The 52,057-nt window shown below is 49.1% G+C and overlaps 1 protein-coding gene and 1 long non-coding RNA gene across 10 annotated transcripts; one reads left to right on the top strand and one right to left on the bottom strand.

Moving 5' to 3' along the window:
* Positions 1–14,689: 14,689 nt before the first annotated feature.
* On the bottom strand, positions 14,690–37,920 carry RSPO1 (R-spondin 1). Of its 9 annotated transcripts, XM_077963216.1 has the most exons (8): positions 37,522–37,659; positions 35,247–35,313; positions 33,034–33,109; positions 32,533–32,914; positions 19,790–19,981; positions 17,514–17,699; positions 17,034–17,222; positions 14,690–16,252 (listed from the first exon to the last, which is right to left on the bottom strand). In XM_077963216.1, exons 4-8 carry the CDS (start codon positions 32,624–32,626, stop codon positions 16,089–16,091), a joined length of 825 nt encoding a protein of 274 aa, XP_077819342.1. In that variant the 5' UTR covers positions 32,627–32,914; positions 33,034–33,109; positions 35,247–35,313; positions 37,522–37,659; the 3' UTR covers positions 14,690–16,088. The 9 variants fall into 9 exon arrangements, with proteins under 9 accessions (XP_077819342.1, XP_077819377.1, XP_077819323.1 ...); XM_077963251.1 differs by lacking the exon at positions 33,034–33,109 and having other exon boundaries at positions 17,514–17,663; positions 37,522–37,885; XM_077963197.1 differs by lacking the exon at positions 33,034–33,109 and having other exon boundaries at positions 37,522–37,859.
* Positions 37,107–44,907, top strand: LOC144334288 (uncharacterized). Its single transcript, XR_013403990.1, has 4 exons — positions 37,107–37,244; positions 38,272–38,361; positions 41,864–41,950; positions 44,773–44,907. It is a non-coding gene; the product is annotated as an uncharacterized LOC144334288 (long non-coding RNA).
* Positions 44,908–52,057: the final 7,150 nt, after the last annotated feature.

Raw genomic sequence — 52,057 nt, 5'->3', positions numbered from 1 at the left:
CCTCTTCCCCTGCCAATGACACAAGCTTAAGTTTGTCTTCTGAATTTGTCTTCTAAGTCCTTCCAAAAGTTGCCGACCACACAGCAGCCAAATATCCATTAGAAGGTGTCATCCTCTTCCTTACAATTCCAGCGGCTTATCATCACTCTTAGAATGACAGGTAGGGGAAAGGGGAAGGGAGAAACAGAGAGAGACAGAGATTGATTCAAACTTTTTGCCATCCCTGCAGGATTCTGTGATCTGGCCTCTGCCTATTTATCTGATCTCATGTGTACCTCCCTCCCTCTGGTTATTCTGACATTTACACTGGATATTCTCTCTGCCTGAATCACTCTTTCCCAGAATCTTTGCATAGGTGGTCATTCAATCCTCAGCTCAAATATCACCTATTGGTAGGCCTGCAAGAATTAGCAAATAGAAATACAGGACACCAAATTAAATTAGAATTTCAGCGGAAAAAAAGGAATACATTTCTTTAGTACACCTCCAATAGTGCCTGGAAAATACTTACACTAAAAAAGTATTCATCGTTTGCCTGAAATCCAAATGTAACTGTACGTTCTGTATTTTATCTGGTGACCCTTCGTACTGTGAGAACTCTTTCCTGTCTGATTTGTCTAAATCAGCCACCTTTCACCCTTTCACAGTTACTCTGTTACAGTATTCTGTTTTATTTATTTCATGGCATTTATCACTAGTTGAATTTTTTTTTTTTTTTACCAGTTTATTGGCTGCTTCCCTCAAACTAGAATGTAAGCTTCTTGAAAGCAGGGACCTTGTAAATTTGTTCACTGCTGTGTCTTTAAGACTTGAATAGCACCTGAAACAAAGGACTCAAAAAATATTCATTAAATGAAAGGATGAGTAGATGGGAATGTCTCTTGCCTTGAGGGTGAAGGAAGGCATTAAGACCCAGTGATTTCTGTTTCTACCAGCCAAAATAAAGTTTCTAGATGCCAGTGTTTCAACCAAGAAGCCCTCTTTTTAAAATTTTTTTTATTTTTTTGTTTTTGTTTTTGTTTTTTGAGACAGAGTCTCGCTCTTGTCGCCCAGGCTGGAGTGCAGTGGCAGGATCTCGGCTCACTGCAACCTCCGCCTCCTGGGTTCAAGCAATTCTCCTGCCTCAGCCTCCCAAGTAGCTGGGATTACAGGCACACGGGCCAGGACAGAAATACCTTCTGTCCCTCGAGCTTTGCTGGTCTCAAACTCCTGACCTCAGGTGATCCACTCGCCTCGGCCTCCCAAAGTGCTGGGATTACATGTGTGAACCACCGCGCCTGGCCCCTGTCTCTTTTTTGGTACCTCAAATTGTCAGGAAGTGGCCATCTTTGTACCCTCTGGATAGGCCAGAAAAGAGATGGTTAGGCAAGAGGAAGGGTGGATACATGCAGTGTAGCTCATTTCATAAAAACGAACAACTTGTTATAAAGTGAGGTATTCTAATTGAGCAGGGGATGATTGAGTCTTTATTTCTCTGAGTTTGAAACAAACCCCGAAACATTCTTTTTAGAGCAAAAGCAGGCCATGTCATAGGCAAGAGCTGGAAATACCTTCTGTCCCTCGAGCTTCGCTTTCCTTGCCCCAAGGGCAAGTATCATGAGATTAAATGCAATTCTGCTGGGAAGGCCCTGACCCTGACTTGTGTTAGGGAAGCCCTGAGAGCTATTTGGAAAAAAACTTCATGCTCAGTGAAGATGCCCTCTTCCACCCCACACTGTCCCTCTGATCCCCAAAACAAGGGTACAATAGCCTCCTCCCAGAGAGAAGATTCAGTTAATGTGTTTCTGATGCCTCAAGTTGGTGCAAACCAGAATAAACACGGATGGCAAAAATCAGCCTATGAGCTCATTCAGGCTTTGATCAGAGACATAATTTCATTATGAAATTTTGAATCAGGCTGTTGTGAAGTCTTGCCAAGGAGTTTCATTTTCCCAGATGATATGGTGGGTTGTTTCTCTCCTGTTCTCATACTCTGCTTGCATTTATCGTACAAACTTTCCATCTATTTTTATAATCTGACCCATCAATCCTTTTACAACAATATTTGCTGATCTTGACAACCAACGTCAATTCTACCAGCAGATAAAAAGCCTGATCAAGGTAGGTCAAGCTTAAGTTACTGGTTTGATTTGCCTGCCCTGCTTGCCTCATTGTAATGCAGTGACTATTTTTCACTCTCTTTTCTGATGTCATGCTGACCAGCAAAGGCAAGCTACACCTCCAGGTCTACAGTTCCTCAGCTTTAAAACAGATGCAATAACTTAACTACCCTGAAAGGCTGCAATAAGATCATATGAGTTATGGTATATGGAAGCATCATGGACATGGTACACATCATGCAGATGGGATGCTTTTTTTTTTTTTTTTTTTGAGATGGAGTCTTGCTCTGTCACCAGGCTGGAGTGCAGTGGCGTGATCTCAGCTCACTGCAAACTCTGCCTCCCGGGTTCAAGCAATTCTCATGCCTCAGCCTCCCAAGTAGCTGGAATTACAGGCATGTGCCACCACACCTGGCTAATTTTTGTATTTTTAGTAGAGACGGGGTTTCACCATGTTGGCCAGGCTGGTCTCGATTTCCTGACCTCGAGATCTGCCCGCCTTGGCCTCCCAAAGTGCTGGGATTACAGGCGTGAGCCACTGCACTGGCCAGGGATGCTTTCTATTTTTCTCAAAATCCAGGATTAGCTACTCATCCCCTCAAATCTTGCTCCTGGTAACCACAGGTTTGTGTGAATGAGAAGACCTTAATGGAGACTGGCTGGAAATGCCATGTCCTGGACTGGGGTCTTCACAGGAAGCAGACAATCCTGACCTTACTTTTTTTTTTTTTTCCAGACAGAGTCTTGCTCTGTCACCCAGGTTGGAGTGCAATGGCGCGATCTCAGCTCACTGCAACCTCTGCCTCCTTGGTTCAAGCAATTCTCCTGCCTCATCCTCCTGAGTAGCTGGGATTGCAGGCACCCGCCAGGACACCCAGCTAATTTTTGTATTTTTAGTAGAGGCGGGGTTTCGCCATGTTGGCCAGGCTGGTCTTGAACTCCTGACCTCAGGTGATCCCCTTGCCTCAGTCTCCCAAAGTGCTGGGATTATAGGCATGAGCCACTGCGCCCGGCCCTGACCTCACTTTATCTTCATTCTGTAAAAAGTTTGTCACTGGGGTCTAATGGGCAAATAGCAGCAGCTTCTAAAGCAGCGTTTTTCAAAGTGTGGTCTGAGAACCACAAGCATCAGAATCACTTGGGGGATTTGTTTAAAAATGCTGGGCGTGGTGGCTCATGCCTGGAATCCCAGCACTTTGGGAAGCAGAGGCAGGTGGATCGCTTGAGCTCAGGAGTTTGAGACCAGCCTGGGTGACATGGCAAAACCTTGTTTCTACAAAACATGCAAAAATTAGCCAGGCGTGGTGGCTCAAACCTGTAGTCCCAGGTACTTGGGAGGCTGAGGGTGGAGAATCGTTTGAGCCTGGGAAGTGGAGGCTGCAGTGAGATTGCGCCACTGCACTCTAGCCTGGGCGACAGAGTGAGATCCTGTCTCAAAAATAAAATAAAATAAAAATGCAGATTCCTGGGTTTTATCCCAGAGCTTCCAAAATCAGACCATCTTGGGGGTGGGGCCAAGAGAATCTGCATTTTGGCAAGCTCCTCAAGTGATTCTTGTATATACAAAAGTGAAGTGTTTTCCAAGAGTCACTTGGAGGCTTTCTGGCCAGGTGACCAGAAGACAGCCCTGGAAGATTCAGCTTCTTTCCTACCTATCTTAAATCATCTTGTTCTTAGCAGAGCCAGGGTGAGGAAGGCTGCTGCAGTGTCTAATGTACTCTGAAAATATATGTCTTGGCTCTGCCCCAAATGCCTTGATATTTATGCTGCAGCTGGAGGGTTACCCTTTGGCAATGCTCCATTGTAAGGCCATTAGCTCTTAATTAGTGTCAGCTTGTTGGGTTATACTTCCCAATTGAACTGCTAGCAGAAGCTGCTCTTTTCAGGCCTCTTGTGTGTCTCCTCTGGCAAGTCCATGATGCATTGACCCCTGCCTGCTGAGGCCAAGAGTTGGGCCCCTGGAATGACCGCTGCCCAATATGAAACAGTCCTAGTCCCCAAGTGCTAGGTTCTGGGACTCTGGAAGAACAGAGAAAGGCTCAGAATATATATCTACAGGGTTTTGTTGTTTTGTTTCATTGATAGAAAACAAAAAAGTGAGTCCTTGGTTATACAACCTCAACAGTTCTACAAGCAAATTCAAGTATAAGAAAAGTAAAGTTCGGCCGGGTGTGGTGGCTCATGCCTGTAATCTCAGCACTTTGGGAGGCCAAGGAAGGCAGATCATCTGAGGTCAGGAGGTCGAGATAGGTCTAGCCAACATGGTGAAACCCTGTCTCTACTAAAAATACAAAAATTAACTGGGCGTGTTGGCGCATGCCTGTAATCCCAGCTACTAGGGAGGCTGAGGCACAAGAATTGCTTGAGCCCGAGAGGCAGAGGTTGCAGTGAGCCAAGATTTACACCAGTGCGCACCAGCCTGGGCGACACAGTGAGACCCTGCCACAAATAAATAAATAATAATAATAAAAACGAAAAGTAAAGTGTATTAACTTGGAGCTTCATAGGCCAAGTTACCCTCAGTTTTCAGTCTAGGATACCTGGGAAATTCTTGGACAAGGATATAGCAAACTGGTGGGCTTGCTAGCTGTAAAAATGGCTAGGTGACTCACCTCTGGGAACCCCGAGAAACTTATCTTTATGGTCACCACTTCTAAGTGGGAGAAACAGTCTGTATTAGTCTTGGCATGCATCTCACTGCTGGGTAGGAGTTCTTCAAAAAGATCCCCAGATTAAGCTTTGGAAAAATAACTAGAAGCATTTCACTCCTTCCTATCACCAAATCCCTTGTGGTCTTCGGCATATTCTGCTCAAGAAAATCTGAGAAGCCCTTTTATGAGATACTATTAATGGCCTCTAATTTTCAGCCTGGCTTAGATAACTCAAGACTGCTGGCTCTGTCCTGAGAAGTGGATCCAGAACACACACTGATGTGGGAATTTAAAATATAATTCCAAATTGTAGATAATTGTTTAAGCTCTGAGGAGGTTGGAGGGCCTATATTAAGTCATCTCCCCAGGATCAGTGTGTTTCCTATTACACTTGATACCTATCTGTCCAGGGATCCTTTTGATTTTGAAGCCATTAGACCAAATCTTTGTATAATTCTTTACCTCCTTGTCTCCTGCCCACCTCCCTCCTTTTTCTTTAAGAAAACACTTTTTAAAAATTTTATCCAGGTCCCTTGGTTTGTTTCCAGTGGAATAATGTCACGTTAAAGAATCTGAAAAGTTAACTTCCCTTCTAAAACCAACAGATCAGTGGAGCTCTGTCTGTCAGATGGTCAGTCTTGCCCTAAGGGCATCCTCCGCCCAGCAAGACACTGAGATTTTCATTGACCTCCTCCATCCCTCTTGCTCTTCTGTCTGGTTTAGTCTAGACTAGGAACAAAATCTTATTTCTAAAATAGAGATTCAGGCAAAGGTATGGAAGAAAGTCAGGGTGAATATCTTCTCAAGCAGCAGAGGAAGAACTGGTCAAAACCTTTAGCTGTGTTTCCTTTTTTAGAACTCCGATTAGAAAAAGATAAGTCTACCACTTCCTCATCTTTGGGAAAAGCAATCCTTCCTACTCACTGTGCAACCCAGGTTGGAGGAATCTTCTAGATGGTTTTGTTTGTTTGTTTGTTTGTTTTGAGATGGAGTCTCACTCTGTCATCCAGGCTGGAGCACAGTGGTACAATCTTGGCTCACCATGCCCAGACGAGTTTTATATTTTCAGTAGTGACAGGGTTTCACCATGTTGGCCAGGCTGGTCTCAAACTCCTGACCTCAAACGATCCATCCACCTCGGCTTCCCAAAGTGCTGGGATTACAGGCATGAATCACTGCGCCCAGCCCCTTCTAGATGCTTTAAAAGTCTATGTGAGAGACTTTAAAGTTGTCAGTTTTGCTTCTAGCTAGAGCTGGGCAAATCCCCAAGATGCCCAGTCACTGTGCCCAGGACCTGGGGACTCAGGTTTTGCTGTATACTCCCCACTCTCCTACGTCAAGAAAAGGCATGAACCAAACCAAGTAGCTTATCTCTGAGTGCAGGGGTAGGCAGATTACAGCCCACAGGCCAAATCCCACCAGTTGCTGTTTTTATGTGGCCCACAAGCTAAGAATGGTCTTTATGTTTTTAAATGGCTGAACAAATTCAAAATAAGAATAATATTTTGTAACATGTGAAAATTATATGAAATTCAAACTTCTGGGTTCATAAAGTTTTATTGGTTCACAGCCACACCATTTGTTTACATATGGTCTATGGCTGCTTTTGCACTGCAAAGGCAGAGATGAGTAGACATGACAGACCACAAAAGGCCTGTGAAGCCTAAAATATTTACTACCTGGCCTTTTACAGAAAACACTTGCCTACAACCGCCTGTGCTAGGGCACTGGTGTGTGCTCTGATCATTGAAGAGACAGGGAATTGACCATTCACTATCTATTTGCCATTGCTCTCTGAGAGTGAACATTGCCCATCCCACTGTAGAGGTATATTTCATTTTTTCTACCCTGGGCATTCAAACGAGGGGTCCACTCCACACCTGATGTAGCTCATACTTTCATGGACCAGCAGGGGGCTCTCTGCAGAGGTTTAAAATTCATGGGGAGAGAGGCGGTGTTAGAGGACAAAAGCAAGTCTCAGGGGAGCAGCACTGATCTGTCAGTCTCCTAGGTGAGCCCCAGGATTTTTTTTTCTGGCTGAAGGGAACTTCAGGCAGAAATCCAAAGTGCTCCTTTGTCCACGGTCTTTGTGAAAGCAACTTTGGTGACCTTGAAGCAAAGCACAACAGAAAGTAGAGGAGATGGTCCACTTGCCCGGCATGGTTCTGGTGCACCATGGTCTTTAGGGGCTACACCAAGTGCGAGCAGCTTCAGGCGTGTTGGAGGCAGCCCCTGCAGCATGGCACAGGGGCACATACTGGCAGGTAGTCTGAATAGCTTTGTGAGCAATGCATGCTGATGAGGGGCTCGAGAGGCTAGGCAGGGGCGGATGGATGTCCTTGCAGGCCCTATAGTGTTATTTATAAGCATATATGATCCAACCCTCAGAATCCCCTCCTGCCAATAAATGAGACACTCACCAGGCTGCATATCATGGTATCAAGGTATGGAAAAGCACATGGAAAATGCAAGTTTTCACATAGCCAAGTGGTAGCTGAGCCAGACTACCTGAGGTCCAGTTCTGACCTCACTATTTATTAGCTGTGTGTCCTTGGTCACATCCTTTCACCTCTTTGTGTCTCAGTTTCCTCATCTGTAAAATGGGCCTAATAATGGTATCTACCTCACAGGCCTGTGTTGAGGATTAAATGAAGCAATGCGAGTAAAAGGCTTAGAATAGTGTAAGCACTGTGTCAATGTGTAGTACTGTAAGCGCTACATGTATGCACATAGTGTAAGCGCTATGAGAGTATTTCCAACTATACCCACAGCCTCAAGAGACTTGGGAAAGAACAGGAATGCAATAATACATCGCACAGTCTCTGCTTTCAGGAGCTGATCTTAGGCCGTGGGATGCAGACATGGATGTCATAAAGGTGAAATAGTCCGTAAAAACATATAGGAGGAGCAGCTACTGCGGAGGGGCCTCCTTCACAGAGGAAGGGTAATTCCATCTAGGTAAGAAATATGAGTAGAAGGTCTGCAGATGAAAGCAGGGAGAAACACATTTTGGGGGGAGGGAACAGCATAGACAAAGGTATGGGAACTTGAAAGTGCATTTTTATTGGGCACCAGTGAGTAATTCTAAGTAGAAGAGTAGATGGGGCAGGGGATGGGAGTGGCAGGAGATGGGCCTAGAAATCTGGGTTGCCATCAACAGTTGTGGCCAAATGACAGAAAGATCAAAATTGCTTTGCTTTTGGCCTGGTGCCCCACTGAGCTTTGATGCTGGCCTCATTTTTCCTTCTAGAAGGAAAAAGGAGTAAGCACCATCAAAAACTATCATCTCCAGGGATAATATAAGAACATTCCCATCCAAGAGGGATTGGTCCATTCATTCACTTGACAAACATCTAGCCTGTGATACCAAAAGACAAATGCAATTGGTCATATATACAGGAGAAATATGGACTGGGCAAGCCATGGCTGTGAAGAACCTGTGGCCACACAGCCAAAGGAAAGCAAAAAAAGGAAGACAAAGGAGAGTAGTGGATGGGGTGCTACAGGCCATCTGGGAGAGCAGAGAAGCCAGTCAGCCAGCATGGAGAGGGATCAGGAGGATCAGGAGGGTGAAACAGGTTTGAAAAAAGTGGGAGAAAAAAAAAGAGGGAAACAGAAGGGTAAACCATGGGAATGCGATGAAAATGTGTTTGTGAGAAATTGAGATGCAATGTCTGTGGACGTTTTGTTGGTTTGGTGGTGGGAAAAGAATTGTAACTATGCGTGGTAGGCAAATACCTCGTACAATAAAATACCTTGTGAGAATGAATGTGCGGGCATGAGAGAAATCAAGCACAGTCTATCGGCAATGGTCCTGCCCTTGGGAGAAAGGCCAAGTATATACTCAAGGCAATTGTTGCCAGAGTCCGTGAGCCCCTGGGGCATATCCGAAGTCTGAGCCAGATGGGTTATGTGTATCTCAACCTGGAACAGGCAGCTTTTTATCAGACTTTTCTGTCCAAAGTAGGGAGGTACTGCTGCCCTCCTCCACGCTGAGCCCAGGCCTGGAAGTAGCTGGGTAGGCTGGGATTCTACTCTGGGGCCCACAAAGAGGTGGCTCCAGCTTCAGGCCCATCCCAGGGCAGTGCTCACTTTGAGCTTGCCACGCCATTGGATCCTGAGGCCCAAGTGTGCCAAGGGCAGTCCAATACCCTTTAGGGTGTGGTTTCCTCGTGCCCCAGGCAGCGAAGAGTGTAGCAGCGAGACTCTGGCTCAAATCAGGAACTATCATCCACATGTAAAGCCCTCAGAGATAAATCTGATGGGAACAATGATTAGATTAAAATGTTGGGTTCTGTCATGGTGAGCCTGCTAGTCACTTGGCCTCAGCATTGAGTCCTCCCTCTTCAAGTCCTCCAAGATGAGACAGTGGAGTTCAACTGCCTGAATGGCCATCCTCACATCCCCCCGGGGCAGGCTTGGGTCAGCAGGGCCACAGCTCACTGCCCCACCCACCCAACCGCCACAGCCTCTTTCCATCTCAGTGTCCTGCTCCAGCTCCAAATCCTTAGGAGAATACTTTCCATGGTCCCTGGGATTGTGACACCCTCATCGTCACCTTTGCCAAGCGAGCCTTCCAGGACTGGCCCGGGAAAGCACCTCTCTTTGTTCCTTGCGCTGCCAGCTCATTTGACAGGCTTGGATCTGACCTGGCTATTACAGCATCACCTATCCCCCTCCTCTGTACCCCAGTCCCTGTCCCTCCCCCACCCCCTGCTTCTGTTCTCCTGCCCTGAAGGCTGCCAGTTTATTCCTTTTGGAGATGAACTCATTGTTGACTTTAACTCACTTCGATGTTTCCCAGGGAAGCATTCTGGCGGGAGGCCCACCGCAGCTCCTTGAAGAAGACAGCCAGGCCGGGGCCAAGACTGGGTGCCAGGGGCCTTGGAACTGCCAAAATGCCTCCCATTTTATGGACAGGCCTGGCTCACCCTGAAGACATTCCAAGTATTTAATCAGCAGTCCATGGTACATATTGGGTTGCAGAGGAAGCCCTCAGAAGCCGGCCTTTTAGGAGACAAAACTCAGCCAGAAGAAGGAGCTGGCCTTCTCCATGGACCAGGCCGATGCTCGACAGATGGAAAAAGTGCATCCCAATAACAAGGATCAATAACCAAAGGCTGACAGCTGCAGAGACCTGGCCTGAGGGGCCCCTAAGGACTCAGCTCTGCCTCTTTCCCACACCAGACTGAGTCCAGCCAGGAATCTATCTCACCCACCTCCCTGCACCAAGCTCCGGGAGAGCAAACGAGCGAGGGAGGAACCATTTTTCACATACTTTCTCTTTCAAAATGTAGCCCTGTTTCGCAATTTCCTACTTAAGTTCTGGAAGGCTCTGGGGCAGAACCCAAGCCACCTTCTCTAGCCACTGGCCTTGTCTCTTGTCACCAAGAACCTGGTAGGCTAGCGGTGACAGAGAAAGGAAGGGGCCCAGATTTACTAACTCTCCCTCTGTCCCCATCCATGCTAGCTCACCCAAGGGTCTATTTAGTGCAGGTCTCTCTCTCTCTTTTTTGTAGGGACAAGGTCTCAGGATGTTGCCCAGACTGGTCTTGAACTCCTGGCCTCAAGCTGTCCTCCTGCCTCAGCCTCCCAAAGTGCTGGGATTAGAGGTATGAGCCACCACGCCCGGCCTCACATTCTTGATGCTAAAGGAGCTTCAACCAAGCCTCCAGCCAAAACCTGTTTATTGTTCCCCGTGTGGTGGCTTTCTCTTGGGAGAGCCAGGAGGTGTGCCACACCAAAGCAGGTGCACCCAACCCTGGTATGCTCACATCTCAGCAACCCCTGAGGCACCGAATCTTCAGATCTTCTCTACTCCCCTATAACTAGGCTTTTGTTCTGGCTCACTTTTACTGGCAGTACTAGACAGTATTCCAGCCCTTTTGCAATGAATCCATTTAGTCCTTAAAAATGAAACCTGTTCTCTCTGATTGTTTTCCTCCTACCTTATCACCGTTCACTTGAGTTTCCACCTGTTGCCCATTTAAATCTTGTCTGGACCACAGCTGGAGAAGTGAGATACAAAAAGCCAGCACCTGGGTTGCTGGCCCTGCATCAGGGACTTGTAATAGAGCCCAAGAAGCTGACCCTTTTCCTAAATTCCCTCTCAGTCCTCCTACACCAAACCAAACAAACCAGAAAGAAAAAAAAAAAAATCCCCACTTAAATAAACAAATCCAGAAAACACAACCCCATCACCCAAAATATTGAAATGGAAAACAAATCTACACTCTGGAGATTTGATCTGAAACATACCAGAGCTGGAACTGCATACGGTGGCCAGAAATGTGTTAGTCTGGGCAAATCTGTGGCCCTGTAGAGGAAAAAGCTAACATTTTCCAAATAACAATGTGGGCACGTAACAACCACATACAATCATGTGCTGTTGTTGCCTAAACCTGGAAATAGGGTTAGGCAGCTCTACATCTTGACATAGATTCCCTCTCTCCAGCACTCACTCATCCTAAAAAGCACAGGGTGTGATGTCTGGACCAACTCTGGGCTGTTCTCAGCCCTTATGGTCTCTGCCTCAGGTGGGCTGCTTCTCAGGTTGTGAGCAGGTTTTGAAACACACATCCCTCTCCAGCTCAAAACAGGACAGGGTGAGACAGATACGAGTAGGTCCAGGTGGGGCTAATTGTTTTTTTGGAAAGTACTGGGATCGCATCTGAAAGCACCCAGTGTATCAGTATCAGATGATCTTGCCAGTAATTCTGCAGATGTAGAAGCTCAAGTGTGGGGTGTACATCAGTGGATTCAGGACTTCCTGAAACGCATACTATGTACCTTGTCTTAGCTGCCTAGGACTTCAAGAGCAGCTTTAGGTGGCTCAAAGATGTGATGTAGAGAAGCGGGATGGCTCAGAGCATCACAGAGTTGATGGCAGGAGATAACTGGAGGATTCAGCTCATTCTTTGATGTTGCTAAGATTCTGAATTTCTGCTTTGATGTTGGTGTAGAGGAAAGCTTATGATAATGCTTCTCAAATTGTTAAATATCTGCACAAATTTCCTAAGGGATCTTCCTACAAGGCAGATGCAGGTTCTTTAGGCCAAGGTCGCTGGTCCATGACCACACTTTGGGTAGCAAGAGCCTAAGGGTCAGGGACACATCAGAGCCAAAGACAGCCAAGACATACTGGGACTGAGGATTGATGCCCCAAAGTGAGAAACAGAAGGACAAAGAGAATCAATGGTGCACAAAAATAGAGTCAGAGGCTGAAGTGGGAACAGAGAAGATCAGGGTGACAAAAAGAGGGACTGAGAAGACAGAGTTAGAGACGCAGAGAGGGGCAAAGACAGAACACAGAGATGGAAGATGGATGACACAGAGAAACTTGCAAAGACACAGCCAGGGTCAAGGAGAGGAGACAAGGTAAAGAGTGAGGGAAGAGGGGCTGTTGGCTGTGGGCAGTCTGTGACTGGCAGTGAAGATCACAGGTGTAGAAGGGACAAGACCTGCAGATGCACAGACATGAAATCCCCCACTTTCCTCACCTCCCAGCCTTCCCACACCTGCATCACTCTCTCCTTGCTCCTGCAGAGCAATCCCTCCCAATGGAACCTTCCACTACTGATTTCCCCTTCTCTTGCCTGTGTACTCAACTGCTTTCTCTTAAGTGCAGCCCTCCCAGAAGGTTTTAAACACCATCAAGTCTTTCCCATTGAACGAAAAAAGGTCTCTCTTGACTCATATTTCTTTCTAGCTCCTGTCGTATTTCTCTTCCTCTTTTTCACAGCTAAGGAATTGTCTGCTTCCATCACCCTCCCCAAACACTGCTGCTAAGCTTCTGTTGGCACACATGTTGCTGAGTCCGACGGTCACTTTCCAGTCCTCTTTTGCTTGATCTCTCCCTCCTTCTTGCTAGCTTCTGGGGCCTGATATTCCCCTGGATTTCCTCTTGCCTGCTTCTCCTTTAACTCACCGTTGGTGATCTGATCTTTATATTTAGAGGGTCTTTATATTAGAGATGGGTCCAGACTCCTCTCTTCACCCAGTGCTGTCTTTTCAGTTGACCTCTTCCAAATCCACAGCCTCGACTGCCTTCCATACACCAGTTTACATTCCAGCTTGAACTCTGCCTGTACAACTAAACCTGTGTTTATGTCTAAGCAATGTCTGCTCACCATCTTTACCAGGATGTCTCAGAGGTACTACAAACTCAACGTGGTCGAAACCACATTTATATTCTTCCTTCTTCTCCCAAACTGGTCTTCCTCGCAGGTTTCCCATCTCAGAACACAGCACTGTCATCTCGCAGGTTTCCCATCTCAGAACACAGCACTGTCATCTGTCTGGGTGTTTGAGTCAGAAATAGAGATTTCGTCCTTGATAACTCCCTCCCCATCTCTCCCTTCTTCTACATCCAATGCATCACCAAACTCTGTCAACTTTATGCCCCAAATACCTTTTGATTTTGCTCACTTCTCTCCATTTCCACTGCCTCCACCCTAGTTCAAATCTCCAACATCTCTCACCTAGATGACAGCAACAGCCTCCTAACCAACCTCTCCCTAATCTGTCTTTCAAGCTACAGACACAGTGATCTTTGCAAAATGCGAATCTACTTGTTTTGGCCTACTGCTTAAAACCCTTCAGCAGCCTCCTTTGGCTCTGAGAATAAAGGACCAACTCCAGGCAATCTTTCTAGAATCATCTGAACTCATTTGCCCTCGAGACCTTCCAGCTATACTGGCTTTCTTTCAGTCCCTTGGCCAAACTACTTTCTGCTACAGGACAATTGCATATGCTGTGTCTGTAGAACTGTGCTGTCCAACATGGTAGCCACTGGCCACATGTGGTTATCGAGCACTTGAAATATGGCTAGTGCAACTGAAGAACTGAATTGCCAATGTTATTTAATTTTAATTGCCTAAAATTAAAATTTAAAAAGATACATCATTCAGTTACAGAAAAACTGCTAAGTGTTCTCAAAACAACTTGGGTATGTGTATCTTCTTTTTCAACTTTAGTTTTTATGCAGCGTGATTACAGATCAGGTATTTCCAGTGAAAATTTAGCATCCAAATTAAGATATGCTGTGAGTGTAAAAATACACACGGAACATTGAACACTTGGTTTTAAAAATGTAAAAGATCTCACTAATAATTTTTTTTTACCTTGATTGCATGTTAAAAAGATAATACTTTGGGGCCAGGTGCAGTGGCTCATGCCTATAATCCCAGCGCTTTGAGAAGCTGAGGCAAGAGGATCGCTTTAGCCCAGGAGTTCAAGACCAGACTGGGCAGCATAGTGAGACATCATCTCTATGAGAAAAAAAAAAAAAGATAATACTTTGCATATATATAGTTAAATAACAGATGTAATTAAAATTAATTTCACCTCTTTTTCCTTTTTATACTGTGGCTACTAGAGAAATATTTTCTTTTTTTATTACTTAATTTTTTTTTTGCACACCAACCTGGTCTCAAACTCCTGGGCTCAAGTGATCCTCCTATCTTTGCCTCCCAAAGTGTTGGGATTACAGGCGTGAGCCACCCTGCCTGGCCTTTTTTTTTTTTTTTTTTTTTTTTTTTTTTGAGGCAGTCTCGCTCTGTTGCCCAGGCTGGAGTGCAGTGGCGCGATCTCGGCTCACTACAACCTCCACCTCCCGTGTTCAAGCGACTCTCCTGCCTCAGCCTCCGAGTAGCTGGGATTACAGATGCACACCACCACATCGGGCTAATTTTTGTATTTTTAGTAGAGATGGGATTTCACCATGTTGGTCAGGCTGGTCTTGAACTCCTGACCTCGTGATCCGCCCGCCTCAGCCTCCCAAAATGCTGGGGTTACAGGTATGAGCCACCGCGCCCGGCCCAAAAATGTTAAATTAAATATGTGGCTCACATATTTCTATTGGACAGCAGCAATCTGTCTTAAATCCTTCTACCCATCCTTCAGAGTTAGGCTCAAATATCACATCCTCTGAGACACCTCCCTGAGAGAAAGTATTTTATTTTTATTCTGTTTTATTAACTTTCATAGCTATGCACAGATGCCAGTGGTCGCCTGCCCTTGACACCAACCTTTTGTAGTTACATATGTGTTTGTACGATTCCTCGATGCATGCCTATCTTCTTCCCCACCAACCTCTAAGCTCCACAAGAGCAAGGCCTGTGTTTGGCTCCTCCCTGGAAACCTAGGACCTGGTCCAGAGCCTGGCACACATTTCAGAATGCCACAAGGAGTTATTCCATCCACTGCCCTGCCTTTGGGCAGGACTGTCCCCAACCATCACTGGAAGCCTATGCACTCCCTTCCCCCGGCAGTGCCACTAGCCCTTCCGTATATAGATTCTGCCTCTCCCAGATGGAAAGTCCTCCTTTATAGATGACCAGAATCCCTCCTGCTGCAACATGGCCGGGGCCCTTTCTCCCATCCTTTAAGGAGAATTAGAGCAGCACTTCTCACATTTATATAACACGCCAATCATCAGGAATCTTGCTGAAATTCAGACTCTGGCTCACCAGGTCTGGAATGAGACCTGAGATTCTCTTCCTAACAAGCTGCCCTGTGACGACACTGCTGCCGGTCCATGCTCTGAGTAACAAGGATATAGACTGCCTGTTTACCACCCTCAGAGCAGCCCCTACATTTTCTTCCTTCTCTGCACGACCCTCTGCTGAGCAGGCTATTTGGGGTCTCTTGAAATTCCCTTTCTCTTCTTGCTCCCACGCATACCTTGCCAAACCCTCACACCCTGCAAAGGAATGTGGTGCCTGTGTCTACTGCTGTCGTTGATTTTTTTGGTTTTAATTTGAAATAAACCTTTAAGGCAGTTTTCAGAGTCAGGTTAGCCCTGATACGTATCATGGAAGAGTAACAACACTCTCCAACGATAAAGTCACACAGCTGGGAGTGCTGAACGGGATGGGAAGAAGGCTTCTCCCCAGGTCACCAGCAGTCCTCAAGCTTGGCTCCCATCTGCCACACTAGCTAGTCCAATCCCAGCAGCTTCTCCAGAAGGCTTCCCTCTGCAGTTTGGTCTCAGATGCTGGAAAGTGTGGTCTCTGACACGGCCATGGCGAGCTCCAGAAACCAAGAGTGTACTGCAGGACCCGAGGGATGTAAGTGTCTTCTGGTGGCCTCAGGTGTGTATGTGTGTGTGTGTGTTTGGGGTATCTGTGTGTGTGTACATGCACACACATGTGTGCAAGTATGTGTGGTTGTATATGTGGATAGGGGTTTGAGTGTGTGTGTCTTGTGTCTATGGATGCATGGATGGATTGGAGCGTGTGTGTATGCTTTGCCCCCGATGTTCCAGTTCAGGAAAGCTTTAATCACACAAAGCAGCACTGAACTCTTTCTGCATGGGCCTGGGGGCTGGACAGTGTCCCTAGGCGGGCCCTGCAGATGTGAGCGGCCCCACCGTCCCTTGCTGCTGCTGCTGCTGCCCCTTGCGTCTTCGAGAGCCAGTGCCCGCCTCCTTGCTCTCCTTCCTGGCCAGATTCCTGTTGGCATTCTCCCGCCGGCCCTGGCCTCCCTTCCTCCTCTTCTGCCCTGAAACAACCAGACAGCAGAAAGAATCAACAAAGGATGTGCAGGGAGCCCCTGGGCATGGCCACAGGCCCTAGGAGGGGAGTGTGAGGAAGCCGGAAGGGGAGGCAGGGAGGAGGCTGGAGATGCTGCCTGTAGGTAGTTGGGTCATGGTGACCTCCTCTGACAGCAGCCACTTCAGAGGACCCTGAGGCATGAGCACTGAGAGGCAGCCCAAGAGCCCTTTCACTCCCCAACCCTCAAGGCACACAAGACATCATCCTCTTCCTCATGGGTTCCCCAGATCTTGGATCCCAGTGGACCAAGAGCACTTCCCAGGTATTCAGTGCAACCCTCAGAACAGGCAGGACTGCCCCCATTCCCTCCCCGCCACCAGCCACCTCTGGGGCCAGGCAAGAGCAGCAGCCACCTCCTTGCCAACTGCAGGCTGTGTGACTTTGGTGGAATCACTACAGCTCTCTGGGTCTTAGTGCCTCTTTCGCCCACCCATCCGGCCTCCGAGGGGCCTTCTAGTATGAACATCCACTAGCTCAGAAGAAATGGGGAAACTGGAAGGATATTGACCACAGAAGCTTCCAGCTTCCACCATGCAGAGTTCCGGGGCCCTGTTCTCTGCCAGGACATGGCATCTGGATTGGACAGCATGAGGTCTTGAGTTGTGGGTGCCCCATCTGGCCTTGCCCTGAAGCTTTCTCCTGAACCATGGGCAGGAAGCAGAGATGGTGGGACCTGCCATGGCTGGTGCCTGAGCGCTGACCCCAAGGGAGCAGAGGCTGCAGCTCACCCTCAGGACATGGCACCCTCCTCACTGTGCACCTCCGGGTCTCCTTGGTGTCAGAGCAGGCAGCATGGTCCCCTCCAGGGGCATTGAGAACCCTGCGTGTCCGCTCCTCGGAGCCCCTCCGGAAACCACAGAGCTTCTTCTTCTTGGAGCAGGGCCCCCATGGGGACCATTCGCTCATTTCACATTGCGCTGGCAGGAAGAGAAGGGAAGGGAGAGTAGGACAAGGAGGAGGGGATCAAATCTCCTCCTCTGGTCCGGAATAGCCCAGGGGATCATCTCCCACCTGCCTTCTGCCTGGACCTCAGGCTGCAGGTATCTTTAGTCCAGAGGGCAGAAGAGTCCTTGGAGACCCAGAAAAGAGTGGTAGGGTAAGCTCTCCCTGCACAGTACCCCAGCCCACCCACTCTCTGGCCAGACCCTTACCCAGCCCCTCCTCCTGGGGTCCTGGACCCTCTGCCCACAGTGCCTGCCATGGCTTACCAGGACTACTGCACTCCATGGTGCCATTGGCAGCTGAGGAGCCCTCGGGACAGGCTGGATAGCAGCGGCCCTTGTGCAGGTACAATCCCTCCTTACACTTAGTGCAGAAGTTATGGCTGAAGCAGGCCTCACAGTGCTCGATCTTGCATTCTGAGGAGAGGACAAATTGGGGGCTTCTGGCCCAACCTAGAAGGAACATTTTCCCTCATTCCCAGCCCCAACACCCTCCCTTCTGTCTACATCCACCTACATGGAAGGCAGGACCCTGGCCTAGAGCTGCAGTTACTGCAGAGGAATCTCGGGAGGAAAGGGAAAGGAAGGGCAGTGGCAGGCCAGGGAAGAAGAAGCTGAAGCGGCTGCTCCTGAGGGCTGGCTGGGACTCTAGCCACCGTCAGCCAACTTGAACATGAAGCCAGTCTCAGCCCCTGGAACCCAAGGTGAGGCTCAAGAGAGCAGTTTCAGAGGAGGAGGGTGGGGCCCTCTGGGCTTGGTGGGGGTGGGACAGGAGTGTTTCAGCATCTCACAGCATCTGCAGGGCCACCCTAAACAGAGCTGAACTGAGGGGCAGAATGGCCCCCCAGAGAGTGGCTGTGTGATCTCCTCTTCCCTCATTGCTGGGCATCTACAATACTCCAAACTGTGGTTCTCTTCCTGCCTGGGGCAGCACGGAGGAGGGGGAAGCCATCCTATGGCAAATTCCTCTCCCTCTGCAAGGCTGAGTTCCAGGAACCACCTTGGTAGAACTCCTGGGTCCCTCCCTGATTCTCTGCTGCCAGTTCTCTCCTCTGGGGGAATGGGAGCAGGGTGGGTCCTCCAGGGCTTGGCTGAAAGCAGGCAGGGTCTTTCACAATCTCTCCTTCCCAGAGTGCAGGCGGGGCTGACTTCCTCCCAGGCTCTGGCACCTGAAGCCCACGCTGCCAGTTTCCTAGGAGCTGGCGTAGCAGGAGCTCCCCACCCCAAGGACCCTGAGGACCAAGAGGGTAGCTCCCAGGGTCCCACCTGCATCCTCAAAAACTCCCACCATCCTCCAGGCTTATCTCAGCCTCACCTCTCTCCTTCCCTTCTTCCTTCCCTCCCTGGTGCTCTGATTCCTGGGTTTGGTTGCCAGTCAAATAAGAACAAAAATAAGAACAATAGCAGCTACCATTTGTTGAGTGCCAGACACTAAGAGCTTTACCTGCGTGTCTCACAACAACCCTAGGGGGTAAGAACCCTTAAAGATGAGGCATTGAGAGGTGGAGACGTGCTCAAGGTCACACAATGAAGAAGTAGCAGAGTTGAGCTCAGAACTCAGTCTAGTCTTGGACCAGTCATTTACCTTCCGGGCCTCAATGTTGTCAGCCCTGAAAAGGGTACCATCAGTTGTGTCCTGTCTCCCTTCCAGTGTTGTTGTGAGGCTCAACTGATATGAGACCTGCAAATGCATTCTAAATGGCAAGGCACTGAACAGGTGGTGGGGGCACTGGCATTGTCTCCCTGAGTGTGTTCACACGTGTCCCCCAGCACACCGCAGCTGCAGCTACAGAGAAGGGATGGAGATATGGCAGCGTGTGCCTTAGAGCACGTGGAGCTGTAGCTGGTGTGGAAATGAGGAGCCAGAAGACCAGGGAGCGAAGAGAGTGGAAGAGCAGGCTGCCTGAGCTTGGATTCCCCTGCAGCCCATGTGGAGCTAACAATGGTTTTTAAGCAGAAGTGTGATGGGATGGGTTGTATGTCTCAGAAATGTGATGGGATAGGAATAGGTTCTGTGTCTCAGAAGTGTGATGAGATAGGTTGTGTATCCCAGAAGTGTGATGGGGTAGGGTGTGTGTCTCAGAAGCGTCTTTCTGGCTGCAGTGCAGAAGGTGGGTTTCAGGGAACCAGATGAAGGCTGGAGGACAGATGAACAGGCTATTGCAATGATCCAGGAGCAAGGTGCTGGGAGCCTGGGGAGGACAGTGGCAGTGAGGACAGACAAGAGATGACAGACAGGCTCTGATGATTGGATGGATGGGGTGGGAGAGGTTGGCACTCAGGGCTGTGGCTTGGGTGACAGGTTGGGACATGGAGGGTAACCTGTGGGAATACAGGTAGGGGCAGGTGCGAAGGGAGGAGACAGGGTTCCAGTATTTACACACCAAGGTGGAAGTGTGCGGCTGGATACTTGAATCGGCGCCTCATCTCCTCTCCTCAGAGCCCCCTCTGCTCCTCTCACCAGCCACCGGTGGTTCAAAGCACTCTCCCTCAGTCCAGAGCTTCTAGTGCCCCCTGCCCCCGACAGCCCTGCCCACACTCACTGATGCACTTGTTCATGTCGGGGTTTCGGGCGTCGAAGTATCCAGGTGGGCAGGACGGCAAGCAGACGCCCACCTGGCGGATGTCGTTCCTCTCCAGCAGGATGAACAGCTTGGGCGAGCACTTGAGGCAGCCGTTGACTTCAGAGCAGAGCTCACAGCCTTTGGCACAGGCCTGGCTCCCTTCGACACTGACTGCAAAGGTGGAGCAGGGATGAGAAGGCGGCTGTGGAGAGAACCTCACCTATCCAGATTCTGACAAGGATGGGAAGTGACTAGATCGGCGTTTCCTTCCACAGAAGGAATATGCTTCTCAGAAAGCACAGGCCAGGCAGGCAGCTGTCTGCAAGGCTGCTTTATACACCTTCCCAGTAGCTTTTCTCCAGAGAGCTAGCAACAGATGCTGACCCATGTGCCTCCCTAGCTCCAGGCACGACATGAGCTCACTCTCTAGGCCGGCTCCGCCATCCCCAGAGAAGCAACCCAAGCTGCACCCTTCCTGGAATTTCTCCACTCTCCCCAGAGCACAAAAGAGTCAGTCTTGGGTATAGAAGGAGGGTTTTTTAAATTTCCGAGAAAGTTTTAAGGGCAAGAGGGATAAAGAGTGAAACAGAAAAGGAACACCTACCCAGAAACACAAAGACAACTGGAATAACCTATGTCTAGAACAGGGGTCTCAACCACGGATGATTTTGCTCCCTAGGGAACACTTGGCAATGCCTGGAAACCTTTTTGATGATCACACCTGGGGAAAGGGGTTGTTACTGGCATCAATTGGGTAGAGACCAGGGATGCTGCTAATCATCCTATAATGCATCAGGCACAGAAAAGAATCATTTGGTCCAAAATGTTAATGGCACTGAGGCTGAGAAACCCTGGCTCAGAATCATCCTTTGAAGCTGGGCGTGGTGGCTCACGCCTGTAATCCCAGCACTTTGGGAGGCTGAGGCGGGCGGATCACCTGAGGTCAGGAGTTCGAGACCAGCCTGGCCAACATGGTGAAACCCCATCTCTACTAAAAATACAAAAATTAGCCAGGCATGGTGGCGCACGTCTGTAATCCCAGTTACTCTAGAGGCTGAGGCAGGAGAATCGTTTGAACCTGGGAGGCGGAGGTTGCAGTGAGCTGAGATTGTGCCACTGCACTCCAGCCTAGATGACAGAGCAAGACTCTGTCTCAAAAAACAAACAAACAAACAAAAAAGAGAACCATCCTTGGAGGCTTCGTGGTTTTCCATCCCAGCATTGAGTCTCAGGATCTTTGATCTCACTCACGGAGCCCCTTCCATAGACCTTGCACAGTGTGAGCCCTGGGGACTGAGGCAGACAAGCCACTCTGTAGAGGAATTGAACTTTCAGTGGAGCAGACAGACCCACAAATAGGTGAATGCTGACAGTCACAGGGCCAAGCAATAGTGGAGCCAAAAAGAAGGAGAGAAACAAGCCACAAAGGAGGTGTCATTGAGGCCACGTCTTAGATAATTTGTACAGATGTGTCCTTTAGGAAGCAGAATTAAGGGCACTCAGGGAGCAGGACCACAAAGGTGTAAAACTAGGGAAAGGCGGAATTGCAGATAACTTAGGGTGGAGATGGGAATAGGAGGCGAGTGGTGAAAGGTAAGGTTTTCTATCTTTATATCATGCTAAGGAACTTGAACTTGATTCTGCCAGATGGCATTTCCCAAAAAGTACTCCTTACAACTTGATTCCCCCAACCGTGAATAGGAAAATGTGGAGAAAGGCTACTGTGTCAGGTAAGACCAGGAACCAGTGGGTCAAACAAATCTAAACAGATTTCTTTACTGCAGGCCTAATGGAAGCTTTATTACTCTCCCGTGTGCAGTGACTCTCTGAGCGGGGCACAGAGTGAACTGCATTTCCCAAGCATGTTGGCCACAGAACACTTGTTTTGGGACCTTCTCAGACTGTTTAAACATCAGGGAGCCATTAGAACATGTTAAGCAGGGATGAGACCTAGTCCAATTTACACGTTGGGAAATTGTCTCTGGGAGCCAGGGTGGAGACCAGAGATGGAAGAACTGTTTGGGAGGAAGCTGACTAGATCATCCAGGTGAGAAAAGTGAGAACGTCTTAAAATTCTGTTCCACAGGGATAGAGGGAAAAAAGACAGATTTGAGAGATGCTTGGGAAATGCAACCCGTAGGACATCGCGGCTAACAGGCAGAGAGGAAAGAGGCGTGGGGAGGAGCCTGGGGTGATTCCCAGATGTTTGACCTGGGGTGTGGGTGAGCCGTGGGGCCAGACATGAAAAGAAGCCCATGGCAAGAGAAGCAAGGTGAGAGGGAAGGAGAGGAAGGGAAGTAGTTACATGGGGTGGAGATGGGAGTGGGAGTGGAGTGGTGAACGGTCTTTATAACTTGAACTTGATCAAGAAGGGCAACAAGAGCCAGGCAGCGGCCGGGTGCAGTAGCTCACTCCTAGAATCCCAGCACTTTGGGAGGCTGAGGTGGGTAGATCACCTGAGATCAGGAGTTCAAGACCAGCCTGGCCAACATGGCAAAACCCCATCTCTACTAAAAATACACAAAATTAGCTGGATGTGATGGTGGGCGCCTGTAATCCCAGCTACTCAGGAGGCTGAGGCAGGAGAATCACTTGAACCTGGGAGGTACAGGCTGCAGTGAGCTGAGATCATGCCACTGCACTCCAGCCTGGGTGACAGAGCAAGACTCTTTCTCAAAAAAACAAAACAAAACAAAACAAAACAAGAGCCAGGCAGTGAGGAGCGGCAGATACAGGCATAAGGCAGAGAGCTGGGAAAATCAGAATAGAGATGGTGGGAGATGGTACAGGGTAGTGGACCCAGAGCCCCGGCTTCAGAGTCATCAGGACCCAAAGCCAGATTCCCAGTCTGGGAAGGTGGGCAAAATACTGAATGTCATGTGTTTCCCTGAGAAGGAGAGATGACGATGTCCACTCTGGGCAGCTGCTGGCGTGAGTCTATGATGCAGGAATCATTCCTGGTTTCAGAACAGGAGAACATGGAGGAGTTAGGAAGGAGAGCAACCGAAGGAAGGAAGATGATAACAAACACCAAATCATCACAACAACACAGCAATAACCACAGTGGCGGCAGTGTGTTACTCAATGTTGATCACTTACTCTGTGGCAGCAATGTTCTCAGTGCTTGACAAGTATTAACTCATTTAATCCTTACAACAACCCATGAGGTAGGTACTATTGTTATTATTTTTAAATTTTATTATCTTTTTTTTTTTTTTTTTGAGATAGAGTCTCGCTGTGTCACCCAGGCTGGAGTGCAGTGGCTCAATCTCCGCCTCCCAGGTTCAAGTGATTCTCCTGCCTCAGCCTCCTGAGTAGCTGGGATTACAGGCACCTGCCACCATGCCTGGTTAATTTTTTGTATTTTTATTAGAGATGGGGTTTCACCATGTTGGTCAGATTGGTCTTGAACTCTCAACCTCAGGTGATCCACCTGCCTGGACCTCCCACAGTGCTGAGATTACGGGCGTGAGCCACCCCACTTGACCTATTATGCACATTTTTATAGATGAGGGAATGGAAAGGTAAATTACTTGAACAAAATTTCTCGGCCAGTATGTGTTTCAGGCAGAGGAACGAAGTTTAGGGAGCCCAGGGTAGGACAATATGAGGTGGCACGGAAACTATATATTTTTGGAAAATGGAATTTATGGGCCGGGCGTGGTGGCTCATGCCTGTAATCCCCGCACTTTGGGAGGCTGAGGTGGGCAGATCGCTGCAGCCCAGGAGTTCAAGACCAGCCTGGGCAACATAGGGAGACCCCGTCTCTATTACAAAAAATAATAATAGACTGGCCAAGGTGGCTCTCACCTGTAATCCCAGCAGTTTGAGAAGCTGAGGCCAGGAGTTCAAGATCAGCCTGGTCAATATGGTGAAACCCCGTCTCTACTAAAAATACAAACATTAGCTGACCGTGGTGGCACACACTTGTAATCCCAGCTACTCAGGAGGCTGAGGCATAAGAATCACTTGAACCCGGGAGGCAGAGGCTGCAGTGAGCCAAGATTACCTCTGCACTCCAGTCTAGGTGATGAGCAAGACTCTGTCTCAAAATAATAATAATATAAGATAAAAATAAAAATCACGATCATTCTTGTTGGTAGAATCATTGTATGAGCAAAAATACTCCAAATGCGACATTGAAGTTATGAGGGAGCACTTCGGATTATTTTTCTACTCTGGGCCTTTATTCAGTTGTGTTACAAATTTACGAGTCATTATCTATTTTAGGCACCACTTCCACTTCAAAGATATTAAATCGTCTACGATGCACTGTTTTGATTTAATTCATTGTTGACGTGAATGCGCCTTCTAGGTTTCTGCCTTAGTTTCAGTAACGGCAGTTATCCCGGCGTCCCATTTGCAGCCCTCTCCAGCGATGCTGCCATACTCATTTCTTCCTTCATTATCACCCGTTCTAAGAACAGGTTTGCAAAAGGCGCCCTTTCAGGTCTGCTGCCCACCTTCCATTCCACTAGCAACAAGTCCCTGTGTGCATTTTTCTTCAGCGCCGTCAATGGCACCGCAGAGAAAGTGTGGCATACCCGGGAAGGAAATCTGGAATCAGGTCAGCATGGCGGGAACGTGGAGCGAGTGATGAGGCAGGAAGCTGGAGAGGGAAGCAGGGGCTGGATGAGGAAGAATCCTGAACCTGGATTAAGGAGTTCACACCCTATCCTGAAGGTCAGAAGGAATCAGTGGGAGGTTTACAACAGGAAACACAGTCAGGATTCCATTTTAGAAAGATCACTCGGTAGAGTCGAGAATGGATTGTCCGAGGGCAAGAGTGGAGACAGGAAGACTCCCAGGCTAGAACTCCAGTCCAGGAGAGCTGGGCTGAGCCAAGGAGAGGGGAGGGAGTAGACACACGTGAGATGGTCAGGCAGGGTCAACAAGACAGGGCGAAGCATTCAACAAGAGGGGGTGAGGGGCAGGGGCAAGGTGACCTTGAGATGCTGGGCTTGTATAACAGCCCTTCCCCGGCAGAGGAACCACAGGAGGAGGAGGGGGTTTGGGTGGGAAAATGATGAGTAGCTAAGTATTAGACAAGTTGAGTTTGCGGTTCCTGTGGAACATCCAGGGAATGATGTCTGTTAGGCAATTGAACACGTGGGTCTGGAACTCAAGAGAACTATTTTGGCTGGAGATTGAGACGCGGAGTTATTTTTTTCTTTTTTCTTTCTTTTTTTTTTTTTTTTTTTAAGAGTTTTTTTCTTTTTTTAAGAGATGAAATCTCACTCTGTTGCCCAGGCTGGATTGCAGTGTCACAAACATAGCTCATTGAAGCCTCAAACTCCTGGGCTCAAGTGGTTCTCCTGCTTCAGCCTCCCAAGTAGCTACGACTACAGTCACATGCCACCATGCTTGGCTAAAGAGAAGTGGAGTTCTTAACATCGTACAGTCATCAAAGGCATGCCAGTCCATGAGATGGCAAGAAGAGTGGGTCTGGGGAGTGAGAAGAGGAACTGGACATTGAAGAGAAGGACAGATAAGTCTTTAGTACACTAAGAGGCAGAGGAGGAGCCAACAGACAGGCAGGGGACACTGGGAAGTATATTGCATCGTGGGAGCCGAGAGAAGAGTGCACTCAGAAGAGGGAGGCATCAACAAGACAGTTGCTTCTGAGATGTCATGTGAGCCCAACCGGGTGGTGGCGGCCCTGGTAAATGCAGTCTCAGTGGGGTGGTGGGGTGGACAGCAGGAGGCAGTGGTTCAGCAGTGAAAGGAAGGTCAGGAACTTCAACTTCTTTGAAGAAGTTGGCTGTTGGCTGGCATGGGGGCTCATACCCGTAATCCTAGCACTTTGGGAGGCTGAGGCTGGAGGATTGATTGAGTCCAGGAATTTGAGGCTGCAGTGAGCTATGATTGAGCCACCACACTCCAGCCTGGATGACAGGGCAAGACCCTGACTCAAAAAAAAGAAGCTGATAGTTAGATCTGTGGGAGCAGAAGAGCCTGGGTGGTGCCTCAGGCAACACCTGCATTTAACAGCTATGCAAGAGGAAGAGGGGCTCGGGAAAGAAGTGGAGAAGGATCCTTGGAGAGCTGGGAGGAGACTGAGAGACAGAGGTGCCAGGAATCAGGTTGAAAAGGGAGAGATATTCAGGGACCAGGGCTGGGAGGAAGCAAGGCCAGTGAGCTCTGAAGCAAATCCACAAGACTTGACTCTCAGTGGTCATTGATTAGGTGACCTTGAGAAGGGCAGTTTTGGTGGAGAGGTGGAGATGAGAGCCAAACCACAGTGGGCTTCGGAGTGAGTGGAAGGGAAGGAGTGGAGATAAAGCCAGGAAGGCAACAGAGAAAATCAGAGATCACAGACAGAGAAGGGGAGAGCACGGCTGGGGGTGGGGAATGTGATTACAAGACTCAGAGGCAGGGGACATTGATGGAGTAGAGACCCAAGGACACAAGGAAATGGGAGCATCAAGACATAGGGCTCAGACGCTGAGGCTGGCCTTGGCTAGGGGGAGAGACCAGGGGCTGCAGTCAGGGACAAGGGGGTCAGGCAGCTGAGCTCCATGAGGGTTTGGGGGCTCAGAAGAGGAATGGGGGCTCAGTTACAGGTGGGGTCAGTTCAATAAGGAAAGGGATGTTTATCAAGGGGGACAGAAAGCACAGGATGTTCTCAGCTCAGAGAGGCAGTGAAGGGATCGGGGAACAAGAGAGGGGGCTCGACAATGAGAATGTGCCCTTGAAGGAAGGGTCCAAGGAAGATGGTTCATATTTGGGGGAAATGCATAATGATTCAGAGCAGGAAAACCAAGGCTTATTTATTCCACAGATGTTTAGTGCACACCTCACAGGTGCTCAGGGCTCCTAGGAGCCGGAACGTGGAGGTATAGCCACAAAGGCCCACCAAGGACAAGGGAGGCAGGGCTGGTTACACATCTGGATGTAGAGAGGCAGAGGGCACTCCGCGACCCAGAAGCCTAGGGGAGGAGGGCGTTCCACACAGGAGGAACAGCCAGTGCAAAGCTTCCGAGGCACTGATAATCCTGGATCGACCATGGCATGGAAAATAGGGCTTTATATAGCATGTGCCGGTAATTCCAGCTACTAGGGAAGCTGAGGCAGGATCACTTGAGTCTAGGAGTTGCAGACCAGCGTGTGCAACATAGCAAGATCCCACCTCAAAAGGAAAAAAAAGAACATAGAGCTTTATATATTCTCTCTCTCTCTCTCTCTCTCTCTCTTTCTCTTGGTGAGGGAAGCGACCAATGGAAGGACATCGTTGGGTTGGTGGTTTAGAAAGCTCCCCTCTAGCTGGGCACAGTGGCACACGCTGTAGTCCCAACTACTCAGGAGGTTGAGGCAGGAGGATACCTTGAGCCCAGAAGTTTGAGACCAGCCTGGACAACATAGCGAGATCAAGACCCTCTCTCTAAAAGAAAAGAAGGAACAAAAGCAAGAAAGTTCCCTCCTGCTGCTGCCTGTTATGGTGGTTGTGCAGGGGAAGCAGCCTTGCAGGGCTATAAGCCTGGCTGAGGAGGCCAGGTAGACTCTGAGGGTGAGGGGTGCTTGCAGGGAGGGGAGCCTCCTTCCTGCCTTCTTCAGCACCCCCAGCTCTGCCCTCTCCACCAACCACTGCCCCCCACCAACCCCACCTCCCTCAGCTCCCAAGCACCCTGCTCTCCAGCCCACTTCACTGAGCCAGCAGGGCAAGGCTGTGCCCCCGATTCCCCCTCTCCTAGCCTCCTTCATCCTATGCAAAGCTCTTTTAAGTTGCTGTGGCTATGATGAGGCAATGCTCCAGGGCAGCTCAGTCCCACACCCCTTGAAGAATGGTTCTGGATCGCTGCTCCTCCTCCCTAGGGGCTTCATTTCTTCCAGTTCCCAATTTCTTCATCCCCAGGAATCTTTCTTAAACTAAAAATCTGATTGTTTTACACTCCTTCCTCTTATCTATCAATAGCTCCCTATCACCTACAGAATTAAGACCCAGCTCCTTGCCTGACCTTAAAAGCTTTTGTGGGCTCATCCCATCCACGTTACCCCTCAGCACCACTCCTAAGCAATATCAAACCATTTTTGTTTCTCTGGACATGTCACACTATCTCACACCTGTGTGCCTTTGTTCAAGTTGGTCCTTCTGCCCAGAACACTCTCCACCTCCTTTTGAGTCTGACCAACTCCCTCAAGCCTCAGAACTAAAGTCACCTCCTTCAGGAAGTCTTCCTGATCTCACCTCCCTGCAGAGTCTCAATGGAGTATTTCTATGTGTTCCCACACCCCTAGTACTTGAATCTGTCATGACGAACGTCACCTTGTATTGATATTATCTGCTAACGTGTCTTTTTCTCTCACTAGAAAGAGCTTCGGCAGGCAGAGCCCATCATTTCTGAATGGGAGCTCAGTAAAGGATAAGGCTCCACAAGGTTATAAGATTGAGGATATGGTGAGTGAGACAGAGGCTTGAGATGAAGGGTGGTGTATGGATGGATCTTAATGAAGATTCACTACAGTGGAGGGACCAGGATGGAACATGGATGAGGGACTCAAGTGAGATGGGTCAGGGACAGTGGTGGATGGAGAGAACTCACCATGACCCAGAGAGTGATGATCTTGGTTTTGGGGTGGAATCTAGTCTTGGAGGAACTGGGTTTGGTAAGAGAGACCTGAGTTCAGTTGGCGAGGGCAAGAGGATAGGGAGCAGGGCCTCAGCCAGGAGACTGAGGAAGTGAGTAGGCCAGGGCCCCTCTCAGGCCACACGCTGTCCCAGGAGGTGGATCTATCCCTGTGGCTTTCTGAGACCTGCACGTTCAGAAAGCCCTGGGTATGTCCTGCTGGTAGGACCCAGGATTCTTCTCTTTTTTTTTTTTTTGAAACCGTCTCGCTCTAGCACCCAGGCTGGAGTGCAATGGTGCAATCTCAGTGCACTGCAAACTCCGACTCCCAGGTTCAAGCCATTCTCCTGCCTCAGCCTCCCGAGTAGCCAGGACTACAGGTGCACACCACCATTCCTGGCTAATTTTTGTATTTTTAGTACAGACAAGCTTTCGCCATGTTGAGCAGGCTGGTCTCGAACTTCTGATCTCAGGCGATCCACCTGCCTCAGCCTCCCAAAGTGCTGGGATTACAGGCGTGAGCCACCATGCCCAGCCAGACCCAGGATTCTAAACTAAGCTCTCAACTGCGAGCTTAGTTTAGATCCTCACTTTTTCTTACCTGGGCTGTTTGCCTCCCACCTCAAGCCACCTCCCCCACCCAGCAGCTGGGCTCTGGGCTCCCTGATGAAAGCCTCAGTGCCTCCTTACCCACTGTAGCTGGAGTCAGGCCACGTCCAAACTCCTCAGCCTGGCAGGTGTGAAGAGCTTAATGACCTGACCTCTACCCTGCAGTGTCTTCTACCTGGACCCTCCCCTCAGCCTCAGACAGCTTCCTTGTTCTGTCCTAGTGGGTTCTGGATGGCTTGTTTAGCAGCAGAACCCTTCTTTCCAACAGAAAACATATGAGCACAGCTTCCCCAGTGGAAATCCTAGGGCTCCCCAGAACCCCCTTGATAATTCATTTCCCCAGCTACTCCTAGCTGCGCCCCACTTCCTAAAGGAACACTCTGTGCCTCCTCCCAACTCCCCGGGGCTCTCCATGCCCTCAGGTTTTCTCCCGTGCAGCATTCCTGAACTGGACTGACATTCTGTCTTCCCCCACTCGCTTGCAGCCTCCGCCCGCGAGATTCATCTCTGCGATCAGGGCCAGCTTGCAGGATCTCAATAAACATTTGTGGAATGAGCCAAGGAAGGAACGGGGATTCAGTGAGGGATGAGGGACTGTAAGGCTGTCAGTGCAGCAGGGGCAGAGGCTCTGGATGGAGGATGGGGCCGTGAGAAGAGGCACAAAGCGGGCTCCTGGCTTCTGGAGAAGTCAGGGCTCAATGAAGGAATGGAGGCTTCCTAGGAGGCAGGACTGAGACACGGGGCCCAAGAATCAGAGAGGAGAAGGGGCTCAGGAAGGAGCACACTCAGTGCAAGGGATGAGTGGGAATGAGGGCTCAGGAAGGTGCAGGGACCCCAGATCAGGGGTGAGGGCTAGCAAGAAGACAAGGGGCTTAGTGAACAGGAGTTCAGGGAGGGGCAGGTCCTCAATGAATGGAGGAGGGGAACTTCAAGGGGACTTCACCACTCACAGCTAAAGAGAAGTTCTTTGCTCAATTTTTCTCGCTCCATGCAGGCAGACCATCACTCAGACTCTGAGATCAGACATGTCTGGCTTCAAAACTGGTGTATAATAGCTCAGAATGAGATTTAGATTGAGTGGCTTCTGGTGGCCCTCCTACCCTGAAGCTGAGGACTGTCAGCCAGAGTCAACAGCCCTGAGGCTCATACATAGCACACCTACCCCCATCCCCAGGTCCACCCAGTGCCCTTCCAAGCTTGTCTTGTCGAGAGGCCAGGCACACACAGGTGTCTTGGTCTTCTTTCTTCCCTTCTCTACTTCCCCAGAATCCCTAAGGCAAAATGGTCTACACATTGTTTATATAATAATGATTTGCACCCAGAGTCTACGCAGAACTTGATGTTTTACAAAGGTGTTAAAAATATATACCTAATGAGGTGGGTGGATCACCTAAGGTCAGGAGTTCGAGACCAGCCTGGCCAACATGACAAAATTTTATCTCTACTAAAAATACAAAAAGTAGCCAGGCATGGTGACACGTGCCTGTAATCCCAGCTACTTGGGAGGCTGAGGCAGGAGAATCGCTTGAACCTGGGACGCGGGGGTTGCAGTAAGCCAAGATGGTGCCACTGCACTCCAGCCTGGGTGACAGAGCGAGACTCCATCTCAAAACAAAACAAAACAAAATAAAACAAAACTCTCTCTCTCTTTCCTCTCTCTCTCTCTCTCTCTCTATATATATATATAAAATCTCATGTAAGCCTTACTATCCTCCTTTACATTACATTTCAGCTTCCTGATTGCGATGACTATGGCTGTTATGTGACAAGTATTGACAAACAGCACAACCTTCATCCCTCCCTGCACCCCTGAGCCTGTCTCCACACCTCTCCCAACCCTTGCCTCTTACCATCAAGGATGTCTGTTACATCACTGGGTAATAAAAACTGGCTCATGTGCTGCCATGGCTGTTAGATGTGGCCGTATGAAAAGTGAGCAAGCACATCAAAATTGCTGCAGGAGATTTACCATCGCTAGGACCAGGCCCTTTCTGATGCCAAGTCTAGTACTTCCTTTCCTTTTCAATACAACAGACTTGAACTCAGGTCCCGTGACCTCTGGTTTAGCCGGGCATGAGGCTCTGCATGTGTGAGGGTCAGCGTTAAGCACACGTGCACGTTGCCTGAATGTGAATGGTTCCTCCTATTCTCTCTCTCTCTGTCTCTCTCTCTGTCTCTCTCTCTCTCATTTCGGAAATAGAGGAGACTGATTATAAACCGCTAAACCGCATCTGGCCCATGGAGTCCAAAATACTGGCCACAACAGATGAGAAGGGAGGAAAATCAAGGCCTTGCTGCTGATTAAACCTAACTGTCTCTAATTGTTTGTTAAGCCAGGGATTTTCAGCTTCACCAGTTCTCTGAGCTTCTCTCCCTGCACTGAGTCCTGGCCTTGGCTGCTCCCGTGAAGCCCCGGCAAAACCCCACTGCTTTTCAACCTTTACTGGGGGGCCTCCGTCTGCAGGGAAACATGAAGCAAGAGGGGGCTGGGCTAGACTTCAGGAAGACCTCCTACCTGTGGGCACGGCATCTTCTCATGGCAGATGTCCAAAGACAGATGAGGACTTGGGACTCTGGAGTCCCCCACCCTCTCCCTCGTGTGGGCCCCTCACACACAGTGGCCACCCCTACAGCACTAGGGTCCCATCACTGGAGACCTTAAGCAGAGGTTGAGGAGTGCCTATCAAGGGGCTGGGGACAGATTACCGTTGAACTCCATCAAATTCGGCTTTCAAGAAGACTGGGCCCACAGGCATTAGGAGACCTGGGTTCCAACATCAACTGTATTTCGTTAGACCTGTTTCTTCCCCTTTCTTAGCATCTGTACAATGATAGGATTTTGGTTTTCTTTTTAAGCTATGAGAACCCTCTCTTCCAACGACATCTCATGTGGATGCTCATTACCAAAAGCAGGGAAAAGTGAGACTGCTCTGGTTTGAAGGGTGGTCAGGCCAGACCCCTGCCTGCTTGTCTCCCCTTCGATGCCACTGTAGCTCCCTGAATCCCACTGGGCGTGGTTTAAAAGTCACAGCAGTGGACAGTCTCCTGATCCTCCCTACTCCACTGTTCCTGCCCCATGATCTGGGCAGGGGAAGCCCTGTTACCCAGTGCTAAGCTGTGCAGAGCTCCTAACCCAGAAGGGTTGATGGCTGCACTTTACCCAAAAAAGGAGCCCCAGGGCAGGGGGTTTGGGGAAGCATCTCCATGGATACCACACAAAGCTGGTGTTATGTCAAAGCACATAATCCACAAAGGCGTAATCCACAAACTGGATCCTCACAAGAGAGGGGTTAATCTAGAAAGCAGAGTCTACAAAGGGGAAAACAGACAAAGTGAGTCATCTACAGAGTGGGTAATCTCAGCGAATTAATCCACCAACTGAATAATCCACAAACAGGATCATCTACTGAGTAATCTACAAAGCTGTAATAGACAGAGTGGAAATCTGCAAGGGTCATCATGGAATAAAACTCCTGAAGACCCCTAGTTCCCGGGTGGCCCCCTCCCACTTCCAAGGCCAGCTGTGGCCCACCACGCTCCATTACTCACTCCGCCTCTGCCTTTTCCCCTTGATCCCCCGGCTGCCGATGGTGAGGTGCGTCCAGCTCAGAACCAGGGCCACCACGCACAGCCCAAGCCGCATAGTCACACGCCAGCTCCAGGCCCCTGGTCGGAGGGGTGGTCTCAGGGAGGGTGGACAGCACACGGCTTTTGCTAACACCTCCGGGGCTGGGTCAGCAGCAGGAGGCCCAGGCCTGGGCCGTAGCCCAAATCCACCATAATCTCAGCTGGGGACAGAGAGGGTGTGGGGCGCCCAGTTCTCCATCAGGTCAAAGGGAGGTCCTCAAAGACAGACTTCCTCAAAGGTACCTCAGAATATCACATGAGAGATCTTTTTGTCACATCAGCAGGGACTACTCCAAAAACCAACCTGTGAGGGGAGGAGAAAGAAGGGTTAATTCTGTAGTACTATGAACCCTCCCACCTATGCCTCCTGCCCTACCCAGAAGACTGGGAGCTCAAAATGTTTGGACGTTATGAGTTACCTACCTAGCACCTTTCTAGAAGAAATCCGCTCCTTTTCCTATCTTGCAGAACTCCCTAACCTGGGACTGGAGCCGGCAACCTGTGTAGCCAGAATATGGCGGACATTCAAACCAAACTTGTGGATCACTGATGATTTCTCAATAACGGGAGCCAGTTGGTCCCACCCCTGCTTCCTGTTGTCCAGCTCTAACTGGAAGTCCTTCCTTAAGTCTACCCTACAGACCTCATGCTGCAGTAATATCCTCTCTTTTGAAGAGGAGCTCTCTCTCTCTGTCCTTCCATGAGTGACCCCTCAGCCTTTTGTTCCTGGGGCTGAGTCACCCATGTGCCTTTCACCTGTCCTGGAGCTAGAGCAGTGGCCCCCGGCAAGCTGGCAGACTCTGCGTGGCCCTCTGGGCTTGGCGGGAGAAAAGGAAGTAAGGCTTCCCCCGGCCACAGAAACTCTGACACAGCAGGCCCGGCGGGCCTGGCCTTTGTGAGAGGATAAAAGAGGCAGCAATGCCCGCCCTGGCCAGAGACACAGAGAATGGGGATAATCCCCCAGCCCAGCGAGAGCCAGGTCTCTGGACCTGCTGGCTGGCTGGGGTGATGGGGGCAGGGGAGCCGGTCCCTCCCCTGAATCAGATGTGTCTGGGAAGTTGGACATCTGAGCCCAACCTGGGAGTGAGAATGAAAACCCTGCTGCCCCCTCACGGGATCACACACTCATGCTCCAATGCTCCCGAGGTTCTTTCATAGCAGTGACCTGCCCACGTACACCCCACACTCTCCCACACACACCCACAGCACAACAGAGCATGCAGGTCAATAGCACAGAGGCTCTGTAGATGCCAGGGAGCCATCACCTTCCCCTCCACTGGCTAGATGCCTTTGAACAAGTCGTGCAGCCTCGCTGAACCTCAGTTTCACGTCTATAGAATGGGGACAAGCATGACTATGTCACAGGCTAGCTGAGAGTCAGAGAGTTCAGGCTCAGGAATGAGAAATCTGAGGTGCTGGAGTGGAGATGCCCCTCCCACCCCCATCCTAATCCTTTCCTCTCTAGGCTCTTCAGTGCTAGTCCACCCCCTCACCTCTCAGGGAGGCCCCAGCAAAGCCCACCTGCACGGGAGATAAATCATTATCCCCTAAGGGAGTTCAGTACCTCCCTCCTTGGCCTCTCCCGCTGGCTTTGAAGGCCAGACACACTCAAGTGGTTAAGCTGCCTGTGAGAAGTGTTTACATGAGGCTGATGGATCCCACCTGGTGCTGTGGCCGGAGCCAGCGGAGATGCCCCCAGCCATCCCCAAATGCCCGTCAGCTGCCAACCTCTGCACGTCCCTCCAGTACTCCCTGCCTGATTTACCAAAGTATTTGTATCCTCCCCAGCCCCCACTACACACTTCTATCACCCACAAATTATAGATGTCCAGTTGAGTTTATCAAACTGGGGTCTTCAGGCCCAAGAATGTAGTCTCAGAGGCTGGCTGTACAGCGTGATTGTCACGGACATAAACTTCAGAGTCAGACTGCCTGGCTTTGAATATTGGCTCTGCTACTTATTAGCTGTGTTACCTTGCTTAGCTGGTCTGAGCCTGTTTTCTTATCTGAAAGAAGGTTATTGCTGTTTATAACTTAATACATAAAACTGCTTAGAATGGTGCTGGGCACATAGTGATGACTCAATAATATTTGCTGTATTTGTTGTGATCAAAGCTTCATTTTGTGTCTATATTCTAATGATCATTCAAAAGGCAATATGAACATGCTCTGTATCATCTGGATACTAACCTTAATACTGGGCACTATTATGCAATTTCCATATTGGCATTTATCTTTATGGTTGATTGCCTTGACACCAAAGCGATCACTCAAAGTGATAGGATTTGCCTTTAATTGCAGCATTTCTCACACTAAGGTCTGAGAATCCCTGGCAGATCTGTTCCATGAATCCTTACAGTTGACAAACACTGCATCAGACAAACTTGGTGTTAACCCTGGATCTGAAAGACTTTGGACTCACTGCGTGATCAATATCCCTGGCATTTTTTTGGGGGCACAGAATTTCCCTTATGTATCTCTGCATTCCTTGTGCCCACCTGTCATGGTGCCTGGCAATTGAGGGTGAGTGCTCAGCAAATGTTAGCTCCCTTCTTTTTCCTCCCTCTCCTCTCCCTCTGAATTCCTTCTCCATCCTCCCAGGTCCTAGGTTTCAGCTTGACCCCTGCCACACTCACCCAGTCCTTGCCAGCGTTGATCTTCTGGCCCACTCCCACCTGAATCACCAGGAAACCACAATCTCAGCTGGGAAATCGTAAGGAAGATCCAGATGTAAATTTCACTGAAGCAAGTGACACTGGCCTCCCTCACCTCTGGGATGGGAAGAGTTGCAAGCACTTTTTGAAAAGGTACATATAGAATCAACCCTGTAAAGGGGCTAAGAGTTCCTCTACACCAGGGGGTACAAATGACATGTACGATTGAAGCTGGATGTGGAGGGGGTAAACTAGAGGGTAAATGACCCATCTAAAGGGAGCATATGCCGTTCAGCTCTGACTGATTGTTGACAGATCTTCTGATTTTTCAAAAGAGGAGTAGAAAATCCAGGATCTTATATGAAATCTGATTTGAAATGCTGGACAGGTCTTAGACTAGGAACCCTGCAGCACCAAGCCCCAGAGGGCCACAGGTCCCTGCCTCAGTGGCTCCATGTTCCTGCGTCTAGTCCCTGACCCCATATGTGCACACACAGGCACGCACACTTGCAGACACGGATAGCATGGACTAGGGCTGAGAGAGGAGATAGGAGCTGACGACTCCCTTTTAAGCAGCCTGCCTCATTTCTCTTAGAGTCCTCTGTCTGATTTCCTTTGGGCCTTGGGTTATATGGCACTAGCAGTTTATGTTTTGAGGCTCGCTCTACACAGATAGAATGGGGACTGCTGGTAGTACCTCAGGTATTGGTAGGGGTAAGAAAGGGTATTTGTCTCTGCCACTGTGGGGGGTTAGGGATTCACACTCGTTGGATGCCTCCCTCCACCTGCCATGTGCCAGGTCTTCCTTTACTCCTCACAATGGAAGAAGGAAGGTAGAATTATTTCCATTTTACAGGGGAAGAGACCTGGCCCTGAGTGGTTAAGGGTCAGGGGTTACAGACCTAGTTAGGGACCAGCCCTCGGGTTTGCTACCCAGGATTGGGTGTGGGGAGGGCAGGGCAACCCGCAGGGAGCTGCCGAGTGTGAGGCACAATCCAGCTTGTGGGGTGGACCTGCAAAGTGGGGACGGGGCTGGGGGCAGAGGCAGAGCTGGGACGGAAGACCAAAGAGAGAGGCCACATGGGCCTCAGAGGGGAGGACACAGGTTGGGGAGGGGAACACAGCTGCAGGTGGAGCTGAGGGCAGAAACTCAGCCCAGGGACGGGGCTGGAATCACCTTCACCTTCTTGCCTGCAACACCTTCAGAATAAAGTGGTACTCCATCAGGTGTCCGATACAGACCCAAAAATGTAAACTATCCAGATAATTTCTCATTAGTCCTCCCCGGGCGGGCTGCGGGCTGCAGAGTTTTGGCCTCCTAGCAGGCTGGCAGGCGGGGGCAGAAGAATTGCGGGCGGGGGGCGGACCAAGTATGTGCCTGTCCGACCTGTCGGGATTAGCCTGTCGGTCGGAGCCAAGCCAGGTGCGGGGGCCGTGCCCCGGCCCCCAAAAGCAAGGGCAGCGGAGGATGGCTTCTTCAACCCTCCATCACCCCCGCAAGCGCGCACATTCTTATTCCCTCCCCCACCATCCCCCAGAGGCCCCAGCAGGTGCCGAGGGAGACGCGGACCTGAGGTCCCCCGGCTGGCCCTCAAGAGCCAAGAGAGCTGTCCACGTCTGAGAGGCCAGTTTCACAAGAAAACTCCCACCCCCAAGCACCCTCACCCCAAGTCCGTCCTGGCCCTCCTGCGAGTCCCGGGCGAACACAGCTCCCACCTCTCCCCAACTAAGCGATACCTTCGGTTCCTGAGCGCCAGACCCCGAGGGCCAGGGAGCCGCGCCACTTCGCTGCGCACCGGGGGCCACAGCGCGTGCCGCCTGCCACGTCGAACCCAGGCCCAGGCTGTGGACTGGGGTGGGGGTTACCAGAGACCGTGGAACTTGGGGGAACCCAAACCAGTGCGACCCGGGATCAAGAACTTCTGGATTGGAGGCGGGGTGTAAACAGGGCTGGTGGACTTGGAGAATTCAGGACTGCAAGTGAGGACGATCACCCGGGCTGCGGGATGATGGGAGTTCGAGGGGAGGGGGCTGCCTGCTCGACTGAGGGCCGACGGGGGCGACAGACTTACAGGAAGGGGTGCAGGAGGTGCCCTCTCCCGATCACCGACCGGAGAGCGACCACATTCCCCTTCCTTTCGCTGTCTCCCCCCCCGCACCCAGCTCGAACCAGCCCCGACGGGAGGGCCCGCCGCGCCCCAGCTCCCGGGGAAGGGGGCGCTGGGGAGGAGGACGGGGCAGCTACGAGGGGACTCACCTTCGTGCTGCCAGTCGCGGCGGGGGCAGGCTCGGGAGGGGCGAGGGCGCGGCCCGCTCACCCGCCCGCTGCGGGACTGTCCTGGGCGCCCGGCTCGCCTGCGCTCCGCCCGCCCGTTCCCAAGTTGCTCAATCTGCGGACGGCTCACGCCCTCGGGGCCAGCGCCCCACCCGGCGCATCGGTCCTCCGGGGCGGCCCGGAGCGGCCCTGGTTCTCTGCAGTACCCGATCGAATGCCCTACTCTGGCCGGTCGCTCCGGGCTCTCTGCCCTGCGCTGGTGCTCTCCGTCGCGCCTCCGCTCGGCCGGAGCTCCCAGCCCGGAGAGGGGCCAGTCCTCTGCGAGCACGAGGGAGGGAATCCCCCCCTTCGCAGTCCCACCCGCGAGCCGGCCCCCCTTCCAGGGATCCGCAAGAAAAAATGGACTGGAGCGCCGGCCCGGGAGTCCGCACGTCCTTGCCCGAAGCTGGCGCCCTGCGCTCCGAGCGCGGGACTGGCAGAGGGACAAGTCCCCGGGACCGTGGGGCAGACCGTCTGTCTTTGTCCCCTGCCACGCCCCTCGCCCCGGGGATTCCACGCAGCCAGAGAACCCGCAACAACTCCGCTTCCGCAACAACTCCGCTCATCTTGGGGTCAGAACTGGGGCCGGAGACCCTCGTGAAAACCCCAGTTTCCCCATCAGAAACCTGGAAAGTGACAAGGAACAGGCTCAACAGGGCCTGGTGGTCCTGACCGCACCCTCTCCCCCTTCAGGGTCAAATCTGTGCATCTTCCCAGTACAGAAGAAATACCAAGGCTATCAGATCCTGGGCACCGAGGTGAGGACACCTCCAGAGGCAGCTGGTAGGTGAGAGTGAGGGAGATCATGGAATAACACTTAGATTCTTGTCTGGCTCTATCACTTACCAGCTGTGTGGTCATGCCTAGGTTACTTAACCTCTCTGAATCGCAAAGTTTTATCTGTTTTGAGGGTTCATTGAAATGAAGGCTACAAACTCCTGGTTAATGGTAGGAACTCCATAAATGTTTGTGGAATGAGTCTTGAACAGCTACAGACACCTGCAGTGACCCAGATGATGTTGAAGTCAAGCCTGAAGAAGGGAGGGAAAGAGACTCACTTCTTAGAGTGGCAAACAGCTGTTCTCCAGCTTCACTTCAGATTGGGAAAGGAAAATGGGCTAAAACTATAGTTAGTGGGAGTTAAGCTAGAGCAGAAAAGATGTACTGATTGTGTGTGTGTGGGGGGGTGAGTAATCAAGACAGGCTGTGGAATCTCCCTCTTAGGAGAGAAGGGGGGACCCTGACTATTGAGTTTAAGGGCACAGGGTCATTTACGATGACAGGAGAATGGATGTAATGACCCCTAGAGTGTCCTGATGGCCAGGGAACAGGGATGGTGGGTAGCCAGAAAAAGTGGAGCAGTTGGGTTCGAAATGCCCAGTGTCTGGGTTCATTCAGCCAGAGCATTGCCAAGTTTGCAGGAGGCAAACAGCCGTTTCCGAGTTGGTCCAGGGGCCCCCTCCAACCTCCAACCCCCTCTCAAGTCCCTCCCCTCTCCCCTCTGCCCTGAGCCTTCCCTGCATCTAACTGGCCCTTGGCTCTGCTCCGTGTCTAATCAAACAGCCCCAAATGCCGAAAACTCAATGTTTATTTTATTTTATTTTTTTACACACTTGCATAACTCTCTGACAAGCCACGCCAGGCATTGGGCTTTTTGTTTGGTTTTATTTTGTTGCATTTAGGAAAAAAGAGAGAGAGAGAGAGAGAAAAGAGAAGAAATAACACAAACCACACAGCCCTAGAAGCTGTCCTAGGCCAGGCAGTGGGCTCAGGTTTCCTGCCTGAGGAAAAGTCTGTGGAAGTTGGGGGGCCTAGCTACTAGGCTCAGGAATGAGTGAGAAAGGGAAGAAAGCCACCTGGGTCACAGAAGATAATGAATTAGAACCATGTGACAATAATGGGTGACTAAGGAAGAATGTTTCTTGTGCATCTAATGTATGCCAAGCTCTGTGTTTTGCGTATATATTCTGTTACCTAATTTTGCAACCATTGTAATTCCTTTCTTTTTTATTTTTCTTCCCCCCCCCCATTTTTTCTCATAAATGTAAATTCAGAGCCTCAGATACAAGTCAATTGCTCAGAGACACACAACCTGCAAGTGACCAGCCCCGTTCAGGTTATGCCAAATGAGTAGTTTCCCTGGGAAAGTTGTGTTGCTCTAAATTTGCATATGCTGTGCATTCTGCTTAGAAATGTCTTTTTCTCTAATCCTTCTTGTGCCATCCTTCAAAAGGTCTGTACCAAATTTCGCCTGACCACCTCAAATGTCAGCCTCCAAACCTTGTGTAGACCTGTACATCATCCATCATTGGTCAATGATGGTCTCTTCCACTGCAGTGTGAGTTCCTTAAGGTCAGGGACTGTGTCTGATTTGTCCTTATGATCCCAGCACCATGGACATACTTAACCAACATTCAGTAAACTGAACCTCCAGATGACCAGGACTGTACCTTTGTAGGTCCTGCAGGCTTACTCAGATGATGTTACAGGTCACTAGCTGTAATTACCCAGGCCAAGATCATCATTCTCATTAGAGACCAAAGGTCAGTGGACCTGGGCCAGGGTTGTAGCTCCTAGAGATTAGGGAAGTTCCTCACACTTTATGTCACTTTGCAAGACAAGAATTATTTGACCACCTTCATTGTCACTGTATCACAATACTTTCAGCTATAAGAAATAGAAGACCAATTCAAACTAGCTTAGACAATAGGAGTGAATTATTATTTGAGCATCAAGAAGGGCTGATATAGGAATGGTCTAGTAACTCAACAACCCCATCAAGAATCAAGTTCTTTCCCATATTTTCATTCTAGCACCCTCAGTGTGCTGGTCACAGCCCTCATGAGAAAAGATGGCTGCAGGAGCTCCAGACACCACATCTTCACCCACCAAGTCCAGCAATTAAGTCCAGCTGTCTCTTTTTAATAGTTAATGGGATTACATGCCCACCAATGAACCAATCACAGACAAGAGGGATCACGCTGCTAAAATTAGTTTAGACCAGTAAGGATTTACCTGAATTACCTGTGGAAGAGTCTTCACAGACAAAAGCAGAACTCTGTCAGCACTGAAGAAGGCTTTTGAATTGAAAACTAATGGCATCTGTGATCATTACTGTTACTCTAGAAAAAGTTGACTTTGTTATGGTCAATTTACAGGCTCCCCTGCAAACTCTAGTCTCCATAACTCTGTTGTTCTCTGAAATCTTTCTTTCTCTTTCTTTCTTTCTTTCTTTCTTTCTTTCTTTCTTTCTTTCTTTCTTTCTTTCTTTCTCTTTCTTTCTTTCTTTTTTCTTTCTCTCTTTCTTTCTTTTTTCCTTCCTTCCTTCCTTTCTTCCTTCCTTCCTTCCTTTCCTCTCTCTCTCTCTTTCTTTCTTTCTTTCTTTCTTTCTTTCTTTCTTTCTTTCTTTCTTTCTTTCTTTCTTTCAGAAGAAGAAGAAGTCTTGCTCTGTTGCCCGGGCTGAAGTGCAATGATGCGATCTCGGCTCACTGCAACCTCAGCCTCCCAGGTTCAAGCAATTCTCCTGCCTCAGCTTCCCAAGTAGCTGAGATTACAGGCACGCCACCATGCCCAACTAATTTTTTTTTTTTTTTTTTTTTTTGTATTTTTAGTAGAGACCATGTTGGTCAGGCTAGTTTCGAACTCCTTATCTCAAATGATCTGCCCACCTCAGCCTCTCAAATTGATGGGATTACAGGCATGAGCCATTGCCCAGGCTAGATCTTGTCATCCTTTCTTTCATGGAGGCAATATAGCATAATGGCTAAATGCATGGACACTAGAATTGGCCCTGAGTTTGAAGCCCATCTCTACCACTGACTAGCTTAATGTCCTTGGGCAAGTCACCTCACCTCCCTGAGCCTCAGTTTCTTCATCTGTTAAATAGGTATAGTAACAATATTAACCCACCACAGTTCTTATAGGGATGACCTAAGATAATGCATTTAAAGAGCTTAGCACAAGCTTAGGAATTATAGTAAGTACTTAGTACATGCTGGCTCTTCTTATTAGCTATAATTTGGTTAGTGCCTTTATTAGATATCAACTGAGCACTATTGTATCCCAGGCACAGGGCTGGAAATGGAGGTTAGAGAAATTAGTATCATACTGTCTGTCTTCCTAAGGAACTCCTGGTTTAGTGAGGAAGGCAGACTCAAGAGCCTGGTGAAAGGGTAAATGAGGCAGAGTGGTGGGACAAAGTAAGGGGTGACCGCAACTCCTTGAGGGAATCTGAGAAGGCTTCTTCAGGGAAGAAATGCTTGAAAGATTTATTGGCATTTTCTAGGCACACATGATCAAAAGGCGTTCCAGGCAGAGGGAATGGCAGGTGCAAGGGCCCGGAGGCCTGCTGCATCATGTTGCCCTTAGTGCTGTAAGTAGTTCTGCGTCGTGGATATTTTGGATGAGAGAGGTGGAGAGGTGGGGAAGAGGGCAGCAGATGGGGTCTTTCCAAAAGGACCTTATGGTACCAGGCCAAAGAGCAGGAACTTTACCCTGAGGGCAAGGGCAGCCCCTGAGTGTCGCTGAGGCAGAAAGGCAGGACCAGAGTTGTGCTTTAGAAGTGTCTTGCAGCTCTGGTGAAGGCTGAATTTGAAGAGGTGAGACTGAAGGGAATGAGGAGCCCCGGTAAGCAGTAATAAAGTATATCATTCCCAAGAACACTGCCCAGCTCCTCCTCCTTCCTCTCTCTCCACCTTCCTCCCAGGGGGCCTGCTGTGTCCTCTGGAGCCCCATACCAGCAGAAACACACCTATCAGATTCTCCACCTTGTTGTGAGTGAGTTCGGGGTCCTCTAACACACACCAGGGATGCCACCCCCTTTGCCCAGCAAAGTCTGGCAAAACCACTCATTCTCCCTCACGAGGGTGTGGCATCTGCCTCATTCCACACCACCCCCCTGCCCTCCCTTTTGTAACTGTTCCTCCTGTTCTACCTTCCTGCTCTCCTCACCTGGGTTATTTCCCTCATGCCCTGCTGTGCTTTCTTTGCTCACACAGGACCTTGGCATCTGTCTTGAGGTCCTCTTCTCTGTGGCAGACTCAAGCATCACGTTGGGGACCTCATTCTCTATGTCAGTGCTACTCTCAACACCTCTGGGACCTCCTGGACTAGGTCGATACTCTTGTCCACTCCACTTTCGTCTCCCATTCACATGACCACCCCCTCTTGACCTCACCAAAACTACTCCATCCCTGAAATCATAGGCTTCAAGATCCTCAGACCCCCAACTCTAACGTTCTTCTGCTCCCAATCTCTCATGCCCTTCCTTCTAATTCAGATTCTTGGCATTTCACCTGCCCGATGACGATTTCTGCACTGGCCTTGCCTCCACATCTTAACTGCCCCACAAACCCCCTGCCAGTTCCTGCTGAGCTCCTCTGGACAGTCCTCCAGCTACCTAGGACAGTGCCACTGCAAATCCACAGCCAGCCTCCACTGGAGCTTCAGCAAGCCCACGATGACCATGCAGACTTCCCCTTCCAGCCCCTCCCAGCCTCTCACCCCCTCCTAGCCCTCATCATCAAGCAGCTAAGATGGCCAAGATTGACCCCTTTCAACTCCCTGCCCCTAAACTTAAACTCTTGAGCCCTGCACAGAACCTCTTTCTCCCCAGATTTTCTCCTTGGAAACAGCGATGAAGCTGATAAAGCAGGAAACTGGGAGTTGTTTTGCATTCTTCTCTCTCTCACCTCCCACATCCATTCTATTGGCAAATTCTGTTGGATCTGCCCCCAGAACCTTTCCTGCTTTAAGCCAAATTTGCTGCTTACCTGGACAATTGTTAGTGTCCCTTCCAGGTTGCCCCATTCCCACTCTATCCCCCACCAACACAGGCTTCACGCAGTAGCCAGAGTACACTAACAATTATAAAGCAGATCCCATCATTTTCTCCCCTGCTTAAACCTTCCAGTGATTTTCCATCACACTTAGAACCAAATTCAAACACCATCCCTTATAAGGCTACATCCCTCCAGCTTCATACATCGCCTCTCTCTCTACTTCAGCCCTATCAGGCTTCTTTCAGTTCTTTGGTAATTCCAGACTCTTTCTCATCCCAGGGCCTTTGCACGGGTTCTCTGCCATCTTGTCCTTCCCATAACTCTTCATATGGGCCATTTCTTTTCTTCTTTTTTTTTTTTTGATTAAAAAAATTTTTTTAATAGAGGTGGGGTCTCACTATATTGCCCAGGCTGATCTCAAACTCCTGGGCTCAAGCAATCCTCTCACCTTGGCCTCCCAAAGTACTGGGAGTGGGCATGAGCCGCTGTGCCCAGCCTCTTTTCTTCCTTCCAATCTCCACTTAAAAAATATTTTGTTAGAAGGGCCTCCCCTGACCTCTCCATCTGAGTAGCTCCCTCACTATTTCATATCACAGCTTCCTTTCTGTTGCAGTATATGTTGTATTTGTTTGTTGGTTTTATTTTGATTTTAGAGACAGGGTCTCACTCTGTTACTGAGGCTGGAGTGTAGTGGCACAATCATAGCTCATTCGTCCACCTCAGCCTCCCAAGCAGCTGGGACTACAGGTGCGTGTCACAATGCCCAGCTAATTTTTTACTTTTTTTTTTTTTGTAAAGATGGTGTCTCACTGTGTTGCTCAGGCTGGTCTTGAACTCCTGGCCTCAAGTGATCCTCCCACCTTGGCACTGGGATGACAGGCATGAGCCGCCATACCTGGCCCTATTTTGCATTTTGTAGCCATTTACTCGCATGTTCCTGTGCTAGACTCCAGTTCCCAGTCCTTCCATGTGAAAGAGTCCCCTTCCTTTCCACAGTTCTCACTCTCCCGGCATGATCCACGGCTAAGGTCAGCAACAACCTCCTTATCACCGCAGTCTGTGGTTCCTTTGTCTTCTTCCTTCTCTATCCCTGTGTAATTCTTGACACCTCCACCTTCTTGGAATGCTTCTCTCCACTGTCCTGGTTCCTGTTTCCCTGTATATCTGTCCACCTGCCCTCCCAGCCGTTAACTGTGGACAAACCCAGGGTGATTCCCGGCCATCTGCCTTTCTTGTCAACCATGAACTAATATAGCAGAAAGCACAATTCCCAATAGTAAGAAAAGTAAGTGTCAAGTTGGCTAGGCCATGGGAAAAACATTGTACTTTTTGTTTCTCTGCAAGTATTTTTTCAGTGGGAATAATACTGAAATCGGTAGACTTTGAGTAAAGCAGATTACCTTCCATAATGTAGGTGGGCCTTATCCAATCAGATGAAGGCCATGAGAGGAAAGAATGAACTTCCCTGAGCGAGAAGAAATTCTGGCTTTGGACTTGAACTGCAATACCAGCTCTTCCTTGGGTCTCCAACCTGCCAGCTCATCCTTGCAGATTTTGGATTTGCCAGCCTTTATACTCATGTGAGCCAGTCCTTAAAATTCAGTCTCTCTTTCTCATTGGCTCTGTTTCTCTGGAGAACCCTGACTAATAGAGTAGATGCTAAATAAATCTTAACTTAAAAAATCCCAAACTCTTTCCTTAGTGAAATCTGTCTCACAGATCCAAATATGAGGTCTGAGAGTCAGGACACCCAAGTTCTAGTTCCAGGTTTGCCACTTGCTGGCTGGATGATCTTATCCAAGTCTCCCGACGTCTGTAAACCTGCCTGTCCCTTAGTCTTTCCCACCTCCATCAACAGCACCTCCAGCTATCCAGATAATCAGATTAAAACCCCAAGAAGTCATTCTTCTAGATTGCTGTCTTTCCTTTATTCCCCGTTCCTGATCATCAGCAAATTGTTTCACTTCCACCTCCAGAGTGGATCCATGTGTCAGACTCCATCACCTGGTCCAAGAACCACTGTCACCTGCTTGGGTGATGCCTCAGACCTGCTGCTTATCTCTCAGCTTCCCTTTTTCCTCCACAATCCACAGCAGCCAGGGTGATTTTTTAGAAATATAGATCAGATCATAGCACTTGTACAGGTTTCCTATTGCTGCTATAACAAATTATAACTTAGTGGCTCCAAATAACACAGGCTTATTATTTTACAGTTCTAGAAGCCAGAAGTCTAAAATAGGTTGTTAGGGCTGCATTCCTTCCAGATACCTTAGGAAGATCTGATTCCTTGCCTTTTCCACCTTCTAGAAGCCACTTGCATTCCCTGGTTCACAGTCCCCTCCTTGCATCCCTTTGACCTCCACTTTTGTTCTCACATCTCCTCTGACTCTGACCCTCTTGCCCACCTTTTATAAGGACCCTTGTGCTTCCACAGTGCCCACCCAGATAAGCCAAGATATTCTCCCCATCTCAAGCCTTAATAGCATCTGCAAATCTCTTTGTGATGTGAGGTAACATATTCACAGGTTTGGGGGATTAGAATGGAGACATCTTTGGAGAGTTGTCTACCACAGTACTCTTAAATCCTTCCAGTGGTTCCACATTGCTCTTAGAATTAAAGCCAGACATCTCACCTGACTTATAAAACCCTCAGGAACCTACCCCTGCTACCTCATTCTGCCCACCTTGGCCTCCTTGCTGTTCCTTGAGTGCACCAAACCCAATTCTGCCCCAAAGTCTTTCTTTTGCTTTTCCTTCTGCTCTGAGTGCCCCCTCCCAGACCTGCATGTGGCCTGCTCCTTCTTGTCGTTTAGGTCTCAGCTCAAGAGTCACTCCTCAGAGAGGCTTTCTGTTGTCTAAAGTAGCTCTAGTAGATCATCTCATATTGTTTCCTTCATAGTACCTTATCTCTGCTTGACGTTTTCTTGTTCACTGTAGATTGAGCATCCCTTATCCAGAATGCTTGGGACCAGAAGTGTTCCTGATTTCAGATTTGTCTGGATTTTGGAATGTTTGCATTTTGCTGATTCAGAATTCCAAATCCAGAAATCAAAAATCCAAAATGCTCCAAAGAGCATCTCCTTTGAATGTCATGTCTGTGCTCAAAAAGTTTTGGATTTTGCAGCATTTTGGATTTCGGATTTTTGAATTTGTGATGCTCAACCTAAATTTGTTTGTTGTCTGCCTGCTACATAAGAATGCAGGCATCTTCAAAGCTGGGACCTTCAGGAGATTGAGACCATCCTGGCTAACATGGTGAAACCCCGTCTCTACTAAAAAATACAAAAAACTAGCCGGGCGTGGTGGTGGGCGCCTATAGTCCCAGCTACTCCAGAGGCTGAGGCAGGAGAATGGCGAGAACCCGGGAGGCGGAGCTTGCAGTGAGCTGAGATCCGGCCACTGCACTCCAGCCTGGGCGACAGAGCGAGACTCTGTCTCAAAAAAAAAAAAAAAAAAAAAAGCTGGGACCTTGTCTTTCCTGAATCCCCAGCACTGGAACTCAACCAGTATGTGCTGCTATGTCAATGAGTCCCAGTTTTCTCATTTTCACTATGGGTATAATAATACCTTTTGACTCATCAAGTTTCTTTGAGGAGCAAAGGAAATAAAAATAGCTACAGTTTTTAGTGGCCAATGATGAGTTAAGCACTGCACCAGGAACTTTACACTTAAGATGCACTGTTCATGTCTTAGTTCAAGGCCATGTGGTTGCAAGGAACAGAAACCCTCTCAAGCCAGTTCAAGAAAAAGGAGGCTTATTGGAAGGTTGTAACAGACAACCTGGTAAACATCCAAGGAGAGGGTAAAATGTGGGAGAGACAGGCTGCTTATCACCCTGCATCACTCCTTCCGGGGGCAGCATGGTCCCTTATCACCACTTTTTTCTGTGCAGCTGGGCCTTCTCTCTGAAGTCTAGCTGCTTCTGCTTCCACATGGTCACTTATGGCTCAAAATGGCCTCAACTCTCTGTGAGCTTATGGCGTAGCTGCTTCGTAGCTACTGTCTCTCAGAGGCCTAAACCTCATTCCAGGGAGAGAGAGTCCAGTTGCCCTGGATTGAACACCTTGTTGACCCCTGGTGCCATCACCTGTGGACAAGATGATGAGGTCATGAGCCCTGTGTGGCTGCCTGGGCATATGCCCTCAGAAGGGACTGTGGATGGGACACCATCCCAAAGAAAGAAATATGACTGGGCAGGCACCCCAAAACATGTCCGCAGTAGTGCAAAGCACTGAGCACACACTCCAGCTCAGCTCTCAACTGACATGAGTTCCGTCTTTTCCAACCACCTTTTCAGCTACTAGTTCAGAGTCCTCTGGCTCCCTAATAAATACATCTCCAGCTTCGTTCTTATCTTCACACCAGTCAATACTTTAAGTTGCCTGCGGCTTATTTCCAGCACATGTATCCTGCTAGTTCTTCAAATTCAACCTAAGAAAAGCTGGATTACTCTTCCTCCAGAAACTGGCTCCTCTCCATTTCCTGCCTCTGACACAGCCTGACTCTTCCAGGCAGCCTCACGCTGAGCCCTTGGATCTGCTATTGGCCATCTCAGCGCCTTGGGAAGAGGTCTTTGCCTCCCTGTCATCTCCCTCCACTGTCGGTCTCCATGTTAACCCATGGCACAGCAGAGCAAGACAGCTGAGGTACTTTGGAGTCAGACAAACCTGGGTCCGATCCCAGCTCTACCTCTTAATCTTGTTTTGTTTTGTTTTTGTTTGTTTGTTTTTGTTTGTTTTGAGACAGGGTCTCGCTCTTTCACCCAGGCTGGAGTTTAGTGTCACCATCATGGCTCACTGCAGCCTTGACTTTCTGGGCTCAAATGATCCTCCCGCCTTGGCCTCCCAAGGAGGTGGGTCTACAGACACATGCCACCAGATGTGGTGACATCTGGTTAATTTGTCTATTTTTTTTTTTTTTTTTTTTGGAAAGACAGGGTCTCATATTGCCTAGGCTGGTCTCAAACTCCTGGGCTCAAGCACTCCTCCCTCCTCAGCCTCCCAAAGTGCTGTGATTACAGGTGTGAGACACTGTGCCCTGCTCCTTTTAATTTTGCGATCTTGGCAAATCTCTCTCTCTCTGTCTCTGTCTCTGTCTCTCTCTCTCTTTTTTTTTGAGACTGAATCTTGCTCTGTCGCCCAGGCTGGAGTATAGTGGCGTGATCTTGGCTCACTGCAACCTCCACCTCCCGAGTTCAAGCAATTCTCCTGCCTCAGCTTCCCGAGTAGCTGGGACTACAGGCATGCACCAACACTCCCGGCTAATTTTTTTTGTGTGTATTTTTAGTAGACACAGGGTTTCCCCACATTGGCCAGGCTGTTCTCAAACTCCTGATCTCAGGTGATCCACCTGCCTCAGCCTCCCAAAGTGCTGAGATTATAGGCGTGAGCCACTACTCCTGGCCAAATCTCTTGAACTTGATAGGTTAAGTGTCCTCATGTGTCCAATGGTGATAATTATAATTTCTGCCTTACAGGGTTGTCGTAAGAACTGATATAATGCATGTAAAGCCTGCAGATCCACATTTTCTCAGTGATTGATTGATTAGTTTCCAGCAATGTGCCAAGAAAACAAAGATAAGTAAGATATGTCCCTGGTTTTAATAAACCTGAAGTTTCTTAACAAGTCTGTGTCAAACATGGTAATACCTTTCTTACTCCCTGCCTGACAAGGCCCTTCTGGCAATACATTATGAAAATTAATGGTTAACTGTGTTATATAACATTAATTATATGTAAGTATACATTATATATAATATGTAAATGTATATTATACATAATATGTAATTATATATAACTAGTCTCCAGTTATAAGAGCAATTTGTGATTTTTTAGAAAACATAAGGGAGGGTTAGAGTTACCCTAATCCCTCCATTGTGGTAGAATTCATTCCTTCCAGATATGCTGCTTGGCAACAATTGTATCACACGTCACATACGTCTGGATCAAGTGTTACTTTGCAAGTATTCAGCTATGGCATTAAAGATCCTTTCAAGAACCCTTTTGAATGGCTTCTCTAGGTGACACAGCAAATGGTGAGTAGCGACACACATTTATCCTCTCCTCCATTATTAGAGATGTGGGTGGGTTTTTCTCTCAGTGATAAATAATGCAAAATAAACATTATTATTCAGGGGTTCACTTTTTATTTATTTATTTTATTATTATTGTTATTTTAGATATGTTATCTTGCTCTGTTGTCCAAGCTGGAGTGCAGTGGCAAAATGTCAGCTCACTGCAACCTCCACCTCCCAGGTTCAAGCCATTATCCTTCTGCCTCAGCCTCCCAAATAGCTGGAATTGCAGGCGCCCACCACCACACCTGGCTAATTTTTGTATTTTTAGTAGAGACAGGGTTTCCCCATGTTGGCCCAGCTGGTCTCGAACTCCTGACCTCAGGTGATCCACCTGCCTCGGCCTCCCAGAGTGCTGGCATTACAGGCGTGAGTCACCACACCTGGCCAAGGATTCACTTTAGTCCAGATCTTTTATACCTGTTGTTTTACTTTGTGCTCACGACAACTCTGTGAGCATTGGGGTACATTATTATCCCCATTGTACAGACAAGGAGATAGAGGGCTTGGCCAATTAGGCAGCTCCCCTAAGGTGGCCCAGTGGCAGCCTCTGGGTTTGGATCCACGTCTGTGTGAACTGTTTTTTTTTTTTTTTTGGAAATGGAGTCTCACTCTCTCGCCCAGGCTAGAGTGCAGTGGCTCGATCTCAGCTCACTGCAAGCTCCACCTCCTGGGTTCATGCCATTCTCCTGCCTCAGCCTCCCGAGTAGCTGGGATTGCAGGCGCCCGCCACCATGCCCAGCTGATTTTTTGTATTTTTAGTAGAGACAGAGTTTCACCGTGTTAGCCAGGGTGGTCTCAATCTCCTGTCCTCGTGATCTGCCCGCCTTGGCCTCCCAAAGTGCTGGGATTAAATAGGTGTGAGCCGTGCCTGGCCTCTGTGAACTGTTAATACCACCTGGCTCAACCTTGTCCATGGTTAGTGCTATAAACTCGATTTATTTTTGCAGTGCTGCTGTGAGTACTTTCAAGGCTTTTTGTCCACACTGCAAACATGCTCTCCAGCCTCCAGAACAGTGTCCGGCATGTGGTATGTGCCTGATAAATATCAAACTAATGACTGAAAACGGTGGCAGTATACGAGCTTGCCTTTTTCACTATGATAGTACCTACATTGGGGATTCTCAATAAAGAAAAAAGACGGAAATGTTATTGTAACTCTAATTTGCACTTCTGCTGGGTGTGGTGGCTCACGCCTGTAATCCATGCACTTTGGGAGGCCAAGGTGGGGGGATAACTTCAGGCCTGAAGTTCAAGACCAGCCTGGCCAACATGACAAAACTCTATCTCTACTAAAAACACAAAAGTTAGCTGGGCATGGTGGTGGGTGCCTGTAATCCCAGCTACTTAGGAGGCTGAGACAGGAGAATCACTTGAACCTGAGAGGCGGAGGTTGCAGTGAGCCGAGATTGTGCCACTGCACTCCAGCCTGGGCAACAGAGTGAGACTCTGTCTCAATAATAATAATAATAATAATAATAATAATAATAATAATTTGCACTTCTTTGATTATCGATGAGATGAAATGTGTTTTACAAATACCCACCACTACATATTTATAATTTCTGGCTTGTGGATTTTGCTATCCATATTATTTGCCCTCATTGTCTCTATCATGAGACCCCATTAATGTACTGGGGTCTCTGTGGGGTTTTTACCCCTTAAGTTGTGTAAGATTATTATATGGCAAGAATATTAACTATTTGCTTGTCACGTTAATTGTAACTATTTCCTCCAACCTGTTGTTTGCTTTTTATCTGAGATTACATTATTCTGTCCCACAGGATTCCTGAGTATGCATCTCCTGGGTAAACCATGAGTCTCAAAAAGTAGGCAGCAAACTGGACCCAGTGGCACACGTGTGGAATCCCATCGGGCCTTGGGAGGCCAAGGCAGGAAGTTGCTTGAGGCCAGGAGTGCAAAACCAACATGGCAAGACTCCATCTGTATAAGAAATAAAATAAATTGTCCAGGTATGGTGGTGTGTACCTGTTGTTCCAGTTACTTGGGAGGCTGAGGTAGAAGGACCACTTGAACCCAGGAAGAGGAAGATCCACAGCCTGGGTGACAAAGCGAGACCCTGTCTCAAGAAAAAAAAAAAAAAAAGTAGGTAGCAACTGTATCTCGGACTTTTCCTCTCTCAGACCTTTGTCAGGGGTCTGACCACAAAGTCGTGTTTTTTGTTTATTTTTGTTTTGTTTTGTTTTGTTTTGTTTCTTTTTCTTTTTTTGAGATGGAGTTTCGCTCTTGTTTTCCCAGGCTGGAGTGCAATGGCGCAATCTTGGTTCATTGCAACCTCTGCCTCATGGGTTCAAGCGATTCTCCTGCCTCAGCTTCCCAAGTAGCTGGGATTACAAGCGTGTGCCACCACGCCCGGCTAATTTTGTATTTTTAGTAGAGACGGGTTTCACCCTGTTGGTTAGGCTGATCTCAAACTCCCGACCTCAGGTAATCCACCCGCCTTGGCCTCCCAAAGTGCTGGGATTACAGGCATGAGCCACCATGCCGGCTGTTTTGTTTTGATTTTTGAGACAGGGTCTCGCTCTGTGGTCCGGCTGGAATGCAGTGGTGTCATCACAGTTCACGCAGCCTCGACCTTCCAGGCTCAAGCCATCCTCCCACCTCA

Source organism: Macaca mulatta, chromosome 1, assembly GCF_049350105.2.
Source record: "Macaca mulatta isolate MMU2019108-1 chromosome 1, T2T-MMU8v2.0, whole genome shotgun sequence".
Classification (NCBI taxonomy): Eukaryota; Metazoa; Chordata; class Mammalia; order Primates; family Cercopithecidae; genus Macaca; species Macaca mulatta.
This window is presented reverse-complemented; position numbering and strand designations above follow the sequence as displayed.

Bases quoted from the DNA above. Each gene is read 5' to 3' on its own strand.
- RSPO1 (XM_028835844.2), bottom strand. From the start codon at position 32,626: ATGCGGCTTGGGCTGTGCGTGGTGGCCCTGGTTCTGAGCTGGACGCAC. The intron at 19,982-32,532 runs GTGAGTAATGGA...CCACCTTTGCAG, and splicing joins GGGGAAAAGGCAGAGGCGGA to TCAGTGTCGAAGGGAGCCAG. The intron at 17,223-17,513 runs GTAAGCCATGGC...TCTTCCTGCCAG, and splicing joins CATGGAGTGCAGTAGTCCTG to CGCAATGTGAAATGAGCGAA.